The sequence below is a fragment of the Ornithodoros turicata genome, unplaced genomic scaffold, assembly GCF_037126465.1.
Source record: "Ornithodoros turicata isolate Travis unplaced genomic scaffold, ASM3712646v1 Chromosome16, whole genome shotgun sequence".
Classification (NCBI taxonomy): Eukaryota; Metazoa; Arthropoda; class Arachnida; order Ixodida; family Argasidae; genus Ornithodoros; species Ornithodoros turicata.
This window is the reverse complement of record NW_026999320.1, coordinates 2317709-2389797: the sequence shown is the minus strand read 5'-3', so window position 1 is coordinate 2389797 and position 72089 is coordinate 2317709. Positions and strand designations below refer to the sequence as shown.

Sequence of the window (72089 nt, the reverse complement as noted above, 5' to 3'; positions counted from 1 at the left end):
GGGAACATGGCATTTGTAAATGGCTTTGCCGAACCGAAGCGCGAGACGTCTATTCTCTTGTAATTTTGTTTTGTTATTTGCTGGTTTCTTCTACTTGTGAACAAAGATGGCATTTGAAGCACTCAGGTGATGTGCCACGATGCCGACAGATCGCCCAAGGACTGGTCGCCTGGCCTTCCTGCAAATGATAGAACATGTCCGGTCCCTTATTTTTTTAGGCGGTTTTTAGGCGCCTACGGGGTTTCCGCCGCTGTCCACATTTTAAAACAAGGGCCTTGCTTTCCTCGATGTTACGTATGGATTTCGTTTTGTAGTCGGGGTAGCGTGTACTTCTGCGCTCCCCATTGCCAGGCGTAGTCACACCAGAAGTCGACTATACTGCCCGGACTACACTCAACGACACAAGAAAAAAAGACCATGGAACAAGAACTTCGGGCCGGTATCGCTGATAGGATCAGGCCTTTTGTAGACCATCTTGAGCACCTCGGAGGCAGTCTATGCCCACGACACCGACGAAATATGTGTGCTGCTACAACACGTTTCGACTGCAGGTTGCTGAGGCTGGGCCTTGAGGTGAACAAGATCCTCCGGCTTCAAGCCCTGACGACGCTGACTTCAGTGACCCCACCGAAATTGTGCAGACTGTGAACAGGAGCATATCAGAGCAAAATATTGGTGCGAGCCCACTGAGCGGGCGTTCACAGGGGCCGATTTTCAGCACCAGCTCAGACCAACTCGAAGCAACGTCTTTGGACCAACTTCAAGAAGGTACAGTCCCCGCGTTCACACGTACCGACTCGTTAGCTCCGCCAACTGTCTTAAAAAGTATTGATTGATATGTTTGTACGGCGTAACTTTTTCAATAAAACAATTATTCCTTAGCTACATCTGCACAGTTTGTAATCAATGCAATTTAATGTAAGCAAGTAAGTCAGGAATTAAATCCCATCGCCATCGGGAGCAGACTTCCGGCAGTTTGTTGCATGTGATCGTTTCCATTTTCGCATGTGCTCTACCTGTGCCTGTTCAATCATCTGCGCCTTTTATATTGTATCAAAGTTCGGTTCTACATTGTATATTTGGTTAGTAGTTGTCCGTAATTTTCAACCGCGTGTTTGTGTGACCGTCGTTTTCTTTGTGCAGTGTACATACGTTTGCTTGGAGTTTTCAGTGTGTGGTTTTGTGTGGGATTTTGTAACTATGAATACGTCTTCGCGAAAGCGTAAAGCAGCTGCCCTAATTGTTGCCATGCTGCCTGACCTTGTGGCTGAAGGCAACAAAACTGTGCAAAAGAAGAAGAGGCCATGGGTGAAGGCAATAGCACAGGCCCGTCCACAAGTAGGCGCGCAGAGCAGTCTGCTTCCTATTCTTCGCCTGAGCGATGAAGACTTTAGAGGCTACGTTCGGATCAGCACGGATGATTTCGAGGATCTGGTGTCCGGTATCCGCGAGGCTGTTGAGTGCCAAGACACACTGATGAGAAGTGCGTTAACCGTGGAAGAGCAACTCACGATCACGCTCCGCTTCCTAGCAACAGGTAACCGCTGTTCCTGGATCAATGCCGTCTTATATTATACCGGTTGTGACATATTCCCTTCATAACAGGAGAGTAGGAGAGTCGTTCCACTCCCTCCACTACCAGTACTCTATTGGGACAAGTACAGTCCACAACAAGGTCAAGAGGGTCTGCACAGCACTGTGTAACTACCTGATTCCCCGGTACGTTAAAACGTTGAACACAAGTAATGAAACTGACAGTTACATTGTTATGTTGGATGCCTGCTAAGCTACACTTGATTAATAAAATTGTTATTGACAGCTACATGAGGCTGCCATCTACCAGTGCACACTGGGAGACAATTGCAGACAGATTCTTCTCTCTTTGGCACTTCCCCCACTGCATCGGCGCTATCGATGAAAAACATGTGAGGATCAGGTGCCCCCCAAAGGCCGGGTCTTCATTTTTTAACTATAAGGGATACCACAGCATGGTGCTCATGGCGCTCGTCGATGCAGATAAAAAGGTATGTTACAGGTCACATTTAAAGTGGACTCTATGTGCATCTTTCCCTCATTATATTGCAGGCCATCTTCGTGGATGCTGGGGTCAACGGAAGGTGTAATGACTCTGTGACCTTTCGTGGTACGGAACTATTTCAGAAGCTCGAGAGTGGAGAGTGCAACATCCCTCAACCTGTTCCACTCCCTGGTACTTATAAACAATCTACATTCCAGTTCTTTGTAGTGCAGCCATACTATACTAAATACCTCACTGACAAAATAGCATAAAAGCAGGCGAGCTGGTGGACAAAATCCATTGCACGAAAAGCTGGAGCACGGACAACATTGAGGAAAATACTTTGCATTTGTTATTTCATTTACAGGCCAAAATGATCCAACTGCTTTCGTAGTGGTCGCGGACGCAGCCTTCCCAATGAAAGACTATATGTTGAGACCCTATGCACAGAGAGAACTGCAAAGCAAAGCAAATCGTGTGTACAATTACAGGTTAGTTGTGTAGTCTGTATCATGCATACTGGCACTAGAAAAATTGCAATTAGATAAAGAAGGCACGGCATTTTATACATACATACATTGCATACTGCATACACTGCTTTCTCTGTTCTGAGAAAGTATTTCTGCTCTGTTCGTGTTTCCTATTTCAATAAGTACCCTAGCCACAATATTACATTTTTACTCAGGCACGCAAGGGCACGACATGTCGTCGAAAGTTCCTTTGGAATAATGGCCTCACGGTTCCGTGTCCTGCTGACCGAGATAAATGGACTGCCTGACAATGTAACACAGATAATACTTGCATGCTGTGCCCTACACAACTACGTGAGCCACAAGGGGAACCAAGGAGCGACATCACAGTCAACTGGAGTTCTTGAAGACCTGTCAGGATTTCGCACAAGGGCATCGGAAAATGCTCGAACAACAAGAGACAGGTTCAGGGATTACTTTGTCAGCGAGCGAGGCTCCGTGTCGTGGCAAGAGAAATACCTAGATGCACACTAAAACGTAAGGAACATTTTAAATCTTACTTGTGTAATGTCATACACTTCACCTGAAGCAGGCATAAAAATGTTTGTTTTTAAAATAACCATACTGTTGGTTTGGACATAACTAGCCTTCCACTGACTTATTATTACACGCAGGTGTGTCCCACAGTGGAAATGCATTTGAAACTCCTGGATTGATGTGCTCGTCACCCACCACTTCACTGGTCCATAAAAGTTCAAGCCTCCGTCATAGTTATCTTGCAACGTAAGGCCACTACTACTACATCATCGTCGGTCAGGACTCATATAGGGGAACACTTCCTCCAGTGTGTGCATGGGACCTGCCTCCCGCTTGGAGTTATCACAGATGGCTTTTCTTTGAAATGGAACAGTGAAAGTGCTTCATCTAAAACTAGTGACCATGGTGTTTGTTTCACAACCTATCAACTTGCGTCAAACCTTGGGCTGGCCTGGAATCAGCAAAAACATTGCTATGTATTTCGCATCTTCTATAATTACTCAAAGGAGGATCACTGTCAGTGTACTTGTATTTGTCGCAGATTAGTTTCTGCGAAATCTGAAGTGTCAGTAGGTACAATGAATATAAATTTGACACGAGCATAACGTTCTGCTTGCCCTGAGGTCATACTAAGAACAGGTCATAGTGTTCATTTTGCAAAATAACTCAAATTTCGAAATGCAGAATTACAATTATCGTTAAAAGAAAAATGACAAGTACAACATTCCTCCAGTACGAATTGTCCACACGAAGAAAGATGTCTACAGTTTTCACACGTTTTCTAAATTACTCAAGGAAGTTACCTACCTCGATATTGCGACATTGTGTTTAGTCTGGACTACAAGTTCCATTAATTGCAATTTCAGGATGTCCTTTCGCAACGGATCCATACCACGCAGTTCTCCTGCAATCTGCATTCCGAAATAATAATCTACGTCCTTTTCAACCTCCGGCTCATTGAGGACTGAAATCGCCTTGTTCAACATATCTCGCTGTGTAGCCACCCTCTTTGTCTTTTTTTTTAATCGTTGCTGGAGCTTGACGGGGGGTTTTTCCTTTTCGGAGGTGATTCCAAGGGATCTGTCTGAACTTATTAAATTGTCAGCTATCTTAATATGTTTGCTTGTGTGTTTTCAATCATGTGCTGAAGTTTTGAAAGTTTGTACCTCGTCTGTGGAACTTTCGCAAGGTGGGTCAGGGTAACAGGGAGAAAGTGACTGTTGCATTGAAGGTGCTTGTGACATATCCTGGTCCTCGGCATCCCTTGGCAGCGATAAGCTTATTTCCATGGACGACACGCCCTTCCTTGGCTTATAGCAGCCGACGAAGAATTTCATTTCGTCATAGAGGTCCCATTTTGAAATGTACACCTCATTTGTCCCACTGCCAGACTTTCTCTCACTGGCCTTTGTGTGTTCCTTTAGGAAGTATGTTCTGAGGTTTTGAAACTTTGCCAGTGCACTTTCTGCTGAGGAGAGACGTAATATGAATGCACTGTGGTTAGTTTTCTCACAGCCGAGAAACAAGGTAACAACAGCAATGTTTGTACTAAGGGGTGATCTTTTTATGGTGCAGTATATCAGTTTACGGCTAATGTGCAACTGAACCTGCCCCCAAAACTTCATGAGGATGAATTAGAAGAAGGTGCTATGAATGAGACTCAATCACTACAGCTTTGCAACAGCGCTAATACTTGCACAAAAATAGAACTGTGTAGTCACTTAGCTAATGCTACTCGTGTGCCTGGTAATCATAAGTATTTTGCGCTTGACGACAGCGTGCAATTCAGTTTGAAGTGACAAAGCTGAGACTTCACAGTGGAAGTTTAGAGAGGACGCACCATGGGACGCACGCATAAACGCAAGATGAAAAGCACACCAGCGTGCATGGAAAGCACACTTATATTTTTCTCCAACAACGTACCGTCGCATCCCAACTCCTTCGCAACCTCTTCCAGTTGTCGTTGCCTCAACGTGCGATTTTTATACTGCGCGTGGGTTACGTCGTATAGGTTTTCCCGTTCTTGGAAAAACCGAATGAGGAGATGCAGGCGTTCAGCCGTCCACTCAAAGTTAGATGCCTGTGCATGAACCATGTTAGTACGCAGCATTACATGTACGCAAAACATACCATATTCAGCTATCGCCGAGAGACCACATGCAACGAGCAAGTTCTGGTTTCAGCAGACGCCGGGACATGAACCACCCGGGAGAGGGAGGGACAACAAAGAGCAGAGGGGGTTCGGGAAGTGAGGTCACATGTCACGTGGCAATACTCTTCTCGCTGATTGGCCTCTGCACGACCGATTTCTGAAGTTATCGCTCCGCGACCGATTCCCACCAACTCGTGTTGGTCATGGTTGGTGGTGTCGGCCGACTGCCACCAACTCCAAAGTTGGTCCGAGTTGGTGCTGAAAATCGGCCCCTGTGAACGCCCGCTGAGGCACCCGTAGTGACGAAGTAGAAGAAACAGAAGTAGAAGAAACCAGCAAATCAAAAAACAAAACTACAAGAGAACAGAAGTCTCGCGCTTCAGTTCGGCAAAGCCGAGTATTTACGAATGCCATGTTCCCACGTCCGATTTCCTTCAAGCACGGAACCTTGAAGGGATTAACCGGGTGGGAAAGCCTAAGCAACGAACCTTTGCTTGTCTGCGGACATCACAGTGACCTGTGCATATTACTATAGTCCGATTTCGGCGTGACGGCACCCTCACCGACAGCAAAAAAAAAAAAAATATGACAGGGGGTGGGGTAGAAGCCCACTCTTTGTGCGTTTGTTTGACCCCTGCGAGCACTGCCCAATAGGGGTGCGAAAAAAAATTGCGCGCCCTGTGGGACCAAAATAAGCAAACATTTTATTACATATCCTGAAAGAGCTATGTGTCAGCTATATTAGTACAAAATATCGGAAAATTTCGAGATGTCCTTTTTGGGTCAAGACTGTCGCGAAAATTAGAATTTTTCCCTACCCTTCCGTTGTCACGGCATTGTTACAGAATAATGGCTGAAGATAAAGGAACGTGTTTAACGTCAAGCGAAAGAGCAAAGAATTGTCTTTCTGCTCATGCGAAGAACATCACAGTCGGAGATCCAGGGCCTCGGCCATGACCTTCCAAACGTGCGGTAAAGAGGCTCTCTGTTGCGTTTTCGGGGTTTTTTTTCGTATACTTTTCTCTTGACCATATAAATTTAAAGGGGCTATGAAACGATTTTTTTCTTCGTTTCGTTCGAAAGAGGGCATTTTTCTGAGTCTAGAACCGAAATTTTACCTTCGTCGCGCGAGCGGATTTCTCGGGAGCGAATTTAAACGGAGCGGCGAAGGGAGGACAGCTGGCGCCGCGCCGTGGCGAGCTGCCGAGCGGAGACACAGCGGGCAACTTGACGCGACCACGGCCGGCTCAGCAACACGTCATCGTGACGTGTTGCCGAGCCGAGGAATCCCGCCAGGAGCATGCGCCGTACGATCCTGCGTATGCGTTCATCGGGAGTGGAAATCTCCATGACGGCAGCTTTCGCGCGATCGTCGCATCCTGTGGTTTTCGTCGACATGCCGAGACGATGTTGGATAGTTGGTTGCGTCAATATTCGCCTGGTATCCAATGTTTCATGCTTATCAGTGACGAGACGGACAGCTTTTGACGCCACAAAGCAATCGGACCGCCGGAATGGAAAGACGATGCGGTGCCATCGACTAGCTGCTCGTGTTTGTAGCGGACATTTGCATGATCGAATTTACGAAGCGTACGCTGAACCTCTTCAACGTACTGGATAACGAGCTTAGTGTCGTCTGAATCAAGGTGTAGCACCATCACAATACCTGTCCACACCTGGGAAAGAACATCCACCTAAACGGCGCAAAAGTGTGAGTACTTTTCGTTATTGGAGCTGACAAAGGTCTCTCAGTCCGTGTGGTTCAAATACTGTCATAGATTTCAGGATTGTGTGAATGGGTTAATTCTCATTGCGTGACTCTGAACCTTGCCGCCGCTTACGGCACAGAGAGGGTAAAAAAAAAAGAAAGTAGAAGTTGCTGAATCTAGTCCCTAAACTCAGGTGGTGCACTGTTGATAAAAGTACACTTGGTTTAGCATGATCTTAGAAACCATATTTCAACAGAATATTTATGTGATATGTTGAACATACGTATCCGTTCTTTTCTCTTAACTGACCTGTTTTCATGTTCACAGGTGACTTCCTCAGCGGAGCCTGAAACCACTTAGATGAGACAGCATGATCATTGTAACCCACTATTCAGAGCAGACAAATGGTGTGCACCCTCTTTCCAGATTCCTCTTTAAAGCAGTGTCTTGTCTACCATTCGGGCTCTGTATATTGTTCACAAGTTTTCTTTTAACCTTTTTTGTTATTTGATCTACAGTTTGCTTTATCATATGCACAAATGTGATATTGAGGGGGACATCTTCTTGTTTACACTTCTTATCTTATAATCATTGCTCAGTTAGATTACATCATTTGCATTCACCGGAACTGCAGTTGTGTACTGTGTTATTTTCTTTTCTCAAATTAGGGCGGCCCATGTGCATGGCAGCTGAAGTCTTTCACCAGGGTAACATGCCAGGACAACTCCAGCAAGTGCTCTGAAGGTCACCTCTAAATAAAAGGAGCCTACCTTTGATACACTATGTCCTCATGAGATTTTGTTCCTGCTACACCTCTCCGGCTTTGTTTCACATTGCCAAAAAATAACCCTACCAACCATTACCATACCAGTGGTGTACTGCTGTGTTCAACGAGCTCAACTTGCTCTGGGCATCCTGCAAGGCCGTGCAGCTACTTCAGCCCTTATTTGCTGGTAACACTGGTGCCAATACAGATGTCAGATGAGCTGTGTGACAGTGTAAAATAGAACATATCCTGTGTTCTATTAAGAATAAAAATTATGCATGTATAGCATATAATGTAAATGTGTAGATGTTAGGTCTTAGTTATTGTACTATTTAAGCTAAATGTCGACATTTCAGGTGTTTGCCCCTGATGTCCTCGTCCTTGACGCACATACAAGTGCCCCACACCTTCGGAGGAGCCTGCATAGCGAGGACTCTGTCCCGGTGGCAAATGGAACAGTTCTTTCACAAAGAAAGCAGATTTCCGCCAGAAGGCCAACAAGCAGTTAACTTGAAATAGTACCAATTACTTGTCGTTTTTCTAATTGCAAAATACTGGGCACGCTACGTCAGTACTGGGTTTTTTTGCTTTTTTCCAGTTACACAACTGGTGACTTCAAGCTTACGTAACACAATAATAAAAGAGAGCAACAAAGCAGGCGAACTGGTGTCGTGAGATTGTGTCCCCGAGTCTGAGTGTTATGGATGTATTACACAGTATTGGAAACCTGGTTGAACTATAAATTTGTTAAAACGACAAACACTTATCAGAAGTCAATACGATGTCAGAATACTCTTACAGAATACGCTACAGCTGAGTTTTTGTAGGCATGGTGGTTTGCAACGCTAAATGTTCAGATTTACGACGTGTTCAACATCGAATACAGAATACGTGACGTGCCGATAAATAAATTCTTGCATGAAACATAATCTGCCACCTGTAGAACAATAAATGCGGAGTAAATCAAAATCGCCTAAAGGCGTGAAGCTCCTTTGAATAATAACAGTAATGATGTAAATGTAATGAGTTGAAACAAAGTAAAACAAAAGACCATTAGGTCACCCAGTCTTTTACGATGATTCGTGCAAACAAATCGAGCAACAAAGGGGGCATCTTCCAAATATCACAGTCTCACTCTACAACGCACTTCCTTTGTTGTCAGATTGCTAACATGTAAACATAACTGCAACTGACGTAAATATAATTGCAACGCCAAGTAACCACCAGACACTTTCCATTGGTGACGGCGGTACAACCAATACATGTTGCGGTGAATCGCTAGAGGCCCACGTAACTCGTCGGTGCAAAACTCTCAAAGCCACGGAGGTGCGTGAGTTCCTTGTTGTGAACGGCCGCAGATCAGACGACGAATACATTCGATGAACAAAGTACAGCTCACATGTCATACTTGCCAGTTCAACTGTAGCAAACGATTCACATGCAAAAAGCTGTTCATTATAGCGTGTTATCCGAACGCCTCTAACCAAGAAAACGTAATGCTTCAACTTCAACCCTCAGACGCGACCAGAGACCTTGTGACCTTGTATGTGCGATTGGACGGCGGCAGCCACAGCGCGAGCTCGCGGCATTACTTGCCATTGTGCAACACCGGTGACGTAACGGGGAACCAAAGTGCGGTCCGTACAGTTACACCATCGACAGGGAAATATGCGCGGGAGAGGAGGAACGCGGAAGAGACATTTCCAGCGCGCGCTCCTCGCAGAGTGGAGCGATTTCGTCCGGAAAAATTTGTGGCATATTAGACTGTGGTTTCTCTGCGGGAAGAACAGTTTCCAGCGAAAAAAAGTATGGGGGTTCGGGAAATTTCATAGTCCCTTTAATAGCACATGGTGGAACGTGCACCATCCACTCTGTCAGAAAAAAAAAGAAAATTCGTTCAAATGGGACGTCTCGTTCAAGAGATACAAGGTCACAAAGTTGGAAAAAATTTAAGCCGCGAAATCTCGCCGGTTGCTTCGAAGCGCCGTGGACGGAGAAGAAAATATGGCAGAGACCTGCTGTCAGGCACCTTTTGCATCTCTTTGTGTGTGGGATAACATTTAAATAAAAAATGTGTCATTCGATTATAAATGAAACTACCCTGCGGCAAAAGGCAGCGGATCCTCCGAGAGCCAGGATCGCAGAGGTATCGGCCAGCCATCGGTCGCTCATCCACAACTGACATCGGCCCACTGCCTCATTGTGACATCGGCCCTGTGTACAGCTGTGATGTCAGCCCGACCTCGGGGGATGTTTCAAAACGGATGTTGGGCCGACATGATGGGTGTCGGCAAACGAAAACTGGGGCGCCGTCAGCCCAACATTGGTGTGCTGCCTGGGCAGATCAGATATGCTGCTCCAGGATGCAATAAGTAATGTAAACGTACATCAGCCTTGTTGCCCGAGCAGTTGGAGCAGGGGATACGAACACCGATGTGAAATAGCAGCCCTCGGGTACAACATGCGCGGCCCCAAGTGGCACTCCGTTTTTATGAACGGTGGGAAGGAGCCCCGGATCTGCGATCAAGAAGCTCATTCGATGCAAAGAGAACAGCGACGATGTAGGAGGGCACTAACTTAGGCAAGTCTACAGCGTCCAAAGATCCCAAGTTCCGAAGCATAGCGGGGGACAAAGACTACGGCACACGGTCGGCGAAGCCAGATATGGACAGAACGATATACTATATTGCAAAAGCAAATGAGTTTCTGTCTGGTATAAGGATAACTATACAGGAAGCTAAGGACCTTGAAGAGGCTACTGTAGAGCAAGCCGAAACAAAACTACGGCACGAACAAAGAAGAATCAGAATCCCTTCAACATCTGTGTACAGTATTTGCAGGCCGCATCGAGCATCTTTCAAGTACAGTCGCATAGTGAACGAAATACTGTATCCAAAAAGCTTGAAAAACAATCCTCACGTGCAATATGGACTAGACCAGAAAAATCATGCGGCTGAAGCATTTCAGCTGAAACACTCGCATCTCAAAGTGAAGAAATGTGGACTGGTTGTCCATCCTGAATTGCCATTTTTATGCAAAAGCCCCAACAGGCTGATGAACGATGACGGAATTTTAGAAAAAAAGTGTCCTTCGTCAGCTGACTAATAACACCATAGAGGAAGCTTCGAGACATCATGCAATCGGAGTTAAGCTCCACAAAGGAAGCCTGCAACTACCCAGGCCTCATAAATATTTTTGATCAGATACAGACGCAGCTGAACATAACTAAGCGACGATTCTGCAAGCTTGCCGTGTGGTCACCATCAGACCTCAAGTACTCGACATTCATCGGGAGGAAGACTTCTGGACGAAGACTCTTCCGGAGCTGAATAAGTTCTATTTGGAATACTTACTACCAGAACTCGTCGATCCAAGGGTGGAAAAAACCATGGCACTGAGGAATGAAGCAAGCATGTGCAATGAACTCCGTGATGTGCTATAGATGCATGCAAATCCGTTGTTTGTTTTGAAACATCTCATTGTCATCATCATTATTATTTACATGTAGTTGCAGACAAACCTGAGGCTAATAAAACGTCAGTTCCGTATACGTACAGGACTCTAGAGCTATGAATGGTGTGAATGCTATTCTGACTCGTAAATAACGCAATAACGTGCAGCCTAGTGCAACATTACCTGCGGCAGTTCAGCTTCACTACGCTCATTTATTTCATCTCACTACTGTCACTACAAAGCCTTGATCTTCAAGGAAAATGTAAAGTTTTGGATTAGTCCAATGATGTATATTTTGCGGTGGGTCAGTTCGATACATGCCTTCTTTCGTGATACCACATACTCCTTCACCTGCGAGCCTCCCAGTTATGAAAGAAAAAATTGTTCGACGGGTACAACACCAAACAGGCGTAGCGCGACGCTTATGTTTTTGAACAGTAGTGTCGCGATGACTGCTCTCACCTGAACGCGGCACTGTAGTGAGGCGAAACTATCGCTAAATCGACTATCGGTATATCGTTATTGCAGAAAAATTATCGGTACTCTTACGGTAGTACACACTGGATAGTAATGTCGAATTTCTTCTTCTTTTTGTTTTTGTTTGTTTTTCCTAGATTTGGTTCTCACTATCGGTATTATCTCACTTCCATCATCTTGTTGTTGTACCTCTCTCCATTTTTGCACTCTCATTTCAGCTATCGGTAGTAACACAGTGCAAAGAAGAAACTTACATAGGGACGACAAAGAGACTGGGTCCTGACTGAATGCTTTGTTTGGCCACTTCGTCACGTTTTATTATTTGCGCTAAAATTCTGATTGTGCTACTACACATTTACAATTACTTCGATTTACAACTTGATGGCAGTTGATTTTGTAATATTTTCCTCGAGTTCACTTTGCTGAATAGCTATTGTGCTTGTGATAGGTACTGTCGTAATCAGGCGGTATATCGTTCTCCAATATTTCACTATCGATAGTACTACACCGATAGTCTTTCCAATTGACTTATCAACTTATCTTGCGATAGTTTACGGTAGTGGACTATTGATAGTACAATCGATAGTTTCTGCGACAACTGAACATGTAACGAACTCCTTTCGTCAGCTTCCCTTTGCTTGTGCAGGAGAACGCTTTCTTCGAATATGAGATTTTCGCGAGGCCCCATTTCCAATTTTTCAGAAGTACGAAAAAAAAGGACGATGTCACTCGTACGAACGCGCACACGTATGTGCTGCGCTTTCAACCGGACATCAGCCTGTGAATCACGGAGGAGAGAAACTTCCATGAGCGACCGGCAGCCGTCTTTGCTTTGCAATCCTACGGCACACGAAGCGAGAGAAACAGAATGAATTAATTTTCTTGAACGGCGCGAAGACGGGGAGCAGACCCGCAGGCGCCGGTTACATCACTTCCTTTCCACCGTTTTCCGACGGTGCCACCATCCCTTGACGGGAGCGAACGTAAGTCAATCAGTGAGTCAGCCTTAAACAAAAGATATTTCACAAAAGAAAACTCTCACAAGTTACATCATTTTCGTGAGCATGCACATTAACCCAGAGCGCCGTCGCAGGCGTTGGTGTAGTAGACAAACTATAAAAGTAGTTTCGGGCAATACAATTTGCATTACTAATTGCTACAAAAGCCAGATACATATCCACTTCGCTCTTGCATGAGGGCGCTTAGCGGTGCGAAACTAAACGTCCTACTTGCTAATTAATTCCTAATTAATTAATTGGCGAGGTCGCAAGTGAGTAAAAAAATCCGTTGCAAGTCACGCAGTTGTCCGCACGACGACATGAAAATTTCACTCGTCGTTCTAGATTCAACACATGGGCAATTAGGTCTCACAAACTCACAATTATTCAACAGAACAAGAAACGGAAAGCATGAGTAAAAAAAGGTAGCGTCCATGCAACACGTGTAGAACCACATAATCTCAAGGAAGGTAGAATCGGAAGAGCAATAAATGACTTGCGTCCGAAATTGGGTAACTTGGCATAGTTACGACGAAGGAAATGGGCTGCTCCAATACACACTCTGTTTCTACTGTACCCTTTCAATTGTCTCGCACATGCATTTTTCTGCTGCATCGAGCGAAAGAGCATTAAGATACCTAGATTCACTCTACATTCGGAATTGCAATAAATATTATGGGGCTCTACCCCATTTCTTGAGGTAATGTGCTGAAATGGAGTAATGGGTTGCCTCAGAGCGATGACGGAAATCCTATGGTGTCAAAAAGCGTTAGAAGTGCTATGACAATTTGTGTGGGGGCAGTGAATAGTACTGCAAGGCATATTTCCTTGAGCTTGACTTGTAAAACCACCATACGTGTATCAGTTTATAATTGATGTTAAGTTACAGAAACTATAAGGCTACCACCTTAGGGTGTTTGTATGTCAAATGAAGTCCATTGGTAGCACCGCAAAATTCACATACGAGGTCCTTACCAACAATACACATGTTAGAAGTGTCCTTATTTAGGAAAAAGGCTTCTGCTGCGATTGTCCCCCTCTGTGCCTTGGACTACGCCATTCTTGTCATGATCTGTGGTTAGGGTCCTGTTATGCGCCTGTGCGAAGACTTGCAACTGAAAGACAAGAAAAAAAAAACAGAGAAAAATACTGGAATTACAATCTGAAAGCATGATATAAAGAACAGTGCAGCTACAGCCACTACGATATAGCGGACAATGACAGTGATATTTCTAACATGCTCTGGTATGTAAGTGGTTGCAAAGTTTTCCATTAGTCTCGCCATGATCATTTGACAGTTGGTTAGAAGTAGAAAAGCTTCTGATGCATGACACCAATCTCCTTTTTCATTCTCCAAGGAAACTAAATGATGATGCCACAGACGGACACCTACAAAACGTATGAGCAAATCTGTCTGTGCAGTCCTGCACTTCTCATACCATAGAGTACAACGAAGTCAAATCAATGTAACATTGCAGTATAGTTAACTTCAATGAACAAAAACCTCAGATAAGGAGTCGCAACACTTTATATGAGTAAAAAGTTATGCTGGCCACCTTATCATCACTAGCATCACGTAACACTATATACATATTAATGGATCAGGAAGCATTAGGTGCACCTTCATGCACTTTGTGAGTATGGTGGGGAGGTAGGTTGTGGAACACACATTTATGGAGAAAGGATTAAGATTCCAAAGAAAAGCCAGTACAACAATATCAAACACGTCTGGCATTCTATAACAGGTGTAACAGGTGTAACAGGCAAATAAACAGAAAGCAAGGAAAAGCTAACTTCTTTTTTTTTTCTTTGTTTTCATTTTAGTGCTCATTTAACACCCTATCAGAGGTAATTGGTACTTCCCTTCATTCATCTTTGGAGACCTTGACATTGGAGTTTTGGTAGAGCGGGCTATCCAAAGCAGCTGCCAGGTCAGGACTGCAGTTGCAGGTGGCCTCATGAGAGCTACAGTGCAAGGTGAAGGCAACAGTGCTCAACATGAAGTTATGCAAGAAGGGTGCAGCAATATTACATCACTCTGTTGGAACGCGAAGCATCCTTTTCGCAATCAGGGCCTCTTTGGATTCACGTGGATAAGCTGCAGTCATTGGTGCAGGCTCAGGACTTTGGACGGCTGCTACCATGGCACTGTATGTTGTGCTTTCACACACTGTCACAGCCCCCTTCAGAAGGTTTGCCGCATAATCTGTAAAGAGATAAGCAGTACAAATGCCTGTATCATAAACGGAAAGAGATTTCCATACTGTAACTGGCCTTTATCTTCACTGTAGAAACTACGTCTGCCCCTTTCTTTGTTTTTAGGAGCTTCCTCCTGAACATCTGCTGTCCATCCTTTCCATAAGCATACTCCCGGTCAGCATTTTCTTTGAAGTGCAGGACAGCTATTTGTGTCCTATAGGGAGTGATAGAAGAGATGAGGCATTGTAAATGTGATACCTTACAAGCAACCTTTTTGACAACCTATACAGTAAAGAAAAAAGGTCAAGCACTACGTCAACACCTCGTCTTTCTTCCCATTTCAAAGCGTGGGTACGCACCTAGCACGCATAACCTTCGGTGTGTATGCTGTGGACTTAGGAGCGAACTTCAGTATAACGGAGTGGTATGACTCGAGCCCTGATGTCTGGCCCACCTCTTGATAGTTGCTGAACATCCTTCAGTAGCCTTGAGCTCAGTACAATCTTCAGAAGTCTTGCAGAAGCTACAGTACCTGTACATTCAGAGCATTTGTTCTCCTTGCCATGTACACTATACATACATTATGTGTAGTAGATGTGAAGTATGCTAGAGTAACATACTAAGGAAAAATGTGCTTCTCCTAATTCAAATTACCAGGCTGCAGCCACGGCCTTTTTCCAACAGTGTCATCTAAGCAGCGATGATATGAACCTTCGTGACCAGTATGGACATTTGTAATGTGGCGTGTCATGCCTAATGAAGTAACGTTAGTGTCAGAGCTACATATCTGTTAGTATATGCTTAAGTCTTACTTTTCCACATGCTAAGTAGCAGTTCTGAATTTCCCTCAGCCATGGAATTTCACCAGTAGAGATGGTTGCAAATATGCTACACCCATGGTTTTAAAGGGGCACCTACACTGGTTTTAGCTGTTGTGTTCAATTTCTTCTTCAAGCCTGCATACAAAATATAAATGTATAAACCCAAAATGACATGAATTCAACAGGAGAGCACTGAAATGGTCATGATGTACAGCATATCAGTAGCCGTGCAACCCACCCTATGGTGTAGGTTATACAATAAGCAAGTAAATATCACCTTTCACCACATGCCAGGTGTCGAATCCATGCACTATGCTAGGTTCCATTTCACGCATGTGCTTTCTGACTGCACGATGTCGATCAGTCGTAATGAATGCCACGATGATCTCATTTGATTTCAGTTCGTCCACGCATCTCACAAATCCCACCTTTTCCATGTTTGTGCTGGATGCAACATCTGGAGACTAGAGCAAGAAAAAGAAACAAAAAGAAAGAATCAAACTATGGCAGCTGGTAGGCCTTATGCGAGTAATATGTGCCAAACACTTACCTCACCAACCTGTACTTGAACGGAGCTGACGATTTTCTTTGAATGGGCTTCATAAAAGCGTATGCCATGTACTTGGCACAGTGACCAGGAGAATCACATCTGCCATCTCGAAGGAGGTCAACAGGCTTGTCTCGAGGTGAAAGGAGCAGGTTGTTGTGTTCTGCATTCCAAACCTGTAAGATTTGTGCAATATAACAGTCATTATTGCACAAAGCAAACTCAATACCTCCTTATTCACTGAAGCACCGATGCCTGTCTGTTACTACTTATCACAATCATATGATAATTAATACTTTACATAGATTTTCAAGTATTTTGCAAGCGACTAGGAACTAGTACCTGTCATACAGCAGGCAGTAGGCAACCTTTCTGATATGCGTCGTATGCAACCTTTGAAATCATTTGTATGTTGATGGAGCTCAGCAGTCGGAGAACCTTTAGAAAAGGATGTAACGCTTTATTACTTATGCTCCCAAACCTGCAAGTACGCACCGTGGGGACTGGCTCCGTTGAACAGTATTGCACCGGAGAGCAAAACGTTTCCTGCAGCCATCCTGTTCAATTCTGGCTGACTGTTCCAAGAGAATTTGTGGCCGCTTGCACATTCGAACACAACAGTGAGAAGCGTGCCCCGAACTGATGTGGTAACCTTGCATGACCCACTGCAACTGCGACACGCTTTGAACAATTCCAGTAGTGGGGCTTCAAAGACAATGAATTTTCGCTGTTCCACTGGACATTCAAGTATAGTGGTGTCTCTAGAAAATTAATTGGCCATCCTTAGTCATAAGTATGCTTCAACAGAAAGTGTTCCTGTACCCTTCAAGGAAGTTATCCTCAGATGTATAGTAGCTCTCATCAGTTTCTTCTCCCACTGTTGATGTCATACTGATGTTCTGCACCTGTCCAAAGACTCCAAAAATGTTACAAAGTCTGCACACGTAACAAAGCTAGTGGTTCCACCGTGGACTTGGCAGAATCTGCGGAGTGGGGGTCGATGTAATTATTGGCCCACGTGATGTCCTTTCAGGTGTCTTTGTGTCCATGTAAGGATTGCAAAAATATTAACAATTGGATACAGACTCACCCCTATTCTACCTCTTGAGGAATCACACAGCTGTAACTGGTAGAAGCACGAAGGGGAGACGAAGCCACAGGTAGGAATGCTGTCACTCCTGGCAAATCCGGATAATCGTTTTTAGCATACCAGCTTCCAGCTATTTCTGTCATGTTAACTTGAGTTCCTGGATCACACACACACGCACACAAAACAAAGAAACAAACAAAAAGAGTAATAAGAAATGCGGAGCATGTTGAGCACTAATCTTGTATACATTTCTTACATGCTGACTTCATCGTGGTTGGAGAGACGGTGCTGCAGTGTGCGTGGTCGAACTCGACTACAGTTGTTTCCTGCAAAGTAGGAAAGTTCATGTTTACTGAGTATATTTGGGTTCTGAATTCTTGCAGTGCAGATCTGGACAATAGTCTTTTTTACTGCGTACTTCACAAACAGTGTCCGTCGACGTGGACAATGTGCTGGCAGCATCAGCAGTGTCATCCGATACGGTGACTTCCATGCACAAGTCCATGAAATCATTGCAGTCGACCTGAAACAGTTTTAAAACTATTTCAAAAGAGAAATTTTCAAAAGATGACCAAATGATGAGATCTCTACATACTACGCAGCAGTCTGGCGCCACAGCAACAGCGGAATGTCGCTAAAATTACATGTGTTCATGTTCACAATGTCCAGTAGGTAGGATAACACAAGTTAAATGGTATACGTCATCGCTATATTATAATTTGTACATGTGAGACACCTGTACATACCTGAGACGTTGTGTTGAGCCCGTCACCAATGGCAGCAGAATAACTGTTGACGGAACGGCAGTTTGCTTCATACGTTTTCGTACTTCGCCTACTGCGGCATCTTCGTAGTCATCGGCAGCAAAATGGGCTGAGCACACACGACACGACTGCTGTATCTCATTGCCGAGTGCTTCTAACCACCTTCGTTTTCGCGCATTGTCCTGTGAAATCTTGTGGTAGAAAACGCCCGTAGTCGAGGATGAACGATTTCCCCATCCTCGAACGCCACAACGTTCACCAGGTATACGTGAATACGTGACACAACAGTGACTGACAAGTGATTTGATTACTTTCACAGACTTTCACGTTCTGCTTCGCGCGGCCAGTATGACTACCCACGGCGTAGACAATAAGCGCGATAACACAGACGGCCTTGCAAACGGCATGGCGGGTCGTGCCGGCGAAATAGCTGAATGTTTTATTAGTACAGAAACTATGTTTTCCAAATGCCTGGAATTGAACGTCATTTTTAAAATGACGTTTACCTTTAACGATAATGTGCCTCAACTTTGTTCTCTACAAAACTATTGTCACGTGGTACAGGTTGCCCAATCCCGGACGCCCTGGACCCGAAACCCAAGTTACTCTTCTTTGCCGTTCGTTGGCAGCACCGTCCATGTTCCGGCAACCTTCAAAATATTTATACGTAAAAAATATGCCGAATTGTGAGGTAATCCTTTCTCTGTGTTATCAAACAATGATAATGCGCAGGATGGTGGGCAAAAATATCGGGGTTATTTTTCACTTTTCGGTCCCTTTAAAATATGGTCATCAAAGGACACCGATAGGTAGTAAACGAAATACTCACGCAGCAACTAATAAAACTGAATACATGTGTGACATGAGCGAGTTGGCAAAATCAATGCGCATAGGCACGTGTGCCAGGCTGCCAGCCCAAAATGACTTCCTCAAAGTTTTGCAAATAGTGTGTAAGTGACAGACACGCAGGTACCCATTTATGTACCACACATTTACAGTATTTACTCTGACAGGCAAAAATAGAAATAAAAATGTCCTTAAAAACGCCCCGAAAGCAAGTGCTAATGTGTAGTAGTACCACTTTGAGCATCAACGTCAGATCGATGTAGCGAAAAACAGCGACTTCGCTACGAGATGAGTGCAGACTCACACGGTAATGGCATTGAAGGGGACTGTTTCATTCGGAGGCCCATACAGTGGTTTCGGTTACTACCGCTGTGGGACGTCGTAGCAAGAGTTCACTAAGGAAGTACAGGATATCCCGCTGCAACGTGAGCGATCACAGTAATCGCACTCCATTGTCAACGTGATAGCATATTATCGCATAGGTGCTGTCATGCTGTGTGCAAACTAGAGGGACTCACACACTCGATACGGTCGGCGATCGTGATTGTGCGTGTCGTAACTTACACTCATTAATCATTTTTACGAGCTCTGCATAGGAAAAATTTGAACGTTATCCCCTCCCTCCAGTCACTAACATTGTTTACATAGATTGAGAAGTTATCCGTCAAAAAGAACTCGTTACGAGTTAAGTCACCGTGTGCAAAATGTAACTAAGTTAATAACGAAGTTCTTCACCATGAAATGTAATTCGCAGTTACTGCCTTACTTAAAAAAAAAGAACGAGTTACTTCCAAGTTACTCCGGACACAAAATAGCATTACGCAGGTGCAGGGCGCGTGAGCAGTTGAGTTAGACCTTGAGTTGCCCGCGGAGGAGTGGAACACGCTTAGATAGTTTTCGTTTAGTCCAACAATAGACCTCTCCCTGTTTGTAAACAAATGACGTCATAGTGTTCGACAGCGCCAAAATTTTGTAGAATTGAACTACGCTCGAAGCTAGAGGTGAGCAAGGTCGCGTCCGAAAGCCACGGTCTTGAGGGGATGGTCCCTTACATGGTCCCTTAAAGGGACGCGAGCCTCGGTACTACTTTTCTTTGAATTGCTTTCAATGGGAGACAGCGAACGAGTGCCCGTTCGTCTAACCCAGCCCCTATTCCGATTTGTTTCGGTTTCAGTCTGTCTATCAATGTCATGATGACGTTTCTTTGGTAGAGGTCTATTCAAACGCTTAGCACCTTACCCCCTGTGGGCGCACAATGGTTCAGCTTCATTTCAATGGCAGCGGTTATCACTTCCTGAATAAAATACTGTCATTGATTGAACATCACGTTTTGTAGGCAAAAATGCCATGATGGAACCGGAGAGAAAGCAAGAAAATATGTGGACGTGAGCGAGTTAAACGTAACTTGAAACCTAGCTTAATTTACTTTGGCAAAGTTACCTGAAAAATGAACGAGTGCCTTACTACGGGTTACCACGGCGCAAAAGTACCGAGTTAAGTTACAAGTTACCAAAAAAAAAAAAGGAACTTAGTTACAGTAACGAGTTACCTCGAACTCTGCATTTGAACATACCCGGACCAATCAGTAAGCAATGTTGCACGTAACCCTGTTACAGATATCGAAACTTTTTTCGGTGTCGGAGTGCAGATCCTGATACTTACTAAATCGGTATCGGAAAGCATTTCCGTTACGAATTTACGGTAACGCGATCCCCGTATCGTTACCGATACTTTTTTCAGTGCCGGACCCTTCCTTCACCGACCATATTTCTTACTCTCATTCATTGTCACAGTGTGTGGGAACCTCTGTTCACCACCACCGGAACCCCCCAAACTCGCTCGCATCAACCGCGCATGGGAAAAGCCACAAAAACGGGTTCACTCCCAACCAACCTTGTTTATTGTCAGACGTTCCAGACCGCATTGCATCAGAACAGGTTCTGTCCGCCCGGGCTGCGTGGCAGCCACTGCCCCACTTCCCTGTTGCACCCGCGCTTTTATCTCCAGCAAAACAACTAGTGCCCAGAGGGGGGCTACATCCCTATTGCTACCAGCGCCCCCACATCTCCCCCTCCCTAAGTCCTCTTCGAAAGTTCAAACGTCCTCGTCCGAGGGAAACTGCATCAGCAGGTCGTCTGCGGGGTCCATGGGGCTCGCAGGTGGAACGGGGGCGTGCTCCGGCGGCGGGATCACGGCGCAGAGAAGTTCGCGCAGCGCCTCCGGACGGAGACGACGTAGGACACTCACGGCAGCCTCCGGAGTGATGTTGCCAGGCGCCTGTGCCGCACGAGAACGATGCACGCGTCCCTGCCGGTTGGTGGTTCAGTGGAGTTCGGGGACTCCGCACGTTGGGCAGAAGAGGCGCTGCTCCTCGGCCGAAAGCGGCAGAAGAGGGTCCGCCGGGTGTCGCTCCGACAAGGTTAGACCTCGGAACGGGGGTCGAACGGTGGCCGGGTCCGAAGTCCGGAGGGGACGGTGTTGGGAGGTCCATCTTGAGTGGCTGGCCCCGGACACCGGATATCCATTGTGGACAACGGTCCACGTCGTGACCGACCTCTGCGGTCGAGGCGCAGGCGTAGGCGGGAACGGAGACCGTGACCGGGGACTGGGCGACCTGTACCTCCGTCGTCTGGGACGACCCCGTTCAGCGCCTGGAAGAAAATAAAATGGGCAGTAATGAGAGGGAAACTCCCCCATACCCCCACGAGTGCTGGATCAGCGCTCGCCTTACAGACAGGTGAAGGGCCGCGTAGCGGAAGTTCAAGCAAAGCACACTGGGTCGGGAGCACCAGGTTCTGGTGACCGAAACCAAGCACTGACGGGAACGTACGAGCTGCAACTCAGATGATCCGTACTGGCAGGTTGAGCCGCGCAGAACCCTCGCTGCAATGACTAACCTTTGCGCAAGACAATGGTGTCAGATACTCGGGGAAACGGCGACATCCGGGAACCGAGACATTGCCTTAAACCAGTTGAAAGCCGGCTCCTTCCCAAGCGTACCAGGGCGTCACATCAAACCGTAACACGTCTGGGCTATCTCTTGCAAATCCTAAGAGATAAGCGTACTCCAGGTTGCGGGCGGTCTCAAATTCGTCCGAGATACCGTTGCGCCGGGTAGAGCGCAACGTCACCTTATCAGCCTGATATCCGCGTAATCCAAGGAGGCGGTATATCAGGAAACAACAGCGTGCAAGATCATGTCTAGAGCGGCGAACCGCCTAACATCAAGATGCGCTGCCCCTAACGTGCCATGCATGGTTACATCGCTATCGGGTTAAGTTTATGTCGGCTGCGGCCTGCGGGTTCTGCAGCGTGACCGATCGTGCTGACAAGGGCGCTGCACCTTATATCAAGAGCACATAAATGGCACTGCGGGGTCTGGAAACCTGTCCGTGGGTACCGACAGACGGGGGACTCCGTTTGAGCGTCAACGGACGGGAGGCGGGCAAAATACTAAACCCACTGTGGTCCCCATACGCGCGACCGAACGGGAGGGCTCCGGAAGACGGGGCATAAACCGCTCATTCCGCCAACACGAGCAACGAGGCCAGTGACCACACTAGAATTTAGAAAAAAAATAAACGAATAAACGGGGCGACTCCGCTGCACCAAGCAGGATGAGCCAACAGCCCCTCGAGACAACAGCACAAGGCTGCTTCCGTCTCAGACTGAAAACAAAAAAAGCAACAGAAAATAAGACCAGCGGTGACTCTAGTGCACCATGCAAAATTAGCACACCGCTACGGAAGCAAGAGCGCGAAGCTCCTTCCCGCTTCCAAAAAAAAAAAGAGCTCAATCACAAAATTACAAACAGGCACTCATACTCGTATTAGCAGAAAACGGGGAAGGCCCCTACGTTGGGCGCCAAATTGTGGGAACCTCTGTTCACCACCACCGGAACCCCCCAAACTCGCTCGCATCAACAGCGCATGGGAAAAGCCACAAAAACGGGTTCACTCCCAACCAACCTTGTTTATTGTCAGACGTTCCAGACCGCATTGCATCAGAACAGGTTCAGCCAGGGCGGACAGAACCTGTTCTGATGCAATGCGGTCTGGAACGTCTGACAATAAACAAGGTTGGTTGGGAGTGAACCCGTTTTTGTGGCTTTTCCCATGCGCGGTTGATGCGAGCGAGTTTGGGGGGCTCCGGTGGTGGTGAACAGAGGTTCCCACGCTACTACTGCAGTGTCACTACGTGCTTCGTAAGGGGAATTATAATGTTGAGGTGAAGTCGTTGTGTGTGTGCTCTAGATTCCACTGCTAAGTTGCCGTGTCGGACAGAGTCACGCTGTTACCTTTTACAGGTTTTCTCGGTCATTGGATTCCACGATATACGTGGGCGTCACATTAACGCAATTACCATATTGGCCTTTGTCAGCTGGCGGAGTGACCACGGCCTGCTATGGTGGCAGAAAAATACTTTGAGAACCTGCTATTTATTTGTTTATTGTCGATACATTAAGAGTCCGAAGGCATTACATAATGGAGGTGGGAACACGGTGGGAATACAGAAAAAAAATGAAGGCGAACGGAGTGCATGATAAAACTGATATTTGACAACATGCAGAAAAACAAAACGTACAAGATACTATACGGTATATACATATGAACGAGATACACAACAGCTAGAGATACAAGGATGTAATCAGTGATAGACAGTAGTAAGTAAACTACTTTCTATGTAGTTACAAGGTAATTGCAACTATTCAACGAACAGTAATTACAAGCCAGTAGTTGAACTACATTGTTCGTACTGAACTACGAAACTGTCGTCGGCTCAGTCGGCTGAGACCGAAGACAAGCGCCAAGGCACGATCCAAGCCAATCCAGGTAAAAAACATGTTGTCTTGCACGCTCATTGCCAAGGTAAATTTACCCAGGTAGCGAAAACAAGGAAAAAAAAAACAAATCTGACCCGGCAACACTGTCATCTCCGTGACTCGAGCGATCCTGGGTGTTGGTAGCACTGGTACCACGGTGTATCTTACACCGTGACTGGTACGGTCGTCAACAAAAAATATTTACGACGCGCGCATGGGTCTTGCATAAACTAATAGTTTACTCATAATTCAAGTATAGGAAAGGCTATTTGTTGCACCACTAGTACATATATACGAAATCATCTACCACCTGAGTACGTTTCCGTACCCTGCTCCACTGCGCATATGTAGCAGTACGCTCGTTTGTCCGTTCATTCTTTTATCCGTGCCCTGTACCCGTGCATTCTAATGCGGAGTTCGTACACTTTTTGGATTAAACAGGAAGCGACGTTCACATTCCGAAGCTATAGGCCAAGATTAACGCGTGTGAACAGATGAGTGCTATGCATCCCGTGTTGCTGGCCGCGGGAAAAAAAAGGTTTCGTCGTGGCAAGACCGGCCATGATAGCGTGAGTGCTAGCAAACCAGCGGTGCACCAACGATGCCATGTTTTTTGCAACGGACCCATTATGACCACTCGTTAAAGAAATACAAACAGCTAATCACTACGTGTACGTGTAGGTCTAGGTTAGGAATGAAACTTCCATTTTATTTGTGGTTATCACGTACCCTTCGTCAAAACCTGTGATAACTCTATGTATTTCGAACTCATATGTGTCATTAAACCAGATGTGATATATTCTTCTCTTTTCTCGTCTGGTATTGCTGTCCTTGGTGGCTAGTATGGTTCGGTAAGGAAAAAGGGAAGGGTATACAACGCAAACGAAGTACGCGAATGCAAACGTGTCATGGCTAATTATGAACTACTTATTCATGAGAGAAACTGATGTTCTGAGGCTGGAACAACATAGAAGGGACAGATACAAACAGAGCTTATTCATGCTGCTGACGTCATATGTGACGCCATTTATTTACAAGAGTAGTAGACCGCGCAACGCATGCATGGCGCTGACAGTATCATTGCGCCATCTGAAGACGCAGGGCCCTATGGGAGTTTCGCTACCTGTTTATATATACCTTGCTCATTGCTGTGTCTCTTCGCGTCCTGTGTGATGTTGTCGCGATACTCTTTCGTTATTGAACACTGCTATAAGGATATCAACGTGAGAGCACGAAGCAAAAACTTCACTGCCGCCTGCAGGTTCTGCCCTCATCGCATGCTATCTGGGAGCGTCAAGAGCTAAAGGGTCATAGTCAAATATCTTGATGGTTGTGCCAAGAAGGCATCAGTGTCTGGTCTACAGTAACCGTTACACCTACCTAGCATAGATTTCTAGTCAATATACACTAATGACACAGTGAACCGATGTCAAGATGCCACATACACTCTTAACTCGGTACCCTTTATTGTAACTTTTAGCAATGCGTAACCTTTATATAGACGTAGATTTCCAAATATCGTAGAGGTTACACGTCCGATACCAATATTTAGAGGTTAAACACGACTTGTAACGTGACACTGGAGGAGCAATATTCGAACGAATTCCGCGTTTGAATTACCTTCGTTTGTTTTTCTTGTTTCTTCGCAAGGTTTCAAGGTTGCAAGGGTTCAGCTCAAAAGTCATTATGTTCTCGTTCGAGCCGCACATACAATAATTCAGAACGAGAGTTTCGGATCAGTGTGCGTTACGTTGTGTCTCTGCGTCTGTACGTACTGCGGATCGTGTTCAGAATAGTGAGGAAAGCACAAGGTTGAAGTGACGGATCTTTATCAGGGTATTTCTACGGTATGTTCACTACAAAGTTTACGTAGTTACGTTTTTGCTGGACAGTATAGGAACACTAATCGCAACACAGTCTGTCTCTTCAACACGGTTCAACGGTTCAATACAGTGTGTACGCGTGTGTGTGTTACGTCCGTTATGTGCTTAATCCCTTGTCATCCTTGAGTTTTACTTCTTCGTGTGCTTCTGATTAACCATAGCCGCGTCGCTGATGTGTCATTCTGACATATATTCCAGTATATTGTGTATTCCAGTATTCTGCAGTATATTCCAGTTTAGGTACTACCAGGGTAGTGTAGGCTGGTTTCTTAATTGATGATGGTGCTAGCTTCAGACTGAGTTGAAAGAATCCTAATGAGCGATTAGCCTTAGGTATGATGTAAGGGATATGGTTAGACCAAGAGAGGTTCGTTGTAAAGAGGGCACTGAGCTATTTAAATGAGGAGACACGCGCAAGCTCACAGGAACCAAGATGATAAGGTTCAGCGGTTGGTATTCGCCGTGTGAACTTGTGGGGCGCTGCAGTTCGCCCATGATACAGTCGCTGCTTATCGAAGGAGATAAGAGCGCCGCGCGATGGGGGGAGACGGCAATGTTTCTGCCGACAGCTGTCAACGTATTCAGCGGGATTAGGAGCGGAACGGAGGATCCGCGACACATGAGATGTAAGTGGTGCCCTTGTCACTGAGTAAAGAGTGTGTTTGTTCACTTGTGTCTGTGTCTCTCGGTGCAGCGGTTGGGCAAAAGACGGGTTGGATTCAACCTCGCGTGGGATTCAAGAGGGTAGAATCCTACAAACTACATAATTTTGCATTTGTTAGAGCGAACAGGCAAAAACCAGTTGGAGCACTAGGCCTGTATTTGACCAATGTTGCTTTGGATATTGACAAGGTCAAGCAAAATGTCCGGGCTATATAATATATATGCAGTTTTTGACTGCAGTTTGCTATGATACAAATGTTGTGTTCACAGTAGTTTATTCACTTGTCCCCAATGCGAAAGTTTAATGAAGGAAGCTAGGGGAGATAGCATTCAAACGTAGCCGTGAGAAAGAGGTGCGATTCAGGAGGTCTGTAGAAGCGCTAGCTACGGGAATGGAGCACAAGGAGGAGACTGGAGGCGGCGCACTCCTTGGGGACTGCACGGGGGACTGCCGCGTTCGCCAAGGAAGTGGGATACTGCATGGTTGAAATTTTCATTAGACACACATCACACCATTGTGAAAGTTTAATTAACGAAGCTAACGTGAAGCTAGAGAGCTAGAAGTTACCGTGAGAAAAAGGTGCGTCTCACGAGGCATTCTGAACTCACCTGTGCAGTAGCGAAGCCGCCACAGGAATAGGGCTCGGGGAGGAGTCTGGAGGCATCAGACTCTCTGCACGAGGGGACGGCTCTGACATTCGCCCAGGACCTGGGCAGCTGCACGGTTAAAATTTTGATTACACACATTTCACAACACTGAAAGGTGTATACGTTAAAGGGACTCGAAAGTGAAAAACAACCCCCCACATTTTTGCCCACTGTCGTGCACAACATCATGATTTGGTAAGACACAGAGAGCATTACTTCTCAATTCGGCATATTTTTGCGTATAAATATTTTGAAGATTGCCGGAACATGGACGGTGCTGCCAACGAACGGCGAAAAAAAGCAACTTTGGTTTCGGGTCCAGGGCTCCCAGGAATTGGTCAACCCTTACCACGTGGGAGTTAATTTTGTAGAGAAGAAAGTTTACGAACATTATCTTACAGCTAAACGCCATTTTAAAAATGGCGCTCACTTCCACAGTTTCGACGTTAATAAAGCATTCAGCTAGTTCGCCGCTACAAGCTACGATCCACCGCCCCACCTGCAAGGCCGTCTGTGTTATCGAGCTTATTGTTTACGTCGTGGGTGGTTATGTTGCGCACGATGCAGAAAGTGGAAGTGAATTATTTAGTAATAATAATAATTTAATATTTTTAAATAATAAAAAATAAAAAATAATAAATAATAATTTAAAGTGATGTCAGAAAAGCGGTAGTGTCTGACATCACCACAGTGGAAGACACAATTGGTGGCGCTGCCGCGCTACTGAGCATATTAGAGAAAGAACTGAAGAAGAAGAGACCAACGGTGAGTTACTTTGCATGTTGGAAAAACGTTCAGATAAGTATATCAATTCACTTATCGTTCAGTCTGTGCATGACTGTGCAGACGAAGGGAAGAAACTGCGTCATTTTAGGCCGTCAGTTCGTTCCAGACAGTCATGCGTACCGCATGCAACGAATATAGCAATTAAAATTATAACACGTTACGCTGAAAGAACGGCGGTGGTGTCCTGCGATGGCAACTCAACGGTACTCCGCCTGAGGGAAGATGAAATAATGTGCTAGCACCTTACAGTGAGTAGTGTCGTGTACTTTTTTTCGTGATAAGTGCTTGACGTAGCCATCACCTGGGTAATTCCATCTCAACTCCTACAGGGTGGTCCAGGCATCATTACCGATTTCCCTTTAAAAAATATATGTTGTACCGCAACACGCATACACACAGGAGCAATAAGTATTTTGGCTCTATGTGTTGTGGTCCGCCAGGAAAAAATTCCCAAAGAAATTGACACGGCGACGGAGCTTTCTGACGGAGCGATTTTGACATTTTATTCCTCGCCATCGGACGGTCTTAAACTATAGATTTTTATGCACAATATCTCAGGTACAATGACTGCGTAAACAGCACGGGTCAATTCTATTTTGATCTTCAATTAAAAATCGCCAAATTTGCAACAAAATTCACATGTTGGTCATATTTGTCTTTGCGCTGCACTCTTCCTATACACGCCATCTAGATATATGAAGTACCGGCGTGTAGGTCGAAGCGTGCTCTTTAAAGTGATGTAAGATTTACATGTCTGTACATTGCCGCCCTTCGACAAGGCGGTGTAGAGTACAGCTATGTTCTCAAAAAAAAAATTTTCAAAAAATTTGTTTGCTCTCGTTTCTCAAAAACCCCACCTCCGATTTCCTTCATATTTTGTAGTTATATAGCCCAGTGTATGACCTACATGTGTTCGCAAAACGGAAGGTTCCCTCTCAGCACAACTCGGGATAGCCCACAACAAGCGTGGAGTGCGTAGCACACTATGTACACAGCGACCGAGAGAACCACGCCGCGGCGTCTGCTACTGCCGACGTCTGCGGCCTTGAATGACAGAGGTCAGGATGCAGACCTACCGCAAATCCCATCGTAGCAATATATTTTGAGTCTTTCTGACTCGTTTTTCCCACAGTCGAATCTCAATGCCGTTCACTTGAAGTTCAGTGACTTTCTGACTCGGTGACTCCTCGTTTCCGACATGAACTCCAAGTGCAGTATGGATTGCGTGTACTGTGCTGACTGTGCGGTGGTATGGTAGCCATCTCAAGCCAAAAAATCGAAAGAACTACGCTTTTGTTATTGGAACGAAGTTCCCTAGAAATATACCGGGCCTCAAAGGAGGAAGAACGGAAGGCAGTGCGAGCGGAATCCATTCTTGCCACGTGGACGAAAAACGTGGAAGGAGATGGACGCATCACTGCCAAAATGTCCGGTGTTTCCGAGGAACGACCAGAGTACTTTCCGAACGGCGTCCAGCCGGGTTATACCTTACAAGTTCGTGATCTGTATTATCGTTTTTCTGAAACATATTATATAAATAAACGATTTTTTGACGACTACGTGCCTAAAAAGTGTTTAGTGCTGTTTTATTGCACGCGGTTATTACATTTTGATGGTATCACGGTTCAAGGCATCATTCTGCCCTGCATTCCAAATTTTGTTGCGTGTTAGCCTGAATTGTGCTGAAAGGGAACCTTCCGTTTCGCGGACACATGTATGTCATAACCTGAGCTATGTAATTAGAAAATACGAAGCAGATCGGAAGTGTTTTTTTTTTAGAAACGAGAGCAAAAAAAAAAGAAAAGAGAAAGAGAAAACATTTTTGAGAGCATGGTTGTACTCTACACCGCGTTGCCGAAAGGGAGCAAGGTACAGACGTGCAACTTTGACATCAGTTTAACGAGCATTCGTCCATCTCCTTTTTTTTCACTTTCTTCTTTGTTTTTTTCCAATTTTTCGTCCATATATGACAAGAATGGATCGTGACGGCCGCTCGCACTGCCTTCCGTTCTTCCTACTTTGAGGCCCGGTATGTTTCTAGGGAACTTCGTTCCAATAACAAAAGCGTAGTTCGTTTGATTTTTTGGCTTAAGATGGCTACCATACCACCGCACAGTCGGCACAGTACACGCAATCCATACTGCACTTGGAGTTCAAGTCGAAACAGGAGTCACCGACCCAGAATGTCGCAGAACTTCAAGTGAACGGCATTGAGATGAGACTATGGGCAAAACGAGTCAGAAAGACCCAAAATATATTGCTACGATGGGATGATTTGCGGTAGGTGTGCATCCTGCGCTCTGTCATTCAAGGCCGGAGACGTCGGCAGTAGCAGACGCCACTGACCCTGTTATCTCCGCGGCGTGGCTCTCTCGGTCGCTGTGTACATAGTGTGCAACGCACTCCACGTTTGTTGCGGGCCATCCCGAGTTGTGCTGAGAGGGAACCTTCCACTTTGCGAACACATGTAGGTCATACCCTGGGCTATATAATTACAAAATATGAAGGAAATTGGAGGTGGGGTTTTTGAAAAACGAGAGCCCCATTTTTGAGAACATAGCTGTACTCTACACCGCCTAGTCGAAAGGCGGCAATGTACCGATATGTAAATTTGACATCAATTTAAAGAACACGCTTCGACCTACACGCCGGTATCTCATATATCTCGATGGCGTGTATAGGAAGAGTGCAGCACAAAGACAAATATGACCAAAATGTGAATTTTGTTGCAACTTTGGCGATTTTTAATTGAGGATTAAATAAAATTGACCCGTGCTGTCTATGCACACTGAAAGTCGTTGTACCTTACAAACTGTGCAAAAAAATAGTTTAGGACCGTCCGATGGCGAGGAATAAAATGTCAAAGTCGTTCCGTCAGAAAGCTCCGTCGCCGAGTCAATTTCCTTGGGATTTTTTTCCTGGCGAACCACAACACATAGAGCCACAATATTTATTGCTCCTGTGTGTATGCGTGTTGCGGTACAACATATATTTTTTCAAGGAAAATCGGTGATGGTGCCCGGACCACCCTGCCTGAGTCGAAATGGAATCACCCACCTATATTATGGTCAGTTCTTCACTGATTGCGCGCTATGTAGTGTCGCAGTGGGCTAATTATGCTGTATTTCGTTCCTTGCAGATCTACGATGACGACATCTGTGTGGGAACAGCACAAGCAGGTAGTTTTCGTGCCTGTATAGCTCCCACCTTGGTTCTCTTTACTACGAACTTACCCATTGTATGCCTTCGTGACACTTTTTGTTCGTTGAGATTAGGGAAGAATGGAATGCGCTCAGAGGGACTGTCATTGAAACTGCCTTGGATAGAGTTCTGCAGGACATTTCGGAAGCGGCTTTCAGGTACAGTCAAAAGAAGCGGTAAGATGATTTGTCCTCCGAGATAGTCTACAGATAGTTCGGACGTATCACGGCTTTATGGCTTCCATAGCGCATATGCATTGCGACACATGCAGTGTGTTTCTGTTTAATTCTTGTGTAATGTTGGGTGAATATTCATATTGTGATTATGTATATGTGCAGCAATGATAGTCACACTCCTTGTGGTCCTCAGTCTGGCACATGAAAGGTAGGAGTCCTTCATCACGCCCCAGGTGGGTACGTATGGCGTTCGTTCTTATTGTACATCGCAAAAGGTTTTGTTCTGTAACTAAGGAAACGAGCTTTGCATTTCTTGTACTTTATTACTGATGTCTCTAGAGCGACCGCGAAGATAACGTCCTGCTGAAAAAATTTTCTAGATAAAGAACGAACATATCTGTCATGTGGTATGCTTTTCCTGGGAAGTATTCCATCCGGAGCAAACGCAGTTATACCTGGAGTTCACACTACTTCATCGAAAGCCGCGAACGCGGGGAACGCATTCACAGCTTTTACGGCATTCGCGACCCTTTCGTTCACACTGTGTTCCGAACGCCGGGAATGCCGGCACTACTGGCACCACTGTACTCCGCTACAAAAACTGATCCGTTTCATTCTTCGAACTGTACTCAAGCTCCACGCGTGTAATACGTAAAATACATTGTGATAAATCAGAATAACGCCAAACACGTATTTATTGCGTTTTATACAGCAACCTGTAATGCGATGCCCGCTTCCCTGGCCTAATCCGGCCCAGCAACGCTCTGCGTTCAAAGCTCTTCTGACATTTCTGGACACGATTCCGGACTTCGATCGTTGTTGACTTTGACTTCTTGTTCATCAAGTCAACAGGAATTGCCATTGACATTATTTTGACAATCTCTTGAACTACCTTATGTGTACCTTTTGTGGACAAGGTATATAGATGTCGTTGTTGACAGTTTGTGGACTTTCTATGCGCCTATGTAGCAAGTACTTATTTCAACCGTTTTTTTTTTTCTACATAGATGAATTCCGTATTAATTACTGCATTATCGGACAGTGATGTCCACAGAGTTCGACCTCAAGGGGGTACCGAGCATCCCATAAGGGGGGGGGGGGATATGTATATAGAGGCATACTTGTGGCTCTGTTGATTGGGAGACAAGCTGTATGGGTAATATCAGCAATTTGTTGGTGTGTTGCAAAAAACCGTGTGGGGTGTACACCACTCCTGGGAGGTGGAGAGGTCCGTGCTATCGGCTCTCTAAACGAAGCGGTATTTGGACCTGAACTTATAATTAAATGTAGTAGCTTGAACGCCACTTTGCCACCTTTTAGCTACATATTAAAACACTAAATACATTTTCGATGACTTTGAGGAGACTATTCCTCGTATTATTTATACTACAGTTTAGTACACAATATACTTCCAACTTATACGACCACATGAGGATCATGCGCATGCGATAGGTTTCCTGCACATTTTGATTCCGCGCCTCCGTGCCTCGCCCTCGCCTCATCACGAAGGAGTCATCACCATTAGCATCATCGGAATGTCGTTGGAACGGTTGCAGGATGTTTCAACTGCCTCAGGCTCTCAGCGTTCGCACATCAACTACAGAACAAAGGAGGATATAATTTTGCGTCAAGGTAAGCTGTGTGATAGAAGTGTGTTATCAATCTTCACTTATATTCACACAATGACTGTTATGCTGTAGGTTTTTGTTCTCGTTTCGAGCAGCGGCTGCGGTCTTGAGTGCTGTCAGGTAAGTGTACAAGTATCACTTCGTGGTCGGTGTTGGTTCTGCTAATTTCATTCTCGATTTTGCAGGCCATGAAACAACAAGGGAGGATATCATTTTGCGTAGTGTGATCAAGCTTCACTTATATTCATACGATGACCGTTGTGCCGTAGGGTTTTGTATGTTTCGAGCGGAGGCTTCAGTTCTGCGTCCCGTCAGGTAAGTGTTCAAGTATCTGTTAGTGGCCGGTGTTGATTGTGAACCAAATTTGTTGTTGCTATGACCATTTTACTCGGTTTTACTCACTTGCGTTTGAACATTGCTAGTTTGCGATTGAACGCCCGATTCAGACACATTTGTCTCCAGCGCTTCCAGAGACGTTGCTTTCGCCGAAATTCAGTGAATTTTGAAGTCCACCGTTATCGTGGGTCGCCAGAAGAACTCAGACCGCAACCGGTCATTGACTGTCTATTGTGCGACGCGACACTGTGTGGCATAAAACATGTGTACGTGTGGAATACTTCGCTACTGTGTGCGCGGGATGTTTTGTATAAATGTGTCGACACTGCACCCCACTTTGAAGGTACGCATTTTCGGAATAAAATAGATACATATATAGTTTTGGTGTTAATCGGGCTTCAGTAAATCATGTATCTTCCTCGATTAAGAAGAATATACTGAGTGCCTCACGTAACGGTCGCCGAGCCTTTTAAAAAAGAACGGAGGTAGTTTCGTGGGTGACGCCGACTCATTGACAGCTGAGTCAACAGAGAAATTGAGATCACATATAACAAGACTTACACATGAAGGTCACAGGAAATCTGTTGTAAAGTATATGAAGAGTCTACAGAAGGACCTGTTACCTTCCTGTGAATAATTGCCAACAAGATTTAAAGTTCCATAAGTCAACATAAAATCAATATGTGAGGTAAACACAAGGCTATTAGAAAGTCTACTGAATGTATGTGCTCTCTGCTGACTATGTTCTGTAGAATGGAAAGAAAAGGTCAAAAGCCATTTTTGTAAGGGGACGTAACTACCACGATGACTACGTACGTAACATAATCCACGCTATTGCGACCCATGAAGAAGTCAGGTACTTCCAGTGGTATCGCAAGCATTGAGAACCCATACATGTAAACAGCAACTTTCAACATCATTTTCCGAGTACACCTCTCCCCTTGTGAAAAATTGTTTGGTCAACCAATAGACAAGCCATAGACAAAACGTCCATTGAAGCTATAGGCGGTCCATAGCCTTCCCTTAGACCACCTGTGCACACCCCTTTTTCCTTCCCATAGACAGTCAATTGGAGATTGGCAGCAACTGTCTATAGACAACCTGCTATAGAAAAGAAATGATCAACTGCCATTGCTCTCTATTGACTTTCTATGGACTGACCATAGACTGGCCAATGATTCACAATTGCTTTTCTACCATCATTATATTCACCGAATTCGTATTCATGAACTGTAATATGTTGAATATGAATCTGGAATTCTGATCAGTTCCATTTGTGTGTATGTGGATTGATGTTTTTTTACTTTGCCTTTCAATACTTGGCCGTCATTGGCACACGTCCAGGGTCATCGTGGATAACCAATAGTGCCAATTACTTAATTCTAGTGCTTTCAGGACGTCCACCTCTGAGCCCGTAACATTGGCACCTCCTTCCTAAGAGAAAACAGATACCATATATTGCTCGACTTGCGAGCTTCCACAAATTGGAGTGTCATGCTTGCCTCTGAGTCAGAATGAAGGGTGAGGTATCCCTGCTTAATTCGATTACGCATCCATCCAAGACCGAAGTAAGGAATATCTTGGAGTATTAAATCACCACCAAGCTAACGCCTGTGTTTGTAATTGCCTCCGGTTTCAGACGTTCAGTAGGGCCATTGAAAGTGAAACTTATGCAGTGAACACGCTACCTGCATCAATGCGAACCTGCGTGGATACTACGCACTGCACAAGTTTGACTTTCAATGGACCTACTGAGTGTCAGACCGAAAGCAGTTAAAAACACAAGCGTTATCTTGGTGTTGAGTTACTACTCCAAGCAATTCCTCACTTCGGGGATAGAAGTAGACATAATCGAATTAAGCTGGAACACCTCATCATTCATTCTGACTCGTCAAAGGCAAGCAGGCCACTTGCGGAAGCTCGAAAGTCAAGCAATATATGATATTTCTTTTCTGCTAGAAAGAAGAAGACGGTGGTGCATATGCCTTTCTAACTGCACGTGCTACGTTCTTGCACTGGTTAAGCTATTGCAGCTGGTACTAAGGATTATCCTCAATGAGTGTGCCAATGATGACCAAGTATTGCTTCTCAACACAGGGAAAGAACATCACTTTTACAAAAAAGGATCTCAGCAGAATTCCAGGTTTGGATTCAGCTGATCACGGTTCACGAATCCAAATAGAGGGCATATCATGATGGTAGAAGGGGAATGTTGACCACTGCCCAATCTACCGTCAGCCCATAGAAAGTCAATAGAGAGGCAATGGCAGATATATGTTTCCTTTCTATGGCAGGTTGTCTATAGACTGTTGCTGCCAATCTCCCATTGACGAGTCAAAGAAAGGATACACGGTAGTCCAAATGATGTCTATAGACTTGAAACAGACAGGCTATATATTCAGTAGACCAAAGGAAGTCTATTCAGGAAATAGAACGTCCAAAGGATGTCAACAGACTGGCTAAACTTATTTTTGTAAGGGTCCGCACACAGAAAGAAGTCACATCTGCAACACACAGATCTTTTGACGTGAATACGGCTTTATAACAATGAAAAAATGGCTAAGAAGCAAGGGAGCTGGTGCAGATGATGCATGGTTTTTACATTATGCAACGTCTTTATAGTCGGCAATGAGCTTCATCTTGGAAAGCCAAGCGCCCTGAAAACTGCCATTTTCAAAGCACAAGCCAACAGGCAGGGTTCCTAAACCGAAACCCATCATGGCAATGAGAACGACGAGAAAGGGCCAAAGGGTGAAAAAAAGAGAAAGTGGCAAGAACGGTGGGCAAGAAACGGTGGGCAGGAACTCACGAGAAAAGGACCCCACGTTCTCGTTGACGTGGTAATCTGTTGTTGTTTAAAGTCATAACGAGATCGGTCTCGACCTCGAAGTTGGTGTCTCTCCTCGTGCTGAGCGCAGCTGTCTCGTTTGTGTTACCAAAAGTACACAGCACTATAGGGTACACTTTGCGGTTACCTGTAGCAAAGGGCATGACTCATCTGCGGTGACACCGGCATCACCTCGAGATGCCCAAGTCTGTGACTAATAAAAGGCACTGTGCGGGCGTGGCTCAGGCTATGACCAATGCGGAACGCTGCAGGGACAATCGCATGAGAAAGATGACACGAACAAAAAGCCCAGAAAACAACAGGATTGCACACTCCTTCCAGTCAGAGCCCACACGTCCACAAAAGAATGAAGGCGCAGTTGCCATGGAAGTAGAGGCTCCGCCAACGAGCGTCGCTGTGCATTCCGCACCTAACAACCGTTTACTAGCTGCGGACATGCACGCGCACGCTTGTAGCGTAGGTCATGGCATAAGGGCTCGTTCGCATAAAGTTGAGTACGAGTCCCAGACTTACTCTCAATAGCCTTCTAAGTGCACTTTCACAGCTAGTGAGAATGAGTGAAATACTCGTACTCAACTTTGATGCAAATGTGCCCTCGTTCCAATTCCATTTCAAAACAGTCGCGAGCAGCTAGTGTGACGTCTTACTGAAGGCGTTTCCTGGCAGCAGCAACGACGTGAGGGATACTTCACAGTGTCTGAATAAGTCACTGGACGTTGGAAAGATACCGCCCATGTCGGCCACAAATGGGTTCAAGTGCCCACCTAAGCCGGATTATCTAGCACCGTTGGATCCGATCATGGCGGGACTCATCTCTCCGCGGCTATCTTTCATCCAAATATTGGGGTCAGGAACGAGGGCAAGAATGCGCTCGTGCAGCTAGTTGTCATTGCGCCTGTAGATGTGAGTAACATGGTCATGCAGTTACGCTGCAGGCTCGAAGGTGCTTATGCTTTCAACGCTAAATCTTGATATTAATACCAAGAAGTGCCTTATACACCGTTCTACGTATATGAGTGGCTTTGTTTGTCAAGCAGTGGGTTAGATACCTCATGGATCAGCCTCTCTGTCGCCAGTACGGCATAAATGTGGATTTTGCAGCATTGGATGGCGTTAACGAGAGGGCTATTTGGAGCGGACCAGAGCACACCAGAAGGATGGACAGACGCGCGGTTGTCGTGGAGGCGTTGAGCGAACACGAGTCGGAGGTGTTGGCCGCTCGCCAGCACACCATGCTGTGGAATGAGGATCAGAGCCTGAACATATCCCGGGTCGGTGCAATCGGCCCTTCAACAATTTTACGACGTACACGAGATGCAACTCTCCTTACCTGACATCTATTAAGGTGTTCTGAAACTCTTTTCACTGGACGTCTTAGTTACGCCGTACATGATGGCTACCAGCAACACGGAGCTCGAGGAAATTATTGCGGAGGGAGATTTGACGTGGATGCGATGCAATTCGGTCAGCAAAGTCCCACCTACTTTCAACGCTGCACGTATTTCAACAAACTGGTCGACGTGATCATGTGCATACTGCACAGCAACCGGAAGCAGGAGCAAAACCCGTTCGGGCGCTATCGCCTCGTCGATTACTTCCAAAGCATACAGTTCCAAAATCGCAAGCCTGCATGCTCACATATCGCTGCGGCTCCATGGAGACCCAAATGACGTGACAGGCGACTCCATACCTAAGACTGTACGCCTGGTGAACGATCTGTGCTCTGTCAGCCGGCGAGCTGTACCAAAATCAGGTTCACAGGCACATGTTCACCTGCAGTAAAGGAGGCAACTTGTCGTTTCAACATGCCGTACTTGTAGCAAACCATGACGACTTGGAAATTGTAAAGGATAGGAGCAGTATACAAGTCGTTCGCAAAGGATAGCAACGTAATTGGCAAGCAAGACTACTAAGAGCCCATGACACCCACCAACACGTGCACTAGTACCCATTGGATCATGTCGTGAAACAGGTGAGTGCGATCGCTTCGCGCCTCCGCCCTAGCCAGGCTCTAGCCTCGTGCCCAACGGGATGCGTCTCTTTCATTAAAACCACAATGCACACGCCTATAACTCGAAGGCCATCACAATCGAGCCAGAAAGTGTCACCGCGGACCTGTTCACCGGTTACAGAGCCGATGCTCTGGCGGCTGCGTGTCAGCATAAACTGCACGGAACGAATGTGGTAGTGTGGTGCGTTCCCCTACCTTGTGAAGCGAGTGTCTACATATATATCGAGGATGAAGAGGCCGACAGAGCGATCGGCACTCTTAAGCACATCGAAGGCGCGCTGTTACGCAGGGATACAGGTAGAGATTAAAGCTTCGTGCGTTTGTGTCTCGCTTTCCTAGACGTCACTATGGACCCCAAGACCAGTGTGAAGGCGCGACCGCTCCTGCTCTCGTGTGCTTCTGCGTTTGGCCTAACTTGGACTCCCACAGCCATGCGAGCGAACTACTGACGCACCGCTAGGCAGTTACGTCATTGCAGATTAATACAATTCCTCTGGTGCCTGGTTGTGCCGCACCGATACGCAAGTAGAAGGATGGCACGTTTCATGAGATCGTGTTTGAATACCACAAGTCTCCGCGGAAACAGGACGTGTACGACACCCTGCGAAAAGCGAAATCTACAGGCGAGATATGTGTCACGAACCACAGAGGCGTCTTCAAATTACACAACAGTCTCCGCAGTACGAGTTCAGATGTGAAAGACATGCGCGATGAGTACTGCTGTTTAGTGAATCACAGGCTGCCCACGCAAACCAGTACACCCGGATCCTTCTCTGACACCGCTGTGGTCGATATAACTATGATGGCTATCATAGTCACCAGCATGATTGGGCAGACTCTAGTAGCACGTAGCAAACAGAACTGCACACATCTGATACTCCGAAAGCCAGACTACCTCATGTGCGACGAGACTCCGATGTCCCACAAACACCACATCGAGCTTGATCGATTCGAGTTGCAGGTGTCGAGAAACACAATCTCTCTCCTCCGGAGTCGCGCGGAGTGATGGCACTGTAGCGAGCTACAACAGCGGCAAGAGTGCCACTGTGTGCCCTGCAAGTGTGCCCATCGCTCAAACTCTCAGCCGGATCGAGCTAATCAACATCGACGACATAAGCTTCGTCGAGGTGTCCGTCAGACCATCCAACTTTCTTGCAGCTTTTGTCTACGTCCATGCTGGCGTCAGCATCGAAACCTTTCTCTTCCACTCGTTCTGTGGTTACAACCACTTCGTACACACGATCGTTTGATACATCGCTGGCACGAAACACAAGCCCAACACCACGACGCCCTTCATGCTCAGCCCTGAGTTCAGCTTCGATGTATCCAAGAGTACATTGCTCTTGACGTATCGCTGTTCAGGGTTCGGTTTGAAATACGCAGAAACCTTGCAGTCTACGCTTGGAACTAATCGAATATATTTGACGTTTCTGAGGTCTTTCAATGTGGGCAGCATGCCTTACGTAAATTACTTTGGTTATCATTGTCCAATCTTACACAGGTTAACGTTGAAGAGTTGTGTAGTGCACCTCGTCCCCAGATGTGATTCCGGCTGTAACCTCTTATTTGTTACGTTAGCGTTCTGCTGTTGGTGAGTATTTGCATTAGCTTTAAGATAACCGCAACATATCTGTGAAATACGTCCACACTTGTCAACCGGTGTCTGCCCTGTCACTCTCCCTAGGAACACGCCCGAGCATTCGCGTTACGGTTACAGTTCGAGTCCAACACAAGGCGCCCAACCGCAGCCGTTCGAGAAACGTATCCGGATTTTTCACGGTGTACGGGATATTCCTAGCGCCCGAGACGCGAGCGCGACGCAGGCGTCGCGTGACCGATTCGGCGCTTAGCTAGCATCGCGGAGCCCGTCACGTCCGGAGGGAAGTCGGGGGAGAGGGGAGGGAAGAAGTCGCGGGTAGGGAGTGTCCCGAGCACTGGGAATGTACTGTACACCGCAGAGTACGTGGATGCGTTTTCTGGAGAGGATTGGTTGGGGGCGATGTTTGTTTCCTTTGACTTTAGGGTGAATTAATGCAACTGTAACTACCACGCGAACTCTCGCGCACGCTTGATGAGGGCAGCCATTTGGGTAATGGTAGTATCTCCGTGTGCTATAATTGACAAAAAATTCGGGGACAGCTAGTAGTCGGGCTACTACCGCTATGATTTTCCATCACATCTGAGAACGAGGTGCACTGCACTTAACCGAAGTAACTTACGTGAGCATGCTGCTCACATCCACATGCAAATGTCAAATATATTTCGATGTAATGTAAGTTCGATAACATGTAAGCGTCGTTCGCAGGGACTCTGCGTGTCTCAAACCGTACAATGCTCCAAATACACCAACGGCGTTGTACACTTGGATACATCGACGCTGAACTCACGAATGAGCATGATGGGCATCGTGATGCTGCGAATTGTGTTCTGTGTCAGATTATGTACGAACTGGTAGTACCATAGAACGATTGGAAGACAAAGGTTTCTATAGTAATCTTGTAGACTCCGGGATGGATGTAGACAGAGGCAAAAGAAAGTTAAACGGTCCAATGGAAAACGCAGCGAAGCTTATGTCGCTGATGTCGCTTAGCTCGATCTGGTTGAGCGGGTGAACAATGAGCACGCATTAGGTGGCGCTCTTGTGACTGCGGTAGATCGCTACAGCGCCAGCTCCGGAGGAGATAGACGGCTTGTTAGAGGAGAAAGTGTTTCTCGACACTTGCAACTCGAAAACATCAAGCTCAATCGGGTAGTCGTGGAACATCCAATAATCACATATCACAATAATCGGTGTATCACATATGTGCAGATGTACTGCTAGACTCTGCACATTCATGCTGGGAACTATTATTGCCATCGTTGTTTCGTCAACCCGACTGGCGTCACAGAGGGACTCGCATGTACTGGTTTGCATGGGCAACTTGTGATTCAGTAAACAGCATCTCGTCGCGCGCCTCTTTCACGTTTGGAGTCGTACTGCCGAGCCCGTGGTGGAATCTGAAGTCGCCTTTCTGGTAGGTGCGATACACCTCGCCTATGCATGTCACTGTGGTTCAGAGGCACGTACGCGACTTTATTGCGACTTGATTGTGGTATTGTGCATGCACGATCTCATCAGAAGTGCCATCCTGCTACGTGTGTATCGTAATGGCATGAGCGGACACCAGAGGAACTGTATTGGTCTCCACAGGGCGTTATCGACTAGCGGCGCGCTGGCAGTTCGCCTGTCTCTGTCGAGAGTCCAAGTTGGGCCCGACGCAGGAGCACTCGAGAGCACGAACGGTTGCGCCTACACTCCGATGTTAGCATGCCTTGTGGCATCTGTGAAGGCAAGTCACACACATACGAAGCCACCATCATCGTCTGTATACCGCAGAACGGCGCGTTTTCTATGTGCTTCAGAGTGTAGCTCGCTCCGTTAACCACTCATCCTCGACGTCAATGTCGACAGTAATCATGTACGAAAATCCATTTGCTAGCTTCACAATGTAAGGTGATGTGCCTGCTGTCCACTCATCCTGCCCTGTTTATGCCGGCACCTACTCACCCAAACATAGTCTCTGTAGCCGATGGATAGATTCACGGCCACACTTTCTGGTGTATGTTGTTAGCCTGCGAGTTGTAGGCGTGTACGCTGTGGTCTTTGTGAAAGAGTCGCGTCGCATTGGGCACGTTCTCTGGGAAGCACTGACTGGAACGGAAGCGCGACTCGATCGCACTCATCTCCTATGGGGTTAAGGATGCTCTGTTTCTATCATGGTCGAGTAGGTCGGAGAAGACACTCTATCTCATCACTTCACCGCTTGTTGGTAGTTCTCATGAGCTCGGAGTACTCCTGCTTGCATTACGCTGCTATACTTGCGCACAATTGATATGCTGCTACTATCCTCTGCCCTTCCTACTCATGGTAATGGTAATCATGGTAATGGTAATCGAACATGTTTATCGAATGATTTAGAAGTCATCATTGTTTTCAGTCTGCCAGGACGCCATGTTGAAACGACAAGTCACCTCGCCACGTTTAGCGCAGGTGAACGAGGCTTGTGAACTTGTTTTTTGTATAACTCGCTGAGCAGATCTTCGCGGCTGACAGAGCACAGATCGTTGACTAGGCGTGCAGTCGCAGGCCTGGTGTCATGTCACCTTGCTGGGGTCTGCCTGGAGCGACAGCAGAATGTGACCGTGCTGGCTACCGCGATGTTGGAACTCTATGCGTTGGAAGCAATCGACGACGCTATGGCGCCCGCACGTGTTGTGTTTGCCTTGCTCTGCAGCATTTACATGATCACATTGGCCAGTTCGTTGAAGCACGCGCAGGAAGTAACTAGGGCCTCGTTGATCAAATGGCACCACATACAGCGCATCAGATCTCCCACCGCCGAAATTTCCTTTCATATATCGCCCAACATGTGCGTATTGAGAGCAGCTTGGGCCATCCTCTCCCACTACCGGACCATTGCGAAGAGGTATCGTTTCCTATAGACCCGGTAGTTGACCGAGTTGTGGATTAACTTGAGGAACGTGAGCTTTTCTACACACTGGTCTCACTGTGGGTCATGCAACCATTCGTCTTTTGGTGCTCCCCACTTGACGCATACATGGGAGGGTGTTGTAAATGCAGTCTTCGACGCGCAGGCTAAGCATTTTGTATTCATGTACAAGGCATGCTGATGGTCACGCGTCTACCATCGCCGCTACACCGTGTGTTGCTGGTAGCCACCAAGAACAGCTAACTGAGACGTCCAGAGAGAAGCGTCTCAGCACACCATAGCAGATGGCCTAAAAGGAGTGCTCCGCGTGTACGTCGTTCATATGGGCCCAATATATTTACCCGCATATGTCCAGACAGTGCTCCTTGTTGCGCAGCATGGTATGGCGGCGCGCGACCATCTCCTCCGGCACGTATTCGCTCATCGCCTCCACGATACACGCGACGTCGTCTACATCCATCGCCTGCGCTCCGCTCCAACTAGCTCTCTCATAAACACCACCGAATGCCGTAAAGTCCACATTTATGTATACCGTACTGGCTATACAGATGCTGATATATAATGTACCTGAACCTCTGGTTGACAAAGGCCATTCTAAGCAAGCCGCTCAGATACCTGGACTTCTTGATTCTTCTTTATATTAAAGCTGTAGCAATAATGATCTTCAAGAATTAACGTTGACGGCACAATCACCTTCAAGGCTGCGGAGCAACTGCATGACCACATCGCATGGCCATGTTGTTCACATCGACGTGCACGTGACGACTATAGCCTCACGATCGCATAGTTGCCCTCGTGCTTCAGCCTCCGTGTTTGAACGAACGGTAGCCGTGGCGTTATGAGTCCTTCCGCGATCCAATCCAACGGTGGTAAGTGATCCGGCTTTGGTGGTTACTTGAACCATTTTGCCTCCGACGTAGCCGGTTTCTTGCCTCCTTCCAGTGACATCTTACAAGTCGCACACACTCTGAAGTATCCGTCACGTCATCGCCGGTGCGGGAAAACCCCTAAACACGTCGTACTGGCTGATCACTGGCTTCATGTCGAATTGGAACCCGATGCCATCACACTCTACAAGCGTGCGAGAAGTCGTTGTGAGTTAGAGTCCTCTCGAAGTATATGCATGCAGCTTGTCAACCGTCGTTAGAGGTGGAACGGACAACGATGCTCGTTGGCGTAGCCTCTAGTTCCATGGCAACTGCGCGTTTGTTGCATTATGTACGCATTGACTCCGAAATGGAAGCAGTCTGCAGTTCAGTTGTTTACTGGGCTTCTGCCTCGGCTCTTCTTTCTGTCGCAATAGAAACGAGAGTGATCCGCATTCTTCATAAGGCCGGAACCATTCTATTTACTAAAGCGCGCTACCTTTCATTAGCCACAAACTAAGGAATTTCGAGCTGAGGACCTCGACATCGCCAGAGATGAGTCTTACAATTTACTACGGATCTTCTGAAATGTAGCCTATAGTGTTGTGTACTTTTAGCAACGCAAACAAGGCATCTGCGCTCAGGGTGACGACAGAGCGAATCACCCTTGGAACACAAACATTGAGGTCGGGGCCGGTTTCGTTATCGCTTCCAACCTTCCAGATTTTACTGATTAAGAGGTCAAGGGGACTCAGTGGCCCTCTTCTCGTGAGCTCCTGCCCAGGTCGCCTCTCCTTTGCCACTTCTTTTTTCGTCTTCCTCCGCTTTGGGATTTCCTCGCCGTTGCCATTGCTACGAGGGAGGGGTCTGGTTCATTGCCCTTTCCGTGGCTCGATTGACAGCTTCAGTCACAAAAATGACACCTTTCGAGTTGTTCGACATTCCACGATGACACCCTATTCCCGATTTTCAAGACTTATTCAAGTACAAACGTCCTGTGTGTTGCAGATGTGATTTTCTTCTCCCCGATGTGGGGTGCACTTCCATATGATAATTGACGCAAAAGGCCACACGCCCCTCTCTCTCTCTCTCTCTCTCTAGGAATCAGAAACGATAACCCCATCAGTCGTTGCAATGTTTCGCACAGAGCGTGCAATGCGGTGAAGTTCAGTATTTAGAGTGTACATGTGCGTGATTTCTCGGGGGGTTGCGATAGCCGGTATTTTCGAATTGTGTTACCCACACTCAAAAAACAGAACTTCACCTCATACCACGCCGTGCTTCAACCATTGCCAAGAATGATAGGGCTATCGCTTCTGATTCGAAGAGAGAGGGGCGTACACCCTTTTGTGTCACTTTGGATATATGATAATTGACACAAAAAGGTGTATGCACCTCTCTCTCTCTTCGAATCCGAAGCGATAACCCTATCATTCACTGCAATGGTTGGCACAGTGCGCGCTATGCGGTAAAGTACAGGTTTTTGGATTCTACATGTGCATGATTTATCAGGGGGTTGCGATAGCCGGTATTCTCGAATTGCGTTACCAACACTGTAAAAACAGAACTTCACCGCATAGCACGCTGTGCTCCAACCATTGCCAAGAGTGATAGGGCTATCGCTTCTGATTCGAAGAGATAGAGGGGCGTACACTTTTTGTGTCAATTTGGATATATGATAATTGACACAAAAAGGCGCACGCCCCTCTCTCTTTCTTCCAATCAGAAGCGATAACCCTATCATTCGTTGAAATGGTTGGCACAGAGCATGCTATGCGGTAAAGTTCAGTTTTTAGAGTGTACGTGTGCGTGATTTCTCGGGGGGTTGCGATAGACGATATTCTGGAATTGTGTTTCCTACACTCTGAAAACAGAACTTCATCGCATAGCACGCTGTGCTCAACCATTGCCAAGAATGATAGGGTTATCGCTTCGGAATGATACACTATATGCAGTGAAGTTGTGCTTTTATAGTGTACGCGATCGGCGTAGAGTGGCCGTGGTAATTTTCTGACTTATGCCATGGGCTGCCACGTGTTGACCCCGTTACCGAGCGTGCTCACAAGGGCGCGCTATAATTTCTTTGCGTGTTGGCTGGGTGCATCCGCAATGGAATCATGCTGGTATAGTAATTGAAGGGCTTGTCGAAAAGGAACCTCTTGATCGTGTCTTTAGAGGGCTCGAGTGCAACGTATACTAGCACGATGAGGATGGCGCCATACTTGCAGTCCACTTCAACAAGGGATGGGTGGGGTAACTTCGCCAATCATCCTGGTGCTTACAATGGTACAGAGAAGATCCCAATGGAGGTTACTGAGGGTTGCTCGTCTGTTTTCTGTGGTAGGCAATTCGCCGCGTCCCATTACCCGATTCCCAGAGCAAGATTGACTGTACACTCGTTCTCTCCTGTGCTACCATCTTTCACTCTTCCATCTTCCCCCTCCCGTGGGTGCACCAAGCGCCACCTCCGAACAGGTTTCCGAGCACAGGGCTCCGAACAACTTTTCCCAAACACCACTCACTCCTCTATACGACGCATACATCACTATCTTGGTTTGCAGGGGCTGAGGCGTGTTCTCCCTTGTCTATACTTTGACGGTGACTATAGCGATCACTGAGATAGTTGGCACTAGTACGCACAAAGCACACTTGCACGCACACTCGTACGCAGATCGCATATAGTAGGTGGTGGCACCGGCTGTCTTCTCTCATCGCTCGCGACGAATCTAACGTAAGGGCGGGTCCAGACCCTTACTTTGAGGGTTGAGGGGGAGGGGCAGTTTGTGAAGAAGACTCAGAGGATTCGCTCATAAATGCTGGCATTCTTTTCAGTAAACATTCCGGAACCATGAGCTGATCACTGAGCGACTCACTCGCATTTGATCAGTAATTGAATCAAACTTTTAGATTTTCCCAGTGCTAGTTCCTTTTCTTCAATGGCCGTTTTAGATTTAACTTCAGACGCATTCGGAACTCCTCTTTTACCAGCCAGACCCTTGAGCTAAAAATATCTCAGAAGAAAAAAAACGCCTCGTCGCGTGATTTTTTCGAGGAAGGAATTGGGTTCGGCTTACATATTTCTTGAACGGAGCAGCGCGCCAATACGACCCTTCGCTCAGCCATCCGACTTCTAGTTACGTGTTCAGCCCTGGTTTACATACGGGGGTCACGGAGGATAAGCAACAGACGGAAGAGACTTCGGGATGCCTTTTCGTTCCCTGCCCCACTAGTACACAGCGTTCGCGGTACATTCGTCGTCATCAGGATGATGGCACACTATCTCACCCACTGAACGACAGCACGACGGGCGCTGTGTACTCATCGAGTGACGAAGGAGAGGGAATACCGAAGCTTCTCTTTCGGCCGTACCTTACCTTCCGTCACACACGCGTATGAACCAGGAGGATGAAGACGTTACTGACAGCCAAGGAGGAAGAGCGCAGTGGTACGCCGCTCCGCACGAGAAATATCTTAGCCGATACCAACTAATCACTCGAAAGAACTGAAGTATCGAGGCGGGGTTTTCCTGAAATATTTTTGCTGAAGATCACAGTCGCTAAAACAAAGGGTATGAAAACGTCTCACGTAAAATTAAACGTTACGGCAATGAACGAATGCGTGGTCACCTTGTGCCCCAAGGATGCTAACTGAAAAGAAAGTTCCCCGACGAAGTCGACCGTCTCCGAATGATCCTGCCGGTAGATTTTCATAAGGCACCCTGCGCTACCTTATATGTTCAACACGGTCCGATAGGGGTTACCCAGTCATCCTGGATTTAAAGCAGGACATTAGGACCACATAGAAGACGGTTCGAAATAAATATAACACCAACCGTTGTTGTTACTGGGAAGCGCAAAGCACAGCAACATCGTTCGCGAAACGCCTCTAGATACCATTGCATTTAAGGTAGCTACAATTTCACAGTAACCATCATCAGTAAAAGTTTATCCAAACGGCCGGCAATGGCAAATAAAGTGGAAAATCGGGGAGAGCAGTAGTCCTCTCCGGTGTGCTTTTCTGTGTCCGTGTTTTCTCTTCCTGCTGTTTCATCTATCACCATGTGTTAGTTAGCATAGGTGCCGACTGCTGGGAGAATGGACTTGGGGTCCTGAGCGCCTCAGAACTTTCCCGGGGGGTGGGGGGAGGCCCCCTCCGGAAAGTCTACCCAGCTGACACTTAAGGTGAACGTTTCGAGGGGTATCTTAAGAGCCGCGTTTCTAATGCTAGTGATCATGAACATCCAGTAAAAAAATCCCTTACAACGCCACAACAAGGAATTCTCGAACTCTCTGAATGAAGGGGAGGGGTGGGGCGTTGTGCCGCGGCACTCTACGACGGATTGAAAACTCGCCTCTTCTCTCTCAGCAGTCAGTTAGGGCCACCTTTCCGCGTATACCAGAATTGGCCACAGGTGCAACCCACCGTTGTTTGAGGCTGCCCCAGTACTGCGGACCAAAGCACCGCTGAGAAAGAATTTATACACCGCTTACCCAAACTTCTACGCGTAGCTCGATGACGTAGACACACGTAGCACAACACAGCACTACGCACACGACACCAGATGTGTTCACTTATCCCAGGTGCACTTTGACCACATACATTAAAGCACGACAACCAAAGATGAAAGAACTGATGTTCTGAGGCTGGAATAACATAGAAGGGACAAACGATGAAAGATGAAAGTCACTGAAAAGGTTAGCCAGCTGTAGGAGTCGAACCCACATCTTCTGGATTGCCGGTCCAGGGATCTACCAATAGAGCTAAGCTAACACGACTTCTCAGCGACTTCCAGGGTGCTTCATCTGAAGGGACAAACCAGCCACTCTCTCAAACATCCTCCTTTCACTCTTACATTTTTGCTCACACATACACACATTCATACGACGGGATCGATGCAGGCGGCAACTGTTAAACATGAAAGAACTGATGTTCTGAGGCTGGAACAACATAGAAGGGACAAATACATAGGACGCCTCAATTTGCCTAAGAAATTAACGATGAAAGAAAAGGTTAGCCAGCTGTAATCCAGAAGATGTGGGTTCGACTCCTACAGCTGGCTAACCTTTTCAGTGGCTTTCATCTTTCATCGTTAATTTCTTAGGCAAATTGAGGCTTTGTATGTATTTGTCCCTTCTATGTTGTTCCAGCCTCAGAACATCAGTTCTTTCATGTTCAACAGTTGCCGCCTGCGTCGATCCCGTCGTATGAATGTGTGTATGAGTGAGCAAAAATGTAAGAGTGAAAGGAGAATGTTTGAGAGAGAGCTGCTGGTTTGTCCCTTCAGATGACGCACCCTGGAAGTCGCTGAGAAGGCGTGTTAGCTTAGCTCAACTGGTAGAGCCCTGGAGCTGCAATCCAGAAGATGTGGGCTCGTCTCCTACAGCTGGCTAACCTTTTCAGTGACTTTCATCTTTCATCGTTAACCAAAGATGTGCTATGGAGGTTGTAATGCCGAAGCTCATCTGAGGCTCAAAAAAAAAAAAAATGAAACGCTTGCTAAACCTCTCCGCAGCTTCTTGCTCATTTCAAGACGTCTAGCCCCACCCTCTACCGCTGATTGTTTGCTTATGTCCGATACCCTTCCCTCATTGGACAGCTTATGCAACACTAATGTGTATGTGCTGTGTCCCTTTGCACTATTTGACCGCATACACGCAAGTTCCGCAACTTCCGCAACGTCATAGCAAACACAGCTTCTTGGTTGACGAAAACTTGACAGGAGCTCAACATCGGTAAGCATTGTCTTCCATCACTTCTTAGTAGTGCGAGTAAGAAAAAACAGCACTGTTTACCAGCGCTACAAAGCAAAGTGTTGCGAAAGTACCACTCCCTGAACAGAAGTGGTGATGGGTACGCAGGCAACGTCTGGTCATTTGGGAATTTCACTCATAAAACTAGTCCTCAAGTCCGATCGCATTTTACCCACTTTGAAACAAGTCACCGGTATCCGGGAACTGAGCTTTACCATGTAGTATCAAAGGAATCAGTCGCAGATACAGCTGTGGGTTTTCTCCAACATGTGCTTGCTTAATAAACGTTTCGATCCATCTCCCGTGCTTTATATATCATTGGACGTCGTCAAAGGGAGGGAAGCGTACCTTCTCGCTGAAAGCCTAGTACCGAAGAAGGTAAAATCCCCAACGGAAGATAGAAACCGAAGCATAGAAACGTGCTGCCTTTCTGAAATCTACGCATGGCGGGCACAGTAGCAGTTCACTGCTGGGACTGCAGGTGGCGCCCTATGCTAGAGAAAATGGTTGTTGTGGGGAGAGGCTTTGACTTGAAGGTACGTGAGATTTGGGAGGCTGCCTGTATTATGATAATAATATTAATTGGGGTTTACCCCAATTGGGGCTCGCCCCACGGCACCCCGTATTTAACGTCCCTCGCGGAAGACGGCGTCTTCAAGCAACTTGTACCCTGCCACCAAATTGCTGGCGTCTTCGGGCGGGTTCGAACCCGCAATCTCGGCATCAGAATGCGAACACGGTACCGACTGCCTGTATTATGAGTCCAGAGTTGACACCTGTGTAAATATACTACGGTCTTATCTGTAGTAGTCTACCTAGACTCGCAGAGAACTAGAGCCACAGAGAACATAAACGTTTATTTCTCGTCCCACGTTCGTCTTCATCATCTTCATCATCTTGGTCGTGCTCAGTCCACTACATTCCTCCCTTCAAGAAGGGATGTATCGCGACGGGGGTTTGCGGTTTCGTTTAGGGTACCGCGGCGGTCTGGGAAGGTCATGTTCTTGTGTTGGCGTCTCTGACATCGCTGTTTTTGTGTCCGTTTCTGGCCAGGGCAATGGTTGGATCGACTTAGAGGATGCCGAGGTTAATGTGACTTTCAGACGGTAAGCATGTACTCTGCGTTGCCTGCCATCAGTTAGCTGTACTTCGTGCATGGATCTGCCAATCGTTGTGCTGTTGCTTTTGTCTAGTGGCGTTTGTCCACGGATCGGCAGTTCAGACAGCATCCCCAACACTGAAATCTCGTGCTTGTGATTTACGCTCATAATGTCCCTTCTGTCGGTTTCTTGCTTCCAGGAAACGTTTGTCCCAGCCAGGCCGGAGGAGGTAGAGTGCGGAACGTAGCTGTCTTCCCATGAGGAGCATGGATGGTGTTTGCTTTGTAGTTGGCGTGCGGTGTAATGCGATACTGCACGAGAAACGACTGGATAGCCTCTTTCTTAGTTCTTCCTCTCCGCAAAGCAGTCTTGAATGTCCGCACGAAATTTTCCACTTGACCATTAGATTTAGGATGGTACGGCGAAGTCAAGGTATGCTGAATACCATACTGCTGTATAAATTACTTGAACGTTGAACTCGTGAACTGGGGCCCGTTATCGGTGACGATTTGCTCGGGAAATCCTTGCCGAACACATATTTCTTGCAGCGTTGCTATTGTTGCAGAGGGAGAAAGTGACGGCATATACGCAACCTCTGGCCATTTACTGTAGGCGTCAATGGCAATGACAATGGCAAGTGGTGGCTTTGGAACTCTGCAAAATCGCAGTGAAAATAAATGGAGTGAAAATCGGCACGGACAGCTTCTGCTCGCTGAATTCTGCCCACTGTTCGCAGCCACGGCAGAGTGTCTCGATGTCCTTATCTACTTTAGGCTACGATACGTAGGATCTAGCAAGCATTTTCATCTTGGTTTATCCTGTGTGACCTGATTGTCAGACATCCAAGATCCTGTGCCGAAATTTGTGAGGAACTAACGTTCACAAGCCCCAAACAGTACAGCCGTTCAGCACCGTAAGTTATGTTTGGTGGGCTGCGAAAGGTTCGGCATCCGACGGAACACGTGGGGGCCATCCTTCCACAATGTAGCGGTATACCCGTGAAAACAGGGGGTCTCTGTCTGTCTCTCTTGCAATGTCATCGGCGGAAACTGGGAAACTGATTGTGTTAAGATGTTCCGGCAAGATATCAACCAGATTGACGTCATCTTGTATGGACTTTTCAAACTGAAGGTCTGGTACCATTGGTAGACGTGACAAACCATCAGCATTTCCAATTGCAGTCGAAGACTTGTACACAATGTTGTAGGAATAGTTTATTTATTTATTGTACGTACCTCAAAGTCCCGCAGAGCGGGTACGACATGACGGAATGGAGCATAGCAGAGCAGTGAAGACAAATGAACATAAGAGAAAGTCAGGCACCTGATACATCCCATAGGATACAATGGGCAAGTATATATGTACAAGGTCACAAGGCACACACAGGAGAGAACCAAAAGCTGTAGATGAGACGCTGAGTAAGAAGAGGATTAACTAGGGCGAGCAGAATAAATCATGGATTGCTTGCTTAAAAGTCAAATGATCACAAATTATAGCAATGTCGTGAGGAAGATCGTTCTACCAAGGTGAAGTTCGCGGAACACAAGACTCGGGAAAACGCAGAGTATTATATCGGTATTCTGTAACCTTAAACGTATGATCCACACGGTGAGATATATGGCTAGGGGGCAGCAGTATAAAGGAGTAGAGGAAGCTATTGTGGAAGGTTTTGTGGAAAAGTAGCAGGGCAGAAATCCTACGACGAAAGGTCAATGTGGTTAAACCGAGCTTCAATTTTATTGCAGAGACACTGCTGTCGGGACGATAGTCACAGGCTATGAACCGGGCGGCAGGGTTTTGAACCTTCTCCAAAGAGTCTATGGGGTACGCCTGATGAGGATCCCATATCGCCGCGGCATATTGGAGCTTTGGCCTCACGAATGTCGTATAAGCTAACCTTTTTACCGGCACTGGAGCCAGTCCCAGAGTCCGCCGAAGGAATCCCAAAGTTCGATTAGCGGCAGCTATAGTCTGAGAGATGTGACGAGACCAAGAAAGGGTTGCTATTTAGATTAGTCCCGAGGTACTTGTATGAGGAAACGTGTTCAAGCGGAGACGAACCACAAGAGTATTGAAATATTGCGGGGGTGGACCGCGTGAACGACATTGATTTACATTTATCGGCGTTAATAGGTAACTGCCATGAGCAGCACAAGGAAGCGATCTTATGAAAGTTATCTTGGAGAGCAATTTGTTTTGATGGGCTTGGTACATGACGATAAATGACGCAGTCATCAGCAAATAGGCGAATACGAGATGTCAATCCAGATGGAAGGTCAATAATGTAAATGAGAAATAACAGGGGGCCAATGACCGAACCCTGAGGGATTCCGGAAGTTACTCGGTCTAATGAGGACAGGGAATTGTTAACCAACACGAATTGCTTTCTATTACTTAAAGGGACTATGAAACGATTTTTTTCTTCGTTTCGTTCGAAAGAAGACATTTTTCTGAGTCTAGAACCGAAATTTTACTTTCGTCGCGCGAGCGGATTTCTCGGGAGCGAATTTAAACGGAGTGGCGAAGGGAGGACAGCTGGCGCCGCGCCGTGACGAGCTGCCGAGCGGAGACACAACGGGTAACCTGACGCGACCACGGCCGGCTCAGCAACACGTCATCGTGACGTGTTGCAAGCCGAGGAATCCCGCCAGGAGCATGCGCCGTAGGATCCCGCGTATGCGTTCATCGGGAGTGGAAATCTCCATGACAGCAGCTTTCGCGCGATCGGCAGATTTCGGCAGTGGCGGCAGCCACAGCGCGAGCTCGCGGCATTACTTGCCATTGTGCAACACCGGTGACGTAACGGGGAACCGAAGAGCGGTCCGTACAGTTACACCATCGGCAGGGAAATATGCGCGGGAGAGGAGGAACGCGGAAGAGACATTTCCAGCGCGCGCTCCTCGCAGAGTGGAGCGATTTCGTCCGGAAAAATTTGTGGCATATTAGTTTCTCTGCGGGAAGAACAGTTTCCATCGAAAAAAAGTAGGGGGGTTCGGGAAATTTCATAGTCCCTTTAAAAAGTTCCGTATCCATGTAAGGACGAGCGGGTCGATGTTCAATCCGGAAAGCTTCGATATTAAGCGAGTGTGTGGGACCCTGTCGAATGCTGTAAGTAAATATTGCATCGACCTGGCATCCGCCATCCATGCTGCTCAATAAATCATGTCTTAGACCAAGGGGTTGGGATTCGCATGAGTAGCCACTCCGGAACCCATGTTGGAAAGGGTAGAAGAACTCATTTGTTTCAAGGAACGTCATTAAGTGAGACACTATTATGTGCTCTAAAAATTTACTAGTTCATTTGGATTAGGGCCCACCTCTGTAACCGATTTGCGGGGGTTACCCGAATACCTTTATAATAGGGATGTGCAAACCGAATCCGCGAATCCTCGAATCCTAGGCCAAATCCGAATCCGAATCCCATTGCGCAAAACAGCGAATCGAATCTTTCGAATCCACCGACCGCGTTTTTTTTTTAAATTGGAGCCTCCAAGCCTCCTTGGCTGGCATCCCCCGGGGCTCGCAAAAACCACAACATAAAGCTCCGATATTCAAGGTTTCTTAGTTTCATGGAGGGAACTCAAACTCCGGAGCTTATGTGTTTCCTGTAGCCAATGAACAACATGTTAAGTAGGTTACAGTTGGGAAGAAGTATATGCCTAGAAAGCACAAGATGTTTCAAATGTGTTGCAAATGGGTTAGTGTGCTGCCTCAGCGGCGAAACGTCCCACTACATCATCATTACTTATTTGTTGTTGTTGTTGTTGTTGCAAACGTGTTGCATCAATGTTATCTCAACGTTGAACTGTTGCAGCGATGTTTCATGCCGGCATTCGTCGTTGTAGCTATATAGTTTCAATGCTCATGCTATGTCTCAAAGTTTGCGTAAAGTTACAATTGCGATTATGTTACTGAAGCACAGTTGAATATGTGGGAATGTGTCGTTTACATTGTTGATGCAATGTTTTGCCAGCAATGTCAATGCTGTGTTGCAATTGCATTGCTTCCAAAAGCTTAATCAGCAAGGAAAATGCAACGTTTGTGCAACATTTTTACTTCAATGTTTTTGGCCGTATTTGAAAGATGGGTAGAGCTAACAGTGTGACTGTACTTCCGAAGCAATGTGCGTGTGCTACACTGAAGAAATGTCGCAGTTGCATTGCTGATGTGGTGTTTGGCAATCAATTTTAATGCAATGTTGCAATAACATTGCTCCCAAAACAGTGCATCGGCGACCTAATCTATTTCAAAGGATGCGTAGAGCTAACAGTGTGATCCTCTTGCGAGAGCAATGTTGCACATGATACATTGAGGAAACGTCGCAGTTCCAATGTGTAGTAGAAATTATTACCCTATGTAACGCCTGAAACATTGCAGCAAGATCGAAACACCCATATTGCTGCAACATTGCACCTTATGCATGCTTCATTGCCGAGGCGCTCGCTCCGAGTGCCCCAGTAACACAATGTTTGCACGATCTTGTTATATCTGTAATTCCCACCGCAAACGATGAATGAAATGTTCGGAACTTCCCGTGCGTTCAGTCGTCATTTGTCAGGTTGTTTTTGACGACCTGTTCAAATGTTGCGGCAACGTTCATGCACAAATGGAATGTTATGCCTCTAGTTCAATGTTGGTGCAGCAGTTAGACACGATGCATTTTAGAAACGTTACGATTATGTTGCTCAGGCAATGTTTCACGTGCAACAGTGAGGGAACATTGCAGTTAGTGTGACCATTATGGGGAGAATTAACTCAGTCTGTGAGAGACATATTCTGGAAGAGCACTGCGGACGCACTATGAGAGATGGCTATGAACAAAAGTATCGAGACGAGAACAACATAATCTCAAAGAAAATTAATTTGACCGAGAACTTGAAATTAATTACAATCCATTCTGACGCATATGTGAATGCGCGCTGACCCTCGACATGGCGTTCTTCCGTGGCGTCAGTGCGACCACAGCCTCGCGTGGCATATAGTGGTTAGAATGATCGCCTACCGTGTAAAGACTGGGAGGTAACAGGGGTTCGAATCCTGACTGTGCTGTCACCGGTTTCCCCAGGGCTTCCCGGTAGGCTTTCCAGACGAATGTCGGCACCATTTCCCTGAAGTCTGCTCAGGAGCAGGACGATTACTGAATATGTAAGCACACCGTGCTCACTTGCACATATATCACCAAGACTATATGCTCCTCCGGTGTTGCTTTTGTAACGTTGCTACACTGTAAAATAACTGTTCATTGGCAATGTTGCATCAACATTGCAATATCACATTTTTTTAAGTGTTGTTTCTGTAATATTGTTGCAAAATAACGAGCAATGTCACATCAGCATTGCAATGTCACATTTTTCGAATGTTATTTCAATAGCATTCATGCAGCATAACGAAGGCGGCCATTAGCAACAAAATGCCAATATTGCATGGCAATATTGGTGTGATATCACTGCAAAAATTTGTGCTGACTGGGTGGGTATGTCTTCTCCCGAAATTTGTTTTTTATTAAACAAAGATGTCACATTCCGCTTCAAAATACTTTTCAGTAGAAAAGTTCCCCCTCGTTTTTTAAACTCTTTTTGAAGAAACGATTCGAAAGATTCGAGATTCGTGGATTCGCAGAACCTTCCTTGGATTCGGATTCGGATTCGATAAATTGTAGATTCGTCCCATCTCTACTTTATACGGACCAAAAATTGTTGTCAGCGGCTTGTGGTCCATATAGAGGGTGAAATTGCGTACCCGCAAATACTCATGAAATTTCTTCACGCCGTAAATAATCGCTAATGCCTCTCGCTCAATCTGAGCGTATTCTACTCGGTAGGGGAGTGTGTCTTCGAAACTCGTGAAATCGGGCGCTCCTTTCCATCGATGTTGTGAAAAATGACTGCTCCCAGTCCCTCAGTCAGTCAGTTGCGAGAAACAGTGACTTCAATCGGTCGTAGTGGGCGAGTGACTCAGGCGCAGAAATTTTACGTTTGACGATCTCCAAGGCTTCGACACATACGTCTGACGATCTCCAAGACTTCGACACATTCATGTGACCATTTCCAGCGAGTATCCTTCCGGAGAAGCTTGTGAAACGGGGTACAAATATCTGCGAGCCAAGGTATGTACCGGTTGTATATAGTGCTGTATCAGGCCCAACAATGCTCGCAGTTCTGACACGTTAGTTGGTTCGGGCATATCCAGTATGGCAGAAATTTTCTTTCGGTGAGGGACGAAAACCTCACTTCGAGACGATAAGTCCTGAATACTCGACCTCGATACACGCACACTTTTCTTTCTTTAGTGTGAAACCAAAGTCACTGAGGCGCTGCAACACTTTCTCCAGGTTCGACATATGATGTTTAAACGTTGTGGCGGTGACGATGATGTGGCGGCATTGCCAGCGCCATCACATCAAAGCGCGAATAATAAATAGCCTTGCCTCGGTCAGCCCGAGCTCTCGCTCTGACCTGGCATGTTGTTGCCTGGTCTCGTTAGTGTTCAGTAGCACTACAGTGGTGACCCGAACAATACCTTGGACAATACCTGACGGACCTGGACATGGCAGTCGTCAAGTCCTCCGGCTTCTCGGAACTGCCCGCTCCGCCTGTTCCCCAGGCCAGCTTCGAAAGCTCCGCCGCCTCTGCCGGTAGCACCGTTCCTGACCCGCCCGATTCCCACGCCTTGTCTCTTCAGCTGGTCGCAAACCTTTTACGCTGGCCAAGATCATCAACTTCCTGCCGCGCTGACCATCGCGCAGATTCCCCATCGGTACGCAGAACCCGTTCCTGCTCCCGAACCTCCAGCAGACTTTCTCGCTATCACCACCGTTTCGGCGCCGATGCACAACGCTGCCTCCTACCTTGCTCGTGGCCGACCCCGACAGCAATGCTTCGGCCTAAGAGCCGCCAACGCCTCTACCATACCCATTTACGGCCAACGGTCTCTAACCCTCAACATCGGGCTCCGAAGAGATTTTAGATGGCTTTTTCTTGTCGCCGACGTCACCCAAGCAATCCTCGGAGCAGACTTTCTCAACAGTTTCAAGCTGCTCGTCGACGTCAACGGCAGGCGCCTCATTGATCGCTCAACGTCCTTGTCAGTCTGCGGCCTTAACCTTCCTGCACCACCATCCCGCGTACTATCTTGCACTGCGCCGGACGTCGCCTCCGCCTCTATCCTGAAGGATTTCCCTGCGTTGACTCAACCACCCGACTGGACGAAACCCGTACAACACGACGTTGTTCACCACGTGTCCACCCGTGGTCCACCAGTTCACTTCCACCCGCGGCGCCTCGCATCCGAAAAGTTCCGCGTGGCAAAGGCAGAATTTGACCACATGCTTGAACTTGGTATCATCAGGCCATCATCCAGTACGCGAGCTTCGCCGCTGCACATGGTGCCAAAGAAGACCGGGGACTGGCGCCCGTGCGGCGACTATCGCGCATTGAACAAAGCAACCATCCCCGACCGCTATCCCATCCCACACAACTTGGACTTCTCAGCTCATCTCGAAGGCGCCACCACGTTTTCGAAAATAGATCTCGTCCGCGCTTATCATCAGATTCCTATGGCAGAGGAGGACATACCAAAAACCACCATCACGACCCCATTTGACCTGTTTGAGTTCCTTCGAATGCCCTTTGGGTTGCGGAACGCTGCCCAGACTTTTCAGAGGTTCATCGACAACATCATTCGCGGATTACCATTTGTCTACGTGTACATGGATGACCTCCTCGTCGCAAGCCGCTCCCCAACAGAACACGAACAACATCTTCGGACGCTCTTTACCCGCTTGCAACAGAGCGGCATCATTATCAACGCCGCTAAGAGCGAATTCGGTGCCGCAGAACTCGACTTCCTTGGCCACCATGTCAACAGCCAGGACATCATGCCTTTACCATCCCGAGTCGCTGCCATTCAAGGGTCCCCGCAGCCCGCTTCCGTGACCAAACTACGACAATTCTTGGGGCTGGTGAGTTTTTATAGACGCTTTGTGCCATCATGTGCAGCCAAACTGAGCCCCATCCAAGCTCTGCTCGCCACCAAGCGCTCGAAACACTCTGTGCTGGTTTGGACCCCTGAAGTGGCAGCTGCCTTCCAGGCAATCAAACAGGAAATCGCTTCGTCGTCCCTTCTATTCCATCCTCAACACGACGCCCCAACGTCCATCATGGTCGATGCATCCAGCACAGCTGTCGGCGCCGTCCTCCAACAACGTATCTCTGGTGCTTGGCGCCCTCTAGCATTCTTTTCACGCAAGATGAAGCCCCAGGAGACTCGCTACAGTGCCTTCGGTCGCGAGCTCCTGGCCATATATCTCACCGTCAAGCACTTTTGCCATTTCTTGGAGGGCCGACAATTCAGTGTATTCACCGATCATAAGCCCCTCGTCTAGGCATTTTCTTCATGCAGCACAAGCTACACCCCTCGTGAGACCCGCCACCTCGCCTTCATCTCGGAGTTCACCACAGCCGTTCAGCACATCAGGGGTACAGATAATGTGGTGACGGACGCTCTCAGTCGCGTCAATTTCATTGGGGCAACCTGTCAGTCTTCACTCCTCGACGAACTGGCCCAGGCCCAATCATCCGATCAAGAGCTCGCATCTTTCAGAAGTGACCCGCCGTCTTCCTTAACCATAGAGGATGTCGACCTGCCAGGCGCTACACATCCGGTCGCGTGCGATACGTCACAAGGTCGACCCCGCCCATTTGTTCCGGCGGCACTTCGACGAGAAGTCTTCTCGAGCTATCATTCATTATCCCATCCTGGCATACGCGCAACTCAAGAACTCATTTCTCGGTGCTACGTCTGGCCCTTCATGAACAAGGACATCAAGCGCTCGGTTCAAGCCTGCATTCCGTGTCAGCGGACCAAGGTTCACAGGCACACCCGCCTTCATCCTCTCAGTTCCCCGCGCCAGACAGCCGCTTCGCTCATAGCCACATAGACTTGGTGGGACCACTCCCAATATCATCCGGCTATCGTTACATCTTCACCATCATTGACCGCTGCACCCGTTGGCCTGAGGCTGTACCGGTACCCGACGCCACTGCATCCACAGTTGCAGCCACCCTCTTGAATACCTGGGTGTCGCGCTTCGGTGTACCCTCTATCATCACGTCAGACCGAGGTCCCCAGTTCGAGTCCGCCCTCTTCTCTAGACTCGTCAACACACTGGGCTGCAAGCGGGTTCGAACGACTGCCTACCACCCGGCGTCAAACGGCCTCGTTGAGCGCTTCCACCGACAGCTCAAAGTTGCCCTCCGGGCTGCTCCTGAAAAACCCTGGCCAGAGGTCATACCGCTCGCGCTCCTGGGGATGCGTTCCACCTACAAAGTTGACATGGGCTGCGCCGTCGCCGAGATGGTATACGGCACGTCCCTACGCCTCCCAGGAGATCTCATTTGCCATAAAGCTTTCACTCGTCCCTTTCCGGATCGAAAATTCCAGGCCTCTCAAAAGGAAGTACCGTAGAATTCTCGTCGGGCTGATCCTGGTGATCTCCGGCATTTGAACCGGTGGCCATTCTCAGACTCGGCAGAAGAAGAATCGCTCGTCACCAATTTGTAGTAGTCTACCTAGACTCGCAGAGAGCTAGGGCCACAGAGAGCATAACCGTTTATTTCTCGTCCCACGTACGTCTTCATCAGCTTCATCATCTTGCTCGTGCTCAGTCCAATACATTATCTACAGAAGATAACCGCCTTCTGGCACGAGTATTCCTTGACGTGTGTCTTTCGGAGGCCGGAATTGGTGGCACCCTGGGCCAGTTCGCTGTTCAGTAAACCTTTAGTTGAAAGTCAACGCCTGTGCAGTGTGTCTCTCGTCGTCTTCGCCGTGTTTGCGCGTTTTTCTCACTCAATGATCAATCCCAACTAACCCAACAGCCCTCGCTTCTAGGTCTATGGTAACCTGTAACCTGGCCTAGTAGCGGCTAGATAGGCGTCATCAATGAATTGGAAGAGACTAATGATGCCCTAGCCTGCATTCTGTAGACACATAGTGATACCTTGGTAGTAGACCAAGTGGTCCTCACGGCTCCGTACAAGCTCCTGAGGTTGTGTAAGGCCACAGCACCGGAGAGACAAGTGTAGCAAAAAGTGTGCAAAGAAGCACAGTGATCCATTTGTTCAGTGCACTAACAATGTTGTATAGCGTTCCCCCTTTCGTGTGGCAAAAGTTACGTTGGCCAGACGGGAGATGATTGAACGATAGGCTCATGCAACATAACAACAACGTTAGAAACGGGAAGGAAGGATGGCTCGCTCTTCACTGTAAGTGATGCGGCTGCAAACCAACACTTCGACAAAGCAAGATGCTAGCAGGATCTATGTACAAGACCACCCGTGAGATTATCGAGGCAGGAAGATTAGACAAACTCGGCAAGTTGTGTATCAGTACCCCATCAGTGACGCTCTGTCTCATATAGAACTAGGTTTTGTTAGATTTTCTTAGATTTCTCGCCTCTTCCCCGTAAATGTATGTAAGGCGGTGCTTTCTTTAATAAACCTTGTTGGAAGCATTGTTCGTTTCATTCTTTGTCCTTGTCCTTTTAGCGCTTTTAACCTGTTTTTATTTTTCGCACAAATCCATGAAAATTCTAGGCCCGCGGCAGAAGCTTTCATTCTGTGCACACATAATGCGGTACTGACATTATATGTTACGTTGCCTTATCAGTTCTGCACCATTCTACATCCATTCCAACCATTCCGACAAGCTGCCTAACCATTCCGGATGTAAAGTAGAACGTCAGGATCGCATACATGGTGGTTCAATTAGATGTAACAACAGTCGTCGTTGTTGGGAAGCGCAATGCACAGCAATACGACAAATTATGCTCTCCAAACTATCTTGCCTTAACTCCCCCACCGTCCCTGATAACCTGGGTCGAATATTTCTAACCTTAACTAACCTTCTAACCTTAAACCTTACCTTAAACCTTAAACCTAAACCTAAACCTTAAACCTTAACCTGTCTAACCTTAAACAAGCAACAACAATAAACAGCACATTAGTGAGTGAGTTCGTACGTTCGGTTCGTTCTGCCCCGTTACCTCTGGGATACCCCAGGACTCAGTGCTTGGGCCCCTGCTCTTTATCGTTTAATGATCTTTCATCATGCGTTCACTCCAAAATTCGCCTTTTCGCCGATGGCTGTGTTGTTAATCGCACAATTATATCTTCGTCCTACCAGTCCTCGTTACAGTGCAACTTTGACTCTATAGGCGAATGGTGTGGTACCTGTTTAACGGAGCTTAATCTCATTGAATGTGTTTCTCGCGATCCCTTTCTCCTGTCTTAGCAACGTATTCTACATCTGGTTATACCACCATCCATTCTACATGATATCAATGCTTCGTTCTATATCTAACATTCAAATTATCTTGTAAGGATCAAGGATCTATCATTTGCAGGCCTGCTAATAGCTCACTCGCATTTCTTCGCCGCAACTTGGTTTAGCCCCTAGTAATGTCAAACTTGTTTCATACTTGCCTACACTACCGCCATTCGACCAAAACTAAAATACCCATCATCGGTATATGAGACCCTCATCAGACGTACTTCACATGCCTCATCGAATCAGTACAAAACATGTGTGTCCTTTTCATCCTGTCAGATTATTCGATTCCTTCAACTGTCACCCTCACGAAACACAACTTAGGTATTTCCAAGTTGTGTGACAATTTTTTTAAGATTGTGCCTCTATCAGCTTTCCCCGCACGTAGTTCTATCTCCGCGCATAGACCATACCTTCAAGGTATCTGTAGCTCAAACCGAAAGGCATTCTTTCCGTTAGCCGAAGTTGAGTGGAACGCCCTTCTCTACTCCTTTGTTGATATTTAATACTGATCCTCTCACTTTCTGCAGGCATTTTCACATTCACATACTCTGTCAATACGCAACTTCCTTAACCCTTATGTAACTTTGTATTGTATTTTGTACGAACACCAGCTCCCGTGGCGTAGTGGTTTGGATGATCGCTTTCCACGCCGAGACTGGGAGGTGACAAAGGTTCGAATCCTATCACCGGCTCTGCTGTCTGAGATTTTCCCTCGGTTTTCCGAACACTTTCTAGACGAATGGCGGCATCTCATGTTATATTGTTTACTCAGTGTGAATTGTAGTGTATTGATTTGTACACATCCATGTAACGACGACTATGGGCATTTGGGTTTACGAATAATAAATAAGTATCGTTCACGAAAAGTGACCAGATACTTCAATTCGTAAGATAGCGCCACAGAAAGAATTTGTAGACCACTTACCCGAAGTTCTATGCGTACAGCTCGATGAGATGAGTGCAGCACAACACCAGATATCGTCTCATGTCTTAAGTGCACTTGTAGAGCCGCATGTAATGCTACAGATGCCAAGGTATCTTCTGCGGGTTGTAATCTTTAGGCTTATCTTGCCAGAGTTCTAAAAATGCCACACAGAAAACATTCAACGTCAGTACTCCCGAATGAACGTGAAAGTGAGTCTAAAATAAAGAAAACAAATATGTAACCCTGATGCCCTTCTCTTAGCAATTCCTTAGCGGTTCGCTGGTTCTCGCACTTTATGTTGTGGATACCCCAGAAAACGCGAGGTTGCCCATGGATGAACGTAGCAGTACCGCTTTTGTGCTGCATGTTTTTCTTGTGTGTGTCCATCAAAAGTGAGCTGAACGCCGTTAATAACCCATTAGAACCGCATATGTACTACTCATCAAAGTAGAAAAGATTCTAAGAACTGCTGTCAAACGTCCCCGCTACGTGCCATTGAGCATCGCTATACGCTTCTGGAACTCACTTATAGCGGCAATATTTTGGATTGATTTCGAAGATTTACAGAATCTCTGGCCATCCTACCCGAGCTTACGACACAGTAAACAGCTCAACACTTCAATTACACTAACCACGAGGCTTGTCCGGACAAGAAATATTCGCTAACTACTACATCGAGAATTTCTTCAGACATGTGGGTGTATGACCAAATTAATAATCGATAAATTTGCTGTAGCCTTATCACCTAACACAAAAGCGTGTATTATAATATCGACACCTACCTCCTTCTTTCATTAAGGTGGCCACTCTACTTATACGCGACGAGCGCTTGCCACGGTATCGGCTACGCTACTCATCCGTGCCTTGCAGATGAATCGCTTCGTGCAAAGCTTGCTGATACAGTTGATATAATCCGACGTGCTATGGAGTCCACATGTATCACAACTTGGAATTTATTACACAAAATGCGCCCGACTGTAACAAACCGTGTTCACTCGAACGGAGCTCGACCACCATTCCTCTCGCGCACAGATCGTTTTCTTCACTGCCCATGACCATGGGTCTGGACCCTAACCTTCTTTAGTAACCACAACTGCAAATCATGTAGGGACAACATACGACGTCCCATTAACGGAAAAAGAAAACACGAGGTACATCTTTTTCTTCCATAGGTACTGGGGCTAGGTGACAAAGGTTCGAATCTTATCACCGGCTCTGCTGTCTGAGATTTTCCCTGGGTTTTCCGAACACTTTCTAGACGAATCGACGGGTTTTCGCAATCCTGTAACGCTTGCTAAAGGCTCGTGCTCCCTGCTTGACGGCCATTGCGCGTGACGGAATGAGCGCGCAACTTTTGAAAAATAGCTATAACGATCGCTATGTGCAGATCAAGATTGAGCCCCAGGACATGTCAGTGGCTCACGGCCACCCTTTCATAGAGGAAGAAGGGGAAGAAGTAGGAAAAGGCCGTGGACACTTAGCATGATTTCCTCCCTTGAGAGTTCTACAAGCCCTTTGCTCGCCACCTTAGTTGCTTTTGCAACTAGCCACATCTCCCATCTCCTTGTCACCTGGATTCCTGGTCACCGCGGTCTCCCGCTCAACGAAGCCGCTGACACCCTGGCTAATATGGCACTCTCTGGGCCAATCCTGGATGTCCTTTCTTCCATAGCTGACATAGTCCGGGCGCACTACAGACACTTCCTTTCACTCGCGCGGCGTCGCCCTTCACGCCCTGGCTATGAACACCTCTTATTCCGTTGGAATCCTTAGCATTGTGATTGCCGTGAGTTCGAAACTTCTGTAACGCGTGCTCGGTGCCTCTCCCTCGCATTAAACTTCACCACCGTGCTACCCTTGAATCGGCACCTGCGTGCCCGCACTGCGGTCAAGCCGAGACTGTCCATCACTTCTTTCTCGATTGCCCCTCCTACGTCACCATTCGTCGTCGCCTTCTCGTCCCCCCCTCTTCTCTCAATCGGTGCTCAGCTCTCCCTGACATTTCTGTTATCTCTTGGAGCCTCGCATAATGGCTTTCGGGACCGCGCTGTTCTCCATAGTATCATGTCATTCATCTTCAGCTCTAACCGATTCTAACTCTCTTTTAACATCCTGTTGACCGCACCTGGGTAGTCCTGGCCAATCTCCCTAGCGGATAAGCGCCATCCCGCTTGAGGAGCAACAACAACAATAACTTAGCATGCCCCTGAGCTGGTGTAAGGAGAACAAAGTTGTAACATAATTGTAATTACAGCAAAGGACTATAGGTATATTAGAAGTGGCAATTGGGTTGGTTCATGCTGTCCTACTATGATTTAAACGATTCTGTACTTATTGCTCCAACTCAGCTATTCACAACACGTTGAAGACATGCACAGCACAGCCAGATTAGAGGCATTGTGTCATTCGTGACAAATAGAGGCATGATTGCAATGCGGATACAGGTGTATATAATAAATGACCTGATTACACAGGGATGTGTATTTCCATTCTTAAGATTTACCTGTGGAGGATATGAGGCTACACAACAAGGATGCACAGATCACACCAGTGTAAAGCTGCAGTGTCATTGACATCTGTGTCATCAGTGTCATGGCAGCTGTTAGCAATGCATAGCATGCAAGATTCGTCAGGAATTCTTGGAAAAAAATGAGCATGCTTCTGTAGTCAGACCACGTAGTATGTCATACATCTGCAGCCACATCATAATTGTGCCTGTGATTTAGCACATACGATACAAATGTCAGTCTGCCGCATTGTGTCAGTCTTCACCATAGTTGCGTTTCAGACAGAAGTACTTGTACACTGCAATACAGGGTAGAAGAGCATAGACGGGCAGAAATCCTGCGAAGGCAGGTAAGTACGAGGAGAGTTGCCTCAGGACGTGAGCCGCCGATATTTCGAACAGTGACCGGTCTTCCTCTGGGCACCGCCCGGTGCCCAGAAGAAGAACAGTCTCTGTTCGAAACGACGGCGGCTCTCGTCCTGAGGTAACTCGCAAGGTAGAAAAACAGACGATCGCTAACAATAGGCGTCTGTGATCTACATATATGTCACGGTACTGGTAATTCTGTTACTTGATTCTCTTTGCGCAAGCTCAGGTATACCCTACATGCTCGTCCATCACAGTTCCTGCTTTTCGTAATCCCCTATATGTTACCGAAGTGGAACAATAGCCTTTCTTGCCTCGAGCCACACTCACCACCCAAATGTACAGCAGTGATTTCCACGGCTCAGTGTTGGCATTTCCTGTACCAGTAAGAATGCAATCTACTAAATCCGCTCTTCATTCTAAACTGCCCAATTGAATTCTGCTCTGTTGCGATATGACATGTCATATGCATCAGAGCCGTGTCTCATGAACAGTAATGCAAGGATTTATTCTTTCCTTAGCATGTGCCCTTCATAACTAATACAGCAGAGTATCCTACACTCTCGCGAAAAAAAAAAAACGGATAGTAAGCGTTAAAAACGAGGTCTTTTCTTCTACTCTTGCTCTATGCGGCATGAACTCTCGCTTACTGCGTTTAGTAAAGATAAAAAATCTAGTCTTTTTTTACTCTTATATTAGGAACAGGCCTGGCCTCGTGGTCTTGTATTTTTGTAGTCTCAATTGAGACACAATAAACATATCAGTATAAGAATTTGCAGTTTATTGTAGTGAAGCTCTTACACCAACAATTCCAAATAACTATCATATGGTTGTACCAGTCTGTATGAGTAAAATGAAGGAACCTCGTACTTTTCCGGCGTTTTTTGTTTTAACATAACTGCAGATATTGCACTCTAACAGATCACTAGATGGTGGCAGAGATCATTCCAGCCTGTGGCTCGATGGTATTTATTTATTTATTACTGAATGCCCAACAGCTCCTGTATGTACTAATCCCAGGTCCCACTACAGATTCATTGCCTATCGGGAAAATAAAACTGCAGATAGAGAACATTATTCATGAAGCAATAACAACTTACAAGTCACTCGCACAGGTAGGCTGCGCCAGCTGTATATGCATGACAGAGCAGTCTTTTGAACTTTCTCGAACGACGTGTTGCATACAGTAGACATTTCAGGAGCACGACCTAATGCAGCTGAGGGTGCGTGCGAGGTATTTTGCAGTGGAGCATGGCTACGAGGAGCGTCGTCTGTTCCTGAGGATGCTTATAATAGAAGTTGCTTGTTAAAAGTAAACAATGATGTGCTGGGGGTATTGTCAAATAGCTACACATGCCTGTGCAACAGTATATACCGCAGGACTGACACTGTTTCAAGTGTTTAAATGAGAAAGCTCATCTCAAAATACGGTAGCGTGGTAAGAAATCATGAAATAGTCATATGAAATAGTCACCAACGTAACATGGATTGCAAAATCACTTACAGCACAGGAAACTCCCTCGTTTTTCAACATGACATTTAACTGAATATTGTTAAAAGCGTAAATCATTTTAGCTCTCTAAGAAATAGCATTCCACACGTGTTTTCCACCACTACTGCCACTATATAAAAAATCGTTGCCCGTCTTCGCAAGTCAGTCGAATCACATTTGCTTCCTGTCAACACATCGTGCCGTGCGAGATCTGCAATTATCGTTTCAACCGCTATTACAAGAAGTAATTAGGGAATCGTTTACACAGATGCTCCAACGTCAGGAAAGGCACATCGACAAAAACGAAAGAGAAACGAGTCTCACCCATAACGACATGATCTGCTTGTAGATGGCCACGCATGAGGCACCAGCTCGGTGGGCAATGGCCGTGCCCATTTGCAGCGTGGAGATAGCCGGAACAATCACAACTGTTTCGGCAACGACTGCGTGCTTTGCCCGCTAAATCTTGCTAAGTTCGATGCCGTTTCTTCGTGTCATTACGTTTGACACACCGTAAGTCCGTGAAACTTAATGCTCATGACACCGAACCGAAAACGTGACGACTGTTCGACATTGCTGTTGGACTATGCATGATGCAAGCCATGAGACGCCAGAAGACACGAGAGTGTTGGTCATTCAAGCGAAAGACAAAAGACACTTGGCAGTTTCTACACGGCACTCCATACGGCGTGCACGCATTCTCAGAAGCGTTCTAACAGGGACCGTATAAGAAATGAAGAATAATATGCATCAAGATAGGCGCAAAGGATTGATATTGGAACGCAAAGACTCAGTTTATCCGTCAAGGCGATATCTTATGCGTCAGGATATATGAGCAAGCCATGCTTCTCGTGCCATTTACGCATAAACCTCCGCCCATTACCCTTGCAGCAGGCGCGTTTGCTGGGACTTGGAATAAAACACAGCTTGATTGATACAGCGTCAGACATTTTGTCTTAAATTTACGCGTAGTAAGGGTAAGATTGGATGTATACGTAAATGAGAGTGTAAGCATCTTATGCTGCTTCTCTGACAAAGGTCGTCCTTGTGGAACTTGCGCCGTGACGAAGTCTGTCATGGAGTAGGTTGATGGGGGCACAGTCGATGTCTCGCAAGACCTGTTGAAATATACTCGGGCAATCCAAGAGCTGTATCGCAGAGCCGAACCGCTCGCGACAGAAAGCGAGAAAGTGGCCCGCCGCTATTCGCCAATGCCACCCTCGTTTTAAGCCTTATTTGCGGGGGTGAAGCTTTTCTTCGTTCGATTACCTTGCTAAGGAAGCCCGCGTCATCCAAGCAGATTTGTTGGCGGAATTACAGTATCGCCCACCGCCTAGGCCGGAACAAACATGGAGCCTAGCTGCGCATGGAACGGTCCGAGACAGTCACTAGACGCCGAACTAAACGCCCGCGGGATGGTTGAGACGCACGGTGGTTTGTCCGCCGGACAAGTATACCGTTCTTTGGATCCCTTTGCATACGAGCAAAGGACCCGAGCAGGTCGGCACGAGCACAGCCGCTCGAGCGCGAAGTGCGTGATGCACGTCATGCACCGCGGCAGTACAGGCGCGACTCTCGGGCAGGTAATAACACTGGAACACAACCCCGTTGTTACGGCTGCAGGGAACGCGGTCATTTTGGTCGTAACTGCCCGCAGCAGGCCACTACCACCCTCAGACAACACCCGCAGGGAAACCCGGGACTCTGCCGGCGGTAATTGGGAATGACTCAGTTCTGTCGCCGGCTGCTGAAAACGTCGATAAGAATCAAGCGAATTCTGTCCTCGATTGCGTGCTCACTCGGGCCGCGCTGGGGGCCGCTTTGGGCCGACCGTTGACGGCCGGCAGTCTTTCTTTCCTCTTTCAAGAGGAGGGGTTCTGGATGACCTGAGAGAGCTGGTTCGCTTGGCGAACACACAATGGGCCCGGTCGGGCTGTACGTCTCATGTCCCCTTACGCTTGGGTCTTGGTGTACTCGGGTCGAGGCCTCAGCCAGCTCGTTCCCATGAGGGGGTGGGGTGGGGGCTCCGGCTGTGATATGGCCAGGTTGTTGGCGCTACTGCGGCACACTTTGTTTGCTGTGCAGGGAACCGGAACGGATCTGTGTCCCGGCCCCTGGGGGGGGGGGGGGGTTCAGCGCCAGTTACATGGACCTTGGTCTGGGTTCCAGTTTAGCGGTCGACCCGAGACACAATGGAAACATTGGTTCCCTGCCACCTTGGTCGTGGGGTCTGAAGTAGGAAACCCGTTGGAAAACCAGGTTGTCGGACACACCTTCGAGTGGGGGGCATTGTGGTCCCCTTGGTTGCCTCATGTTTGTGTTGGAGGTATACGCTACCTTTGCATAAGTTGCCTGATCTCTTGGCCTGGGTTGTCACTGATGGTATTGGTGGGGGCTTTGAGCCGGAGCATTCCCGGGGGTTGAGAGGTGCCTACTAGGTTACCAATTTTTTTTTTTCTGCTCTTGGGCCTTCATTTTCAGCATTCTTTTAGTTGTGGTGGTGGTCCTATGACGTGTTTTTTTGCCCTTGTGATTGGGCGTGGTGAGGCTGTGGTCACCGGTGTGGCTTGACACCTTTATGTGCGTGTTTTTTTCTGCGGGGTGTGTGGAGCATGGGGTAGTACCCGTCTGGCCTGATCCTAAAGTTTTTACAGATGATTATTGGCAACTCCCTCGCCTTGGCTCAGTGTTAGAAATCCTGTTTGGTAGGGTACAGGCGAGCCCTTCGCCGGGGGCACCCCCAAAGTCTCTCACAGAGGAGGATTGGCGACTCCCTCACCCGGTGGTGTCCCATAGCTACTGCTCCCCCTGCGAGGATCTGTTTTGATTTTTTTCTTATCCCCCGTTTTTTTTTTTTTTTTTTGGTATATCCGGTCTGTTTCGTCAATTATTGATATCCCTGTTCGGGGTGCGGGGATGGATCTCCTGGGTGGCCTGAAAAGCACTACGAACTGGGTACAGCTGTGCGATGCACGGGTGCGGCTCAGGGCTGTCATGGGGATCGGCCTACCTACACACCCTCTGGGGTTGGGGTTCTTTTTCCCTGACTTGGGGTCAGTACCTTGTAGCAGGAGTGGTTGAGTAGGTGAAGGATGCAGTAGTATTCACGGCACTGGGTGGCGTGATGGGGTACTACATTGGTTCACGGTGCTAGGCTGTTGTTCTGGGTGAGGATAATGACTTGGATAGTGGCTGGCTCGAGCGGGGTTTGAGGTCCCTCTTGGTTGGGTTTGCTGCTGGCATGGAAATCATGTAGAGTGCGTGGCCTCGGGTGTCCCATTGGGCTGCTAAGTTGCGTGAGGTTAGAGGGGGCCTCTCGCTTGGCTGAGTTTGGGGTATTGGGGAACCCTGCGGGGCGGGTGGCATGCTGGCCCGACGGGTGGTTATACGTAAGCTCCAGCTCGGAGGGCGGTCATATCACTGGCCTCGCTGGGGTGGGGAGCTCGTGTTGGGGTAACGAGTTTAGTCTGTGTGTTGTGGTTGGCGTCGGGTCATGGGGATCTTTGATTAGGTGGTTCGGTGGGCAGTTGAACGTGATGGACCGTACGTCGCCGTTGTTTGTCATGGTGGTGCAGCGCCTACTCTGGGTTTGGAGTTGTAGCTGCCATGGGGGCTGGTGACCGCTGCCCAGTCTGGTTTATTGTTTTCTTTTCTTGTTTGTTTTCTTACTGTTTTTCTGTGGATGGGGTTTCCGCTTTCTCTTTTTTTCCCTATTCGTATATTACTCCGAACTATTTGCTTAGCCTGTGCTTGGACTTGTGGTGTGGGGGGTTTGGTGACGTGGTGTGCAGGGTTTCGTGGGGTACTTCGGTAAGGTTTGTAAGTGTTTTTGGTGATGCATTTCAGGTGTCTTGCATGGGTTCCTATAGGCCTGTCATGTTTGGGATTGAACTCGTTCATTTTAGGGGTTTTCTTTTTTTTCGTCTTCCTCTCACTATCTTAACCTAATTTTTCAGTTATTTGTTCATTTTTATTATTTTTACCCCGTTGGGCTTTAGGGGGTGGTGTACGGGTGGGAGTTTCCACGTTTTTTTTTCGTTTTTTTTTTAAAGCGGGTAAACCAGGGTGACTTTCTTGTTGCAATGTGTGTTTGTGGTGTTCGTTTGGTTTTGTATTATTTTCCTGTATATTGGTTGTCATCGGGTGGCTGGTGGTTATCATCCTTTCATGAAGCTCGTGCAGGTGTATGGAGTATGCAGAGGGGAAGTCATCTTGCCTCGGGGGTGCTTCCCTGGTCTCTGTAGATGAAAAGACATGGGATCCCTGGAGGAGTCCGTCTTGGAAGAAGTTTGAGCTGGTACTCGCCGGGACGTGTGCCCAGTTTTTGTATTTTGTGTTTTTGGTGCTTGTATCCATCTGCGTAATAAATGCTGTTGGCTTGTTGGGCCCGCTGCCTCGGCTGTGGTTTCGCTAGGCATCTATATCTCTATCACTGTTTCTGTTTTCTTTTCTGTCGTTCTGGCTCGGGGGGCGGGTTGCTGTCACGCTTTATCTTTTCTTATCTGTGATCCATTTCTTTACTTCCCAGCTTTCCTTTAGTTTTCTTCTTCTCCTCCTCCTCCAGCCTTCTCCTAGGCTGCCCTCCCTGCGATACCTTGGGTGGTGCGGAGGGGTAGCCTTCTTGTTTTTTCTTCTTCTCTATTTTCTGATCCTTAATGACAACGTAGTGGCCTCGGTCCCGCTCGCATGTCGAGCGCTCGATGACATATGCAAGATTGGACCGTTTATGGTGGCGCTCGTTCTGGGTAAGGACGTTGCAGCTTTGGTGGACACTGGAGCGGCGGTATCCCTGATGGTTGACGCCATCCACGGTTGGTGCCGGGAACGAAACATTTCCGTATGGACAACCAGGGCCTGCCTAAGGTTTGCATCAGATGCAGTGGTATCAGCCGGAGGAGCGGTATGTCTCACCTTGATCGTCGATGGACAACTTGTCAGAAAACGCTTCATCTACCTGCCCGCATTGGCGGGGCTGATGATCCTGGGACGCGACTTCGTTATCCCGATGCAAGAGCAGCATTTAGGGACACCCTCTCTGAAACCCGGCTTGACCTCCCAGTCAACACAACATTGTTAATTCAACGTAGAAAACACGTCGGAAATTAACTATATTAACGCATAATTAATGCTAGCAGTTAACGTTCATTTAACGTGGGAAATGTCGCCCCTTAAACAGGTTAAATTAACGTCCACCATTCAATGTGTATTCAACGTAATTGAAACGTCATTTATACGCGGATATAACGTAAAAGAACGCTGAGATCACAGTAGAATGTACGTAGACTCCCACTGCTTTTTTTACCATTGCAGATAAATTTAAAATTTACGTTATTGTTTTTATTAGTATTGCTTATCTTCGTGTTTTTCTTTTCGTGTGCATTTTAAAGTTATTCACTGCTCTTCATATGCACGAGT

At 47.0% G+C, this 72089-nt stretch overlaps 1 long non-coding RNA gene across 1 annotated transcript; it reads right to left on the bottom strand.

The window, feature by feature from the left end:
• Nucleotides 1-23311: 23311 nt before the first annotated feature.
• Nucleotides 23312-63324, bottom strand: LOC135372641 (uncharacterized). The gene is made up of 4 exons (XR_010416047.1): nucleotides 63093-63324; nucleotides 62311-62464; nucleotides 26824-26931; nucleotides 23312-26690 (listed from the first exon to the last, which is right to left on the bottom strand). It is a non-coding gene; the product is annotated as an uncharacterized LOC135372641 (long non-coding RNA).
• Between the last annotated feature and the right edge of the window lie 8765 nt (nucleotides 63325-72089).